At 40.5% G+C, this 71,136-nt stretch overlaps 5 protein-coding genes and 1 pseudogene across 12 annotated transcripts; 4 read left to right on the top strand and 2 right to left on the bottom strand.

The window, feature by feature from the left end:
- Positions 1-10,840: 10,840 nt before the first annotated feature.
- Positions 10,841-13,009, top strand: LOC135582478 (uncharacterized). Of its 7 annotated transcripts, none has more exons than XM_065081381.1 (7): positions 10,841-11,103; positions 11,297-11,552; positions 11,809-11,880; positions 12,023-12,093; positions 12,172-12,322; positions 12,420-12,500; positions 12,605-13,009. In XM_065081381.1, exons 2-7 carry the CDS (start codon positions 11,298-11,300, stop codon positions 12,731-12,733), a joined length of 759 nt encoding a protein of 252 aa, XP_064937453.1. In that variant the 5' UTR covers positions 10,841-11,103; position 11,297; the 3' UTR covers positions 12,734-13,009. The 7 variants fall into 7 exon arrangements, 6 of the variants coding, with proteins under 6 accessions (XP_064937453.1, XP_064937452.1, XP_064937450.1 ...); XM_065081380.1 differs by having other exon boundaries at positions 10,842-11,103; positions 11,288-11,552; XR_010476590.1 differs by having other exon boundaries at positions 10,843-11,552; positions 12,579-12,685; positions 12,755-12,769.
- Positions 13,010-15,024: 2,015 nt separating this feature from the next.
- LOC103974223 (beta-1,2-xylosyltransferase XYXT1) lies at positions 15,025-17,304 on the top strand. Its single transcript, XM_009388991.3, has 4 exons — positions 15,025-15,319; positions 15,412-15,489; positions 15,604-15,705; positions 15,843-17,304. The coding sequence occupies exons 1-4, from the start codon at positions 15,193-15,195 to the stop codon at positions 17,159-17,161; spliced, it is 1,626 nt and encodes a 541-aa protein (XP_009387266.2). The 5' UTR covers positions 15,025-15,192; the 3' UTR covers positions 17,162-17,304.
- Positions 17,305-17,523: 219 nt separating this feature from the next.
- On the bottom strand, positions 17,524-24,015 carry LOC135587752 (CDP-diacylglycerol--serine O-phosphatidyltransferase 1-like). Of its 2 annotated transcripts, none has more exons than XM_065079493.1 (13): positions 23,623-24,015; positions 22,451-22,644; positions 21,664-21,729; positions 21,443-21,523; positions 20,800-20,890; positions 20,301-20,355; positions 20,125-20,204; positions 19,901-20,017; positions 19,721-19,805; positions 19,148-19,239; positions 18,241-18,494; positions 17,914-18,002; positions 17,524-17,771 (listed from the first exon to the last, which is right to left on the bottom strand). In XM_065079493.1, exons 2-13 carry the CDS (start codon positions 22,612-22,614, stop codon positions 17,644-17,646), a joined length of 1,302 nt encoding a protein of 433 aa, XP_064935565.1. In that variant the 5' UTR covers positions 22,615-22,644; positions 23,623-24,015; the 3' UTR covers positions 17,524-17,643. The 2 variants fall into 2 exon arrangements, with proteins under 2 accessions (XP_064935565.1, XP_064935566.1); XM_065079494.1 differs by having other exon boundaries at positions 21,443-21,502.
- A 4,834-nt stretch (positions 24,016-28,849) lies between these two features.
- On the top strand, positions 28,850-31,740 carry LOC135587751 (T-complex protein 1 subunit delta-like; annotated as a pseudogene).
- Positions 31,741-32,610: 870 nt separating this feature from the next.
- LOC103974221 (fructose-bisphosphate aldolase 1, chloroplastic) lies at positions 32,611-36,192 on the bottom strand. Its single transcript, XM_009388988.3, has 6 exons — positions 35,946-36,192; positions 34,812-35,081; positions 34,585-34,694; positions 34,388-34,478; positions 33,445-33,714; positions 32,611-33,160 (listed from the first exon to the last, which is right to left on the bottom strand). Exons 1-6 carry the CDS (start codon positions 36,102-36,104, stop codon positions 32,882-32,884), a joined length of 1,179 nt encoding a protein of 392 aa, XP_009387263.2. The 5' UTR covers positions 36,105-36,192; the 3' UTR covers positions 32,611-32,881.
- Positions 36,193-37,186: 994 nt separating this feature from the next.
- Positions 37,187-43,251, top strand: LOC135587750 (nuclear poly(A) polymerase 1-like). The gene is made up of 12 exons (XM_065079492.1): positions 37,187-38,036; positions 38,132-38,209; positions 38,295-38,402; positions 39,349-39,411; positions 39,510-39,671; positions 39,909-40,022; positions 40,163-40,225; positions 40,318-40,647; positions 40,978-41,142; positions 41,227-42,228; positions 42,584-42,660; positions 42,806-43,251. The coding sequence occupies exons 1-12, from the start codon at positions 37,923-37,925 to the stop codon at positions 42,849-42,851; spliced, it is 2,322 nt and encodes a 773-aa protein (XP_064935564.1). The 5' UTR covers positions 37,187-37,922; the 3' UTR covers positions 42,852-43,251.
- The last annotated feature ends 27,885 nt before the right edge of the window (positions 43,252-71,136 follow it).

Raw genomic sequence — 71,136 nt, 5'->3', positions numbered from 1 at the left:
ATATATAATCAATAATTCATACGAGAAAACGGTAAAACTAGATCATAATTTATATATTTTTTTAAATCAAAGATTAATTCCAATCAAATAGTCAAAATATAATCATGATTAAATTCAATCATAATTATAATGAATCATATTTATCAATTTTATAATTTAGAATATAAATTAGAGTTCTCAATTTCATAAGGGTAAAACTGTAAATATATTGATAGGACATAAATTGAAATTACAAAATTTGTAAAGGGCATAATTATAATTTGACAAAACCCTAGCTTCGAAGACAAAAATGTAAATATGTCAAAACCCTAATCTGCCAACGTAGTCGTCGCTTGCGCATGCGACAGTGCCACTGCTCGCGTGCGGCCACCGCGGCGCTGCCGCTGCGACGGCTCCTACCCGCGCGCGGCCGCTGTCGCCTCCTGCGCATGTGGTGCTGCCGCTGCTCGCGCGCGGCTGTTGCCAGCGCACGGCCGTCGCCTGGGCGTAGCCTAGGGCGTGGCTATCCACACATGGCTATTGCTTGCATGGTTGCCGACGCCTATGCACGGTTGGTCGCGGCTGTTGCTAACGCGCGGTCGCTATCGCTAGCCTGTGCGCGACCTACTCGCACACAACTGCCACCTGATGTGGATGTCTGCCCTCGTGGGGCCGTCATATGAATGCGAATTCTACCCACATGTGGTCGCCGCTTAGGTGCGGTGCTACCACCTATTGTGTTGGGGCAGGCACGCTACCCTGTGTAACCTTTGTCGCCAACAGATTCGCAACAAGATCGACGATGACCATTACTAGTTCACGATCATTAGAGAATATGGATCATTCATGCATTGTAAATAAAATAATTGATATAATGTATTTGATCTCAAGAACCTAAGCTCTGATACCAATTATAAGCATAAAAACTATAATATGCTGAATTAAATGCAGAAACGATGCATACGTTTTGATGTCATCCCAAATATATCTCTGTTTGATCTGTAAAGGCACCGTTTTTAATCTTATATCACTATTAATCTGTAAAGAGGAACTAGATCCGATGGTTTAGGGAGAAGAGTTGAGAGAGATACTGTCAATCAGTTCCTAGAAGTCCTGTCTATTTATAGGAGAAAGCAAAAGGTCTAGGATAAATCATTAGGAGAGTTCCTCCCATCAAAGTTATCTCATAAAAAATCCTATTTTAAATAGACTTCTTTTTTATTGGCTAATATATTTTATCGAAATCTAATTAGTTATATTATATATATCTTATCCAATTATAAAGGATCACAAAATCTAACATAAGGTGGATTATTGCCGACACAAAAACTTTAAGATACTTGATCAAGAAGAACAAGAAGAAAAACATTCTGAACTTACTATGGATTACTGCGGAGATATGTGATCTTGAAACAAAATAAGATGAAAGATGCAAACCGCATGCGCTCAAGTCATGAACCAATCCCAGCCACCGTCGAGGTGGGGAAGCACCGACGAACCCGCAGGCACATGGGGTCCGAACTCGAACCTTCAATTTGGCGCACCCCCGAGTAGGCGGCCCGGGATGACAAGTGCACAAGACAAGGGTTCTTGGAGATAGAGGCGAAGCATGTGGAGGGCATCGTCTCGGCAGCCGGTGATGCCGTATGCGAAGGCCGGCGGTTGTACGGCTCCGCTATGGACGTGAGCGACATCCAGTTGGCGAGCGAAGACAGCGAGGGTGATGAAGTCAGGGATAGCAGAGAGGAGGAGGAGGAGGAGGAGACAGAGACGAGGAACGTGATCAGAGATAGGATCGTCAGATTAGGGTTTGGGAAGATAGGATTCGATCTCCAAGCGGAGTGAGGGAGAGGGAGAGTTCTAGTAGAAAAAGTTAGGAGGCAAAGGAAGGGGAAATCGATTCCCCTCCGAGTTGTTTATATAGGTAACTGTGTGGGCCACCCATATATATATATATATATATATATATATATATATATATATATATATATATATATATATATATATATATATATATAATGGGAGCTTTAGATGTAATTTTGGTGATTTTTTTTTTCAAAATAAAACTTCACTAGTTAAGATCGAAAGCGAGTAAAATCGTTCATATCCAATCAAAACTGAAATGTCAAAATTCGAACGAAAATATGATTTTTTTTTTCTTAAAAATATAAGAGAATGTCCCGAATCAAAAAATATAATTATATAGAATGCTCATGAGTTATCTCTATGTACACCTATCATATTTTCTCCCAGTCAACATGTTTTAATCTTTTTGAAAATGATAATAATAAAAAATATAACTGTTAAATTCTTTATCGTTTTCTCCGACTTTATTGACATGTCTCGAACATAAGTTATACAAGGAATCGTCCAAATTGCAATTAGATACATGGAACCCACCTTTAATTGTATCATCATCTCACGGGATCAAACTTCTTTCCCAATTTTATACGTGAAAAAAATTAAAAAATAACTTAGCGACACCGAGTTAAAGAGCAAAATTGATATTAATAGAGTTATTGATGGAATCTAATGGCTGACATTATACTCAACCATTTTAAGTGTACTTTTTATCATTACAATTCAACTCAACTCGTATGGTATTAGAGCAGTTGCCTTAGAGCAACACTTATCTCATCACCGATGAGAAGTCGCGTTATTTGCTGGTAGGCTCTCCACGGACGCAATCTTCCACCACTCTAGCGACACCTCCAAAGTCCTCAAGCAGCGGCGTTCTCCGACAACGCAAGGGTGTCCTTCATCTTGGCGTCGAGCTGTAGCGATCCCGGTGCCTGCCTCTGGAGCTGGCTCCAAGGCTTCTCGCCTTACTTGCCGTTCTAACCGACCTCCTCTGTTGCTCGAACAGCCAGCACTGCATTCCCTATCGAGAGTCCAAGTGCGAGTGTCGCAGACGACTCTCTCTTCTTCTCGTCGTCGTCTGATCTGTACAAGCGGGTGCACCTTTTTCTTCACCGGCGAAAAGTTCTTCTCTAGCAGATCTGCACGTCTATTTTCCTTCTCATTGCCGCCGATCACTGTCACACCTCTGCTGGTGGTCTTTCTCAGTAGAGAACTCTGCTGCAGCTCTCTAATCTCCATCACACCTTTTTCTTGAGAGGAGACTAGAAAAAGACTGGTTTCTCTAGAGCAGTCTCTCCATTTTCCTCTCTCCAGAGCAATCTCCAGACCAGATTATTGCTAGGCTCTACTAGCAGCATGGTCTTCGAAATCTTCACAACTTTGCTGCCATTCGATGAGGGATCTGTGAAGTGGAACTTACCCATCCCCACCGATTGACAGTGACAAGAGGTCTGCGCCATCATCCACCGTCCAAGTCCCTCTCTTTTCTCCTTTCCCGGTGGTGCTGCATCCTCCCCCTTCCCCTTCTTCTTTCTTCCTCATGAAAGACGCTCCCGGAAGCGCAGGTGCTGCCACCTTCGGCCATCGTTGATCATATCGCTGGCGCCCGTCTTCTCTCGCTATCGCTCTGCGCTAGCGTCTGCTCACTGCAGCCCAACGTGCCCGGAGTTAGTAGGATCTCATCTACTGCGTTCCTCCTCGCTGTGACGCCTCTAGTGCTGCGTTCACCAGCACTGCAGATCTCAGCAGCCACTACCCGCTACACCGTTGGAGCTTCCTGTGCGGAAGACATAATGGCAGACTTCTTTCTCTTCTGATCTGCCACTTAACGAACAAGCAGTAGCAGCCCTTGGCTACTAATTTCTGGACTTTGCTACCAACTGCTACTCCAGAGATCGACAGCTACACCTTCAGCAACAGGACTGGTGGACTTGTGGGACTTGGAGCCGGGCAACTCTCCCTAGTCTCCCAACTCAGTTCCTCTATCCAACCTGGTCAACAAGACGCCTTTCAACAACTCCCGTACAATCGAGAGCTAAGCTAATCTACACATCACAAGTTTCTCATCTCACCTACTGCTATTACTATTGCTGTAGCAATGACAATGCAGCTTCCTCGTTGATTTACAGCAATAGCCGTCGCTGAAGCAACAACATCACCACCTCCTCACACTGTTGTCGACGCTTATGATGACTGATCTGCTCTCGATCTGATCCCGTGCGTATGCTTGCACCGAAAATGCGGATCATCTTTTCTACTCAGCGAACAACAAACACTCCCACTGCCGAAGGCTCCTCTTCACTTCCCCTCGGCGAACAGCAAACACTCTCACTGCCGAAGGCTCCTCTTCACTTCCCCTTAATGCAGCATTCCTCTTTGGGCTCTGTCTGCACTGCACAGCACTATTTGGAAAAGATCAAGCAGTCAGTAATAAACTTTCTTCGAGACCTGTTTCGACCTCATGTGACGTTTACCTGCGCCGACGCCTTCTTCCCCCTGATCGCTGCAGCAATCGTGCTCAAAGCATGGTCGACTGCATCTCGTCGCAGTCATCTTCGACTCTCTTTCTACAGCTGACAACTCTCGTGCTCGTGCAGATATATTCTGAAAATATTTTTATTGTCTACATGTAACGCTCTAGTCATTGTTCTCACATGACATCACAACACTTCTCAACATACAGGCCTTGTCACCATCAATACTACATACTCATCCCCTTCAAACTATCAAAAGATAGTAACTATGCATAATTTTCTAATCTCCTATTTTGTTATAATTTACTAAGCTATATCAATAACTCTCGTAACAACTCTCGTGCTCTTGCAGATATATTCTCAAAATATTTTTTATTGTCTACTTGTAACACTCTAGTCGTTGTTCTCACATGACATCACAACACTTCTCAACATACATGCCTTGTCACCATCAATATTACAATGCTCATCCCCTTCGAACTATCAAAAGGTAGTAACTATGCACAATTTTCTAATCTCCTATTTGGCTATGATTTACTAGGTTACATCAATGACTCTCTTAGTTGTCTACCATCAACATCTCAAGAGACCCTAGTCCAGTATCAAATCCAACCCACAAACTATGGCTACACGTCAAGATCGTCTCATCCTCCAAGCTATTCAAGCCTCTGTCGCTAGGTTCATCGCCCCATTGATATCTTCATGTATAACTACTATAAAAACTCGGCACAAGTTGCAAACCATCTTGGCAAATTGACCGCATACTCGCATGCTCGGTCTTCTATCAAATCTAATGAAAATAAAACAAGAGGAAAGTAGTATTATTGATTATCTACAACATATCAAAGTTATCATCGATGACTTGACTTTGATAGGTCATTCGTTTAGTGATGAAGAAGTCCTAGTTTATATCTTGAACTGGCAATAGCAATTCGGGCACACGACTCACCTATATAATTCGAAGAACTTTATGACAAACTGACTATGAGATGTATTTAAAGTGCGAGAATAAGTTGCCCGGACCAACCATTATAGCTCAAGTCAGTCAAAAATCTAAGAGAAAAAGCAACCAATACAATACGAACGTCAACAAAGGTCTGGCTAAGTTGTCTCCTGACTCTATGGGCTTCCAACAAATCCTCCCTCATTTGTATCATCAGCATTTCAACTATTGTGGCAACCTCAACCATCATCAAACCTAGCGTCCTGACCTCACAAGCCAACAAAGAGTCATTTGCCAATTATGCGATAAAGTTGGACACTCCACAAAAGCCTATCGGTCTCAACCCCGACTCCCTACTCCATCCCGGTGGCCTCAAGTGAATCTCATGACTACTCAGACCACTAGCCAACAATTATGGCGGAAAGGAAGATATTATCATTGGTGATGGTAACAGAATTCTCATTACTCATACTGGTTTCACAATGTTTAATTCACTTACCATAACCTTTACACTTGATGATGTTTTGTGTGCACCTCACATTAAACGAAACATCATTTCTATTTCTCAATTTTACAAACAAAATAATACCTCAATTGAATTATTTCCTAACTCTTTTCTTGTCAAGGATTTGAGCACAAAGGCATCCTTATTCCAAGGCCAGAATAAAGACAACATTTATGAGTGGTCGTCAGCTTCACAAATCACCCAGCCCACTGCTCACTCCTCAGTTATAGCTCCAGTTGATGTATGGCATCAACATTTTGGTCACACCTCGTCACTTATCTAGTAAAAATTACTTTCTCGTTACTTTCTTTCTACATTTAATACCAGTAGTACTATAACTCATTATGATGCTTGTCATAGCAATAAAAGTCATAAACTATCTTTTGGAACATCCTCCATATCTTGCTCTAAACCATTTGAAATTATTTATACCGATGTTTGAGGCCCGCTCCAACCCCTTCTTTTGACAAGTTCATATTGTATATCATTTTTGTCGACTATTTCACTAAGTACACATGGTTATATCCTCTCCACCATAAATCTAAAGTTTCAATAATCTTTACCAACTTTAGAAAGTTGGTTGAGAATTTCTTTCAGTCTTCCATTAAAACAGTCTACTTTGATGGCGGAGGCGAATATCAAGCCCTCACATCTTGCCTCATAACTTATGATATACAACACTTCAAGTCACCCCCCCATACTTCATAATTAGTTAGTTCTGTCGAACGTAAGCATCAACATATAATTAAAACTGGTCTCACACTTCTACATTAGACATCCATGCTATCAACTTTTTTGTCAGCAACCTTTCAAATTGTAGTCTATCTCATTAATCGTATGCTCACTCCAGTCCTTCAATACTAGTCATCATTTGAAAAACTATTCCACAAACTTCTAAACCTTCAAAAACTCAAAATATTTGGTTATCTATGTTATCTATGGCTACATCCTTATGTCTCACATATGCTAACACCATGATCTAAGCCTTACATTTTTATAAGATACTCTCTTGAACATAACGCTTTCCATTGCTACGAACTCCAAACTCAAAAAGTCTTTATATCACGTCATGTTATTTTTGTGAAGTCTTCTTTTCCTTTTTAAAATCATGAGCATCCTACCATGCAAGCTACTCCAACAAACATACATCACCAGAATATCTCTTTGATCTCATCACCCGAACCTCCCACATCATTGTCCAGTCCTTATCCTTAGGATCAATACACTCATCCAGTTCAACAGCTACTCACTCCTTCATTATTCTTCCACTCCCTACTTCATATGTTTCCCCAATTTTTGAAGCAATACCCTCGGCAACATCGCCATTGGTTCCATCTTCTCCCAGACCTCGTGATATTGAAGTGTTACAGATTGGCCCGACCAACGTCAGTGACTCACCACCGGCTATACCAACTACACAACCTACCACCGGCTATGTCTGCAAACTATAAAAAGCTATTTATGGACTTCGTCAAGCACCAAGAGCTTGGTATACTGAAATTGGCTCGTTTTTGACATAACGGGCTTCATCAACTCCAAGTTCGATACCTCATTATTCCTATGACAATGAAATAGAAATACAATGTATTTTCTAGTGTATGTGGATGATATTATTATCACGGGCAATGATCCTCTAGAGATTCAGGCATTTCTAAAGCAATCGGCTTATCGATTCTCCATCAAAGATCTATGAACCTTGAGTTATTTTATGGGAGTAGAAGCAGCATTCACATCCTCAGGTCTCCTCCTGTCACAAAGAAAGCATATTCAAGACTTATTTTCAAAGATAAATATGCAGGATGCAAAAGAGTTATACCTCTTATTTCTACTAGTGAATCACTTAAACTATGTGATGGAAGTCCTGCTACGGACTTTACTCAACACCAATAAATACTTGGCTCCTTATAGTACTTGACTCTTACTCGTCCATATATCTCATTTGTAGTCAATAAATTATCATAATTCATGCATCGACCATCTACTACGCATTGGTTTACGATCAAATGAATTTTGTGGTATCTTAAGGGGACCCTCAATCATGGTCTGTTTCTCCGTAAACATTCCCCCCTTTATCTTCATGCCTTAGTTGATGGTGATTGGGTAGGGAACTTTGATGATAGAAAATCCACGTTGAGATATATTATTTTCCTTGGAGTTAATCCAATCAGTTGGAGTTCTAAAAAGTAAAAGATAGTCGCACAATCTACAACTGAAGCTGAATACCGTACCATCGCCACTACAGTTGTTGAACTCAATTAGGTTATAAATCTACTCAAGGAATTCAACGTCAACTCTACCTCTCCTCCTATAATATATTGTAATAATATTCGAGCTACTTACATATGTGACAATCAGGTGTTTCATTTATGCATGAAACATATTGTCATCGATTTTCACTTCGTGCGAGATCAAGTTGTTAGACATCAACTACGTGTTTCTCATGTACATACGACTAATCAACTAGTAGACTCACTCACAAAGCCTCTCACCCCACAAACTATTTTCGTTATATCGGTCCAAGATTGTCATCGTTGATAGGAGCTCAATCTCGCGGGAGCATGATAGCAGATAAGATTTCTTCAACTATATGAGGAAATCTCGTTGGATAGTTGAGGAAAATCCTCCCTTCCCACATGTATAAATAAGATATTGTACTCAATCATATACTTTTTATCATCATAATTCAACTCATAAAATCATCCAAATCATTTCATTAGCAATAACAACTGTGTACGTAGGGATGGTGCAACCCAAATGGAGCTAGCATAGATGCTGAATCAGTATCATGTGTGCGCTACTTGTAAATCGAAGAAGAACGCACCCATAAAGAATGAAATATGCAGGAATGGGATGTGTGATCATTCTCATTATAAACTGGCGCAATGATTCCGACCATTTAGCGTAGGAACGGTCTATGCTGTCATGATCAAAGCTCTGCTTTGGCGTTGGCGCAAGTTTTGTTATGCCCAGCCAAGTTCAAACAGTGCAACGTCATGTGACACCTCTCGTTAAAATCTCAACTTGTTTTCTAAGGGTCCACTCCATGTTGATGATCGAATGACTTTGTACTGACGACGTACTGCTTCTGATGGAAGCTGTGGAACAATATTGTGTGTCTTGGACCGCCACGAGAGCATGAAGGAGAACTCCTCCGTTGAGTAGGATACGACGCTACATAAGTCGGTATGATGACTGCAGCTATGGCAACATTGGATGTTGTCAGCGAGCCTTTGCTTCTACGTGTTCTTTTAAAGCAGCAGTCTATGAAGCTCTATTCTATTCTTTTTTTGTTACCCAAATAAAGATGATAGCTTATATTAAATCAAAACAGAAACGATTATTGAATTATCAAATATTTTTGGATTTTTGAAGCTAAGTGTTTTAGGAGGATAATGAACTATATATACTACTATTGATGAAGGAAGGAAATATATTTTGATTAATTCATAAATATCATATATATATATGTATATATATATATATATATATCTCAAAATTTTGGTGAAACAATAAAATATGAGTTTAATTGGTATTTATAATTGATCTCACATAGTGAATAATTTACTTTTTTTTTCTTGGATATAAATAAGGAATATTGAACCACGCTAATCTTATATCAATATTTTAATATATTTTATAATTATTAATTCATGAGTTTATCTTCTTTCGAGTTCTCTCTTCTATAATATCTATAGAAATACACCTTTATCTTATGGAATCTCTCAATACAATTTGATTCAAAGTGCAAACTGATATTACCGTGAAGAAAAAACCTGCATCCAACAAAAAAACAAATCTACATTCGAATTCGAATCGAGTTTGCATCAATGGTCTCTCTTACATCACAGCAACATCTCCAGCCCCCTTGGCCTTTGGCATCAGAGAACAAGCTTCAGCAGCAAGAGAGAAGTGGGCCAAAGCAATCAATTCCCACGGTAGCTGAGACGAGGACGAAGGCAAGTTGAGCTCCATGTCGGCAGGAGGTAGAAGACGACCCTTGTCTCCCAAGGTTGAGATCCGAGTTAATGGGTTGGGCATGAATCCAAATCTTGACTTCCATTCACCCATCTGGCCCCACCTGATAGTTTGTTTGGGTAAATATGTTGGGAGTATTCTTCGATCCTCCTTTTTAATTTTCCATATCGCATATGAATATATATATATATATATATATATATATATATATATATATATATATATATATATATATATATATATATATATATAATGTATTCTATTTTGTATGCATCTCGATAATCTCGTTGTATTAATCAATTTAACCTATTTTCTTTTTTTACATTGATTTAACATATCTTCTTTTTCACTTGAAGGCAAGAACTAGTTCTTTGCTCTAATGATAAATATAAAATTTATATTTTTTTCATATTTAATTTTTTTTAATTTAACTTTTGATATGATCATTATTTTCAATCAATTGAGACTCAGAATCCAATCAATATCTATATTGAGTGTCAATACTATATATATTTTCAAACATATGTAAATACTATATTCACATCATATAATTATTTTATATAATATATATATTTATATATCATCTTACTCTCGTAACTTTTAATAATACAAAATTATTTCTTAATTATTTGTAGATCTCTCATCTCATCTCATTCGTGAGTATTGTGTTAAAAGTATGAGCAAGCTTCTAACCTCCGATCTCTGACTAAGGTAAGGGAATGTAAATATGGTGTCTCAAGTCTTTTCCTAGATATGGTAACTGAACGAACTTGAGACTTCAAATAACATACGAAGTTGATTAATCGAAAACCACTACAAATGAATTCTGTTGGGGTCAATTAACGTTTCCGTAAGTCGATGTTGGGGTCAATTAACCTCTCAAATCCGCAAGACATCACAAGAAACACGTCTCAGAAGCCGTTGCAATGATTACGGTGACACAGTGGAAAGGTCGTGGGAATGTGACGGCCAACGTGGGCTTCCCGTTAGCCTCTCTCTCTCTCTCTCTCTCTCTCGGACGCCACAGAGGCATTGAATTAACTCCATCGGATCGTATCTTAATTTCTGATGTTTTGGGTTTGGGAATCCTTTTATAACACCATCACTCCACTCCATCTCTTGCTTCCTTCACAGCCCCACACCCCACCGGCCTCTCTTCTCTCCTCCCTCCCGCCTCTCTTCCTTCACTTCAACACATCCAAATTCCTACCTTGTAAGTCTCCTCCTCCTCTCCTTCCGCTGCTCGGTTTCCTTCTGACACGGAAAGCAGATATCTTTCTTCAGGGCCCATAAGAAAGCTGCCACCTTTCCAATTACCCCACCCTCGTCTTCTTCCCTCGTCATTCTCGGGTTCCTCTCCGCTTTTGGTGGGTTGTGCTTCCTCCCTCAGCTTCTTGAATTCATGTTTTATGATGATGAAAGGTTCTTCGAATGCGTTCTAGTTTGATAAGGGAGACGGCTTTCTCGTACTCTCTGCAGCAATCTGTTAATTCCTACTCTTTTTTCCTTGAACGCCTCCATGATTGTTCTGCTCTGTTTCCCTTTCTCGAGATCCACAAGGATGGGAGACCACCTTGCGTTGCTGGTGGACCACCTGCTTACCGAATCAACGCTGGAAGCAGCCATTGGAAGCAGGAAGCAAGGCCAGATCGCCACCGACTCGGCATCCTTGGAGGACCCAGGCAAAGAATTCACTCGAAAGAGAAGCGTCAGAGACAGGGTCTCTCCGGGAAAATTGGTGGAGTGCCGAATCTGTCAAGAGGAAGATGAAGATTGCAACCTGGAGATCCCTTGTTCATGCTGTGGCAGCTTAAAGGTAAATTCTTGTCTTGTAACTGTTCCTTTGGCACAACGTAGTAGTAGTCTTTTGAAAGATTAAAGTATATTTATTTGATTGAATCTATAACAAATGTGCGCGCTCTCTCTCATTTTTGCTTTTGTAAAGCTATCTCACACTTTCGCCTCTTTTAGGTTAGGCCTTGTCTTGCAAATTGTACAAAGTTATTGAACTTTGTGCTGTAGAGGTGTTCAGTTCATTTTGTGTCATAGGCTATCCTCTCCTTGTTGTGCAGTATGCTCATAGGAAATGTGTTCAAAGATGGTGTAACGAGAAGGGTGACACAGTGTGTGAGATTTGCCTGAAGGTAATGACTTCCTTAATCCACCATGATGAATGATCGATCTACTACATATGTCAATATCGAAAGTGCCTACTGAATCCACCATTTCAATGTAGCATTGGCATGACATTAGTATGTTTTCTTGTGGCATCGGTGTTGGGTTCAGGAATTCAAGCCAGATTACACTGCCCCTCCTCCTAAGCTGTTTCACTATGGGAGTATTCCTATGAACTTTAGGTGGGTGATCGATATCCAAGGCATAATTGGCGATTCAGGATCGAACTATAAACACTCACTCTTGTAATGTTTTTCCAGAGGAAACTGGGAGATCACCAGAGAAGACTTCGATGACTCTCGGATCATAACATTGTTTCCGTCAGAACGCGATACGATGCGTTCCAGCTATGATGATTTATCAGCATTGAGCACAAGAAGCACCGTTTGCTGTCAAACGGTTGCCATAACAGTGAGTTTGCTGCAATTTGCATCACATTTTGCTCTCTCGTGCTTGGATAGATGGAATGATAATGATACTTGTTCTTCTTCTTGTGCATGTCCTCCAGTTCATGTTGCTTTTGCTCCTTCGCCATATGCTTCCTCTCGTGATAAGTGGAACCGAGCAGCACCCGTTCGCTCCCATCTCAGTAAACGCTCTGAACCTAAGAAATCAAAACAATGGTCTTCAGCATGCTTCACTGGTTAATATTAGCTTTTTTTTAAAGCCTGTGTGTAATGATGTGTAAATCAGATACTGCTGTTGAGGACTGCTGGAATTTCACTGCCTGTCTTTCTGATGATCAGAACAATAAGGACATTTCGACATCAGCAGGTAAATTGTTTTTCCCTCTTGTGCTCATATTCTGGAAATCATTTTTAGTTCCTACTTGAGATGTTGCAGAGAAGATGAGCAGCTCTCGGTAGCATCGCATTGTTAGAAAGGATAAGAGAAACAAATCCCACCGTCCTTGTGTCGATGCAAGAAAAGAGGTCAGACGAGAGAAGGTGAGGAGGAAAACTGGAGATGCTTCAAGCATGATCACATCATGACATTTGGCATGAGTGTGCACTGGTAGTTTTGCTGCTGCTTTGTACAGTCACTAGTTTTTATTATTCTGTATTCTTCGGTTGACGCAATGAATTGATGATGGATTAATGGGTCGAATCGTATGCTTAATTTAAAATTATTTTAAAATATACTAAAAAAATTATACATAGTAAAATTAATTAAAATTTGTGTATTAAAATAATAATAATAATAATAATAATAATAAGATCAATTAACAATTATAAATATAGATACCATCTATTTATACGTCGATGTTCTCTTAACAAATAAATAATAAAAAATTAAAATCAAAATTATTTAAGTACTTTTATTATATTATAAAAATCAACAATCCTGTCGATTTTTTTTTTTTATGCATCCAATCCAATAATCGAAACAAATCGTTCTCGTTTTCAATTTTTCTGACTATATTAGAATATTAAAGTCGTAAAAATATTTAGTAAAGATAAGATCGAGAATCATTTACCAGTTTCTCAGGTTCTATCTAATATGAGAACCGTTTTGTGGCCATGAGAGCCACATGGATGACAATTCAACAACAGTAACGTGTCCTTAGTTTAAAACTACGGTATCTCTTTGACTTGATCCTTAGGATTCGATGATCGATCGAGACATATAGCTACTCTTCTCATCGCGTTGCTCTTCAATTTTTTTTAGTTTAATCTTATTAATTGGATCCATCCAATCTGCAACCTCAACACCAATGCTGGACACCCATTTGTCTTTTCTTAGTCGGTATCAAAGCAAAGCTGGAGAGACATTATTTAATATGATGGCAGAGCTTTCTAAATATTGTCACCACTGACTTCATGTGGCGTTTAAATCACATATTAATATACTTTGATCTCATCTATCTATCTATCGACTTGGTCAAATTTGAACCACTAATCTAAAATACTTAAACTGACATTAATAATTATATATTCATCATAATTATTAATATTATTTTTTTCTCATCATCCTAATATAAGACTAATCGAAGTGTTACGATGATATTTAAGATCTTTGTTAATTGCACATCTCTGTTTCTTCTCTAGTGTGAAAAATATTAAGTCATTTCATAATAGTTTATTTAATTAAAAAAATTATATCATTTCATATCATAAATTTTATTTCTCATTTATTTTTTAATAATTATTAATATTTTTTTAAAAAAATTATATAGTACTTTATATTTGAGCTCGCACCACACCGTAGATTTTCGTCTACACATCACTATTTTTAGGATTACTAGTCACTAAATTAAATCTTAAGAATATCTTAAGATTAATAATAAAAATATAAACTTAGAAAATAAGAAATTACTTGATTCAAACACTTAGTAACCTATAAAATTTATGAAGAAATATCAAATTCTTGATAATAAACTATAAGCTCACTCGAATTAACATACATTCAAGTCCAAATTTAAATAGCTAAAATCTACTGTAAAGAAATATATATATATATATATATATTTGTTTTTTTTACGGGAAATGATAGAAGAAACAATCGTCGACTAATGTCCTAAGATATCGTTTAGCAATTACTTTCCCGACATCCGTGTCTTAATAAATCGAGAGTTTTGACTTTGGGAGTCAGCTCCATCGCTTGGCGATCGGCCAAACACGAGGATCGAGTCGGAGGAATTCCGTCAAACAATGGATCGGTCCGTGCTTTGATAACCTCTTTGCCTAATTCGCTCCGCGTTCATGTTTGACGCCGTGACTGGTTGACCCAATTTTCTCTTCTGGCTGCTCAAGGAATCCAAATATATTGGGGTGCTGTTCTTATCTTCAATTGCGACATTAAACTGCTACACATTCCCACGCATTTCAATCGATCCCACCCGTTAAGTCCTATCCGAGTGTGACGACAATATTCAGAAAAAAAGTGATCTAAAAAAAAAGAACTCGGATTATAATATTGAATTTTGGCCTATAATATAATTATAATTCAAGTTAAACTGAGATGTGTGTCGACGCTAATCAATTAGACTAAGCTTATCGATTTATAATATAATATCAGAGCAAAGATTCATGCAAAAGAAATGACTTTTGTTCACCCAAAGATTGGCAAATGTACTTTGTCATACGGTGCTGCTACAAAGAATGACTTTTGTTCCACTCGGACACAGTCGATGGTATCATGAAATGTATTATTGAGGAGGTTCCGTAGCCAACCAATCTTGAAGACGCTTTTCATCAAGCAAGAGAGAGAGAGAGAGAGAGAGAGAGAGAAAGAGAGAGTTGCTGCTACTTCATAATACCTCTCTCGCCCTTAGCAACAAGATGGGGTACGAGATGCTCCTAATTAAGAGCCCGCACCGGATGGAGTCACGAAAGCTTGGATTGGCTCTCCTCGTAGGATTCTGCATCGGCGTCGTCACCAGTTTCATCTCCATCACGCTGTCTACAGGTAATCTCAGTTTCCTCGAAGCTATGATGAAATCAAAGAAACAGTAGATTGATGTGTTGCAACAACATGAAAGATCGTTTGCCGCTTTACAGCTGAACAACAGTTTTCCTTGGCCTACGGTGCTCGCGCCAATCCTTCGCCGGAGATCAACCTTCATCCACACATATCAGGTGAGAAAGAACGTCTACAAGGTCTTGCGACGTGATTCAGTTTGATCACTGGGTTGAGGGAGTCCGCGAAGACTTGATTGCTTGGTCTCAACACTAATCTTTGGGAAGATGCAGGCCGATCCGCCACTGGTGTCATCAGAATGAAGCAGACTTCACCGTCGACCAACTACGCCGCTCATTCGACAGGACAAACTAAAGATGATGCTGTGGAATTAGGTGAGAGAACTCAATTTGATCTACTCTACCATAGTGAATTGCCAAGTTGAGACGTCTCTCTTTTGACTATAGGATTGCCAATGATGACATGTAGTCATGGATAACGTCTGCTCTCTCTTCATGTCCAAACGTTACAGCAAGCGGAAAGGAGACAGAGGAGGCCAATCATGGAGAGAATGAGGCCGAGAGAGTGCAGCACACAACCCAGAAGCAAGAAGCAATCGAATCTAAGCCACCAGGTACAGGTGATCGTTTCAACGAGCATATCGGTTTCGAGCGCGGTGAAGCTACCAAGGCAGCTTGCGATCTTTCCAATCCAAGAACCGATGTCTGCGAGCTTCACGGAGATGTTCGAATTCACGGGAAGTCTTCCTCTGTGGTTCTTGTCAGTGCCGATCGCGAACCACGCAATCCAGAAAGAAGACAGTCGTGGCAGATCAAGCCTTATGCTCGCAAGTTCGACAAGGCAGCGATGGCGCACATCCAGCAAGTGTCGGTGAGATCGTCGAATGGCCTCGGAGACGACGTCCCTCGCTGCACCGCCAACCACAGCGTCCCCGCCGTCGTGTTCGCGATCGGAGGGTACAGCGGCAACTACTACCACGACTTCACCGACGTCCTTGTTCCGCTGTTCATAACCTCGCGACGGTTTGATGGCGAAGTCCAACTCGTGATAGGGACGACGAAGCTATGGTGGATCTCCAAATACGAGCCGATCCTGAGGAAGCTGTCGCGGTACGAGATCGTCTACTCTGGCAGCGACGATCGAGTCCACTGTTACCCGCATGCGATCGTTGGCCTCCACAGCCACAAGGCCATGTCCATCGACCCCGCCAGGGCTCCAAACGGATACTCCATGGTCGACTTCACCAGGTTCATGAGGAGCACCTACTCGCTGGGGAGGGATTCCCCGATCAGACTGGGCGACGACGGAGGCAGGAAGCCTCGGCTGCTGCTGATCCCGAGACAGGGGACTCGGAGATTCACCAACTTCCGGGAGATCGTGGGGGTGGTGGAGGAGTCGGGCTTCGAGGTGGTGGTGGCGGAAGCGAAGATGGGGAGCAAGGTGGCGGAGGTGGCGAGGTTGGTGAACTCGTGCGACGTGATGATGGGGGTGCACGGCGCCGGCCTCACCAACTTCGTGTTCCTGCCGACCGGCGCGGTGATCATTCAGGTAGTCCCCTTCGGCAATCTGGAGAACATCTCCCGGTCTTGCTTTGGGTACTCATCGGAGGACGCCAAGCTGCACTACCTGGAGTACAGCATAAGGGAGGAGGAGAGCAGTCTGATCGAGCAGTACCCGAGAGACCACCCTGTGTTCAAGGACCCCAAGTCGATTCACAGGAAGGGATGGAACAAGATGGGGGAGGTGTACTTGGACAAGCAGAACGTGAAGCTGGACGTGAACAGGTTCAGACCTCTTCTGCTGAAAGCCCGACAGCTTCTCCATCGATGAATAGGATAGAGAAGACGAAGAAGATTATGATGATTTGTGATTTGCTTTCTCTTCTGATCGGGTGACAAACAAGGAGATGGATTTCACACTGTATAATAGCTGAGCTCTGTTCCTCAATCAGGAACATGATTTCTCTCTTTCAATGCAAACAAAATGATACCGACATCTTAAATTGCAAAGGCGTAATGCAAAAAAGTAAGAAAGTTCAATCAGATCTCACCCATACAAGCAACGATTGAAGGGTCATATACTAGCATGATGAATAGTTCAGACATCTGATCCGAAATCGTTTTCATAAGTATTAACTTTTCCTACGACAGCATAAAGAAAATGGGCGGGAAGAACATAATTGCCGCAAATCATACGACGAAAACAAATTAAAGAAATATCCACGGATTGCCAGACTGGTTTCCAGTCGAAGCAACAATCATACAAATGCGAGACATATTCACAGAGGCATAGAAGACGATCCAAAATAATGGTCATAACTTCTTCATCATCACCGTTCGATGAATCTGAAAAGACCATGCGAGAAGGAAAATTACGATAGCTATGCCTACGGCTGTCCAAAATGTTATCAACCATGGAGGCATTGGATTGGGAAAGAGACCTAATTCAAGGAAATACTAGTTAGATCACTTGTAGAGCACTAGAAGAAAGAAAGCATTCAAGTTGCAAATACAACAACAACAACAACAAGAAAGTGGTGAGTTCCAACTATTTGGATAAAAAAAGGACAACAAAAGACTAACCATGGCCAAATTTAACACAGATTAGAAGTTCCACTATGCATATTGCCAGTGAAAGCCAACAGAATGCTCCGAGCTTCTTCACAGGCTTCCTGAAAACCATGGATGGATTATGTTAGACTTCCCTCTAGCTACATCATGCTTCTTAACAAAATGAAGGCAGCACCGTTGATTTTTTTAGTGGATGAACATAAGACAAAGTTGATATCTCATTATGTTTTAATGAACTAAGATCTTGAGTACATGATAACTATTAAATTGAGATGATTAGGAATCCTGCAAGTTCATTATAGAAATACTTTCTCCAGGCAGAACTAGAAGCAAGCATACCTGTCTTGCAAGTAGGTATTGTACTCGCGAATAGTAGGAATAGCGATTAGCCACCAGAGGACCAATCTATAAACAATCAAGGGGTTTCTAGGTGGAATCCAAAGACAAAACTTGAGAAAAAAGGTGTTCAGCTCCACAGTCATAAAAACAACACAAAGGAACAGCACTTGAATGAACCTCCATGGTCCAAGCAGCGGATGCCATTCATCTTTGTCCCATCGTGCAGGTGTAAACTGGCCCAATGTTCTTTTGACCTAGGAAAGCACATAAACATGAAAATTTTAAATCAGAAATAACTAAAAAAATTACAACAGAGATGTACATGTTACAGAGATATTAATAAGGCAATTGGTTTCACAGAATGAAGCAACTAAGACAGATCCACCAAAAGAAGACATGAATAACCCTACCAATTCAATAAATATTTGTATCAATTTGTATATTACATCAAGCAGGTATAAACTGGCTAACTTTTCTTTTGCCTTGTGTAAACCACTTAGGAATAAAAGTCCATTGCAGAATTTGTTCTCCTAACTCAAGTAATAAGAAAATCTAAAGGACCATTTAGAGTATGTTTGGTGGAGCATGTTTTGAGCTGTTTGTAGTCTTCGTTCCACAAAGAGGCAAAAAGGGTCTTCCCCAACAAGTCCACAAAGTATCGAGAGATTAGCACGAAGCTTTGTAAAACTGTTCATTTATTTAATTTCTGAAAAGAGATTCTTATCTAATCAAATGTCATGACAGATAATAAAACCCAAGAGATTCATAATTCTCATATTGGCAAGTTCTAAATCATGTTACCAAAAACCTACACAGAAAAAGAAATTTCAAGCCCAAACTAGCTATATATCAGAAAGGAAAATTCAAATGTTTGTAGAAGCTGTAATGCAGTCGTAACAGAACATACCTTACCAATTATATTTGGCTGCCGACTTATGCCAACCCACTCATAGGTTTTTCCATCAAAGTACCTTACAGTTCGCATTCCTGCCCAGATACCTGAATCATAGACCAATTGGCATCATAAACCCAGGCAAGTCTTCTTTTGTTTGGTTGAATGTAATTTTTTACAGGAAAATATTAATTCACGGGACAAAACAGCAAAGAGAAACAGAAGAGATAGAATCTTGCTTAGGAATGTTACTAGAAACTAATCAAATCTTTCAAAGATGGAAAACTAAGTCACATTCAACTCTATCTCTCTCAATTTCATTCTAGATATTTCCAAGTTAATTCACAAATATTGTGAAGATGGAAAAGCAATTTAGACTTTTTATAGTTGCAGTATGGGATCAGGATGTAAGTGTTACTATAGGTACTCCACCAAGCATTATGACAAAAGAATTAAACACACAAGACAAACAATTTTATTTTCTGTTTTTCTGGGTTAATTCAAATCAAGAACTCTAGAGAAGGTATTTTAGAACTTTAAAAGCATCATTTGTATTCAGTAAATGAAACATAGTGATTAGGATCTCACCAAACCAATTGCAGATAATGATGTCCAAAATAATACTGTCCCACCAGCACTCATTAAAATTTGGCAACATATGGCGAAAGGTAAGCTGCGACCATTAGGTGACATCTTTTTAAGAAAATGCTGAGAACTAGAAAAATATCACATACTATATTGGTAAAGCTGCAGAATTTGAAAACATACCTCCATTGTTTCAAAGCCAATTGACAACACCCACAAAAGGGGCTGGTTACGTATCATTATAGCCTTTCCCCACCACCCAAAAATATGAGCAGGAACAAATTCATCAAATAATGTATCCTGGAATCATTTAAGACACTATTAGTGTCTGCAGTATCTAAAAGGTATATGTTTTTTCAGAAATATAGAAGGGAATGAAATTAGGCTGGTGAAAGGAGAAATCATACATAAACGTTGTTAAACCTGCTTTCAGGATTCTCAGGTACATAAATACGGCAATCAGTGCCATACGACCTTTCAGGTAGTTCTGAATAAACATAAACAAAGAACATGTGTTTCTAAATCTTCGAAATGAGTTGTTTTCATGACACAAACAGAAAGGCTTCCAAAGTCAAATACTTACCAACTCCTAGGTCCGAATGGAGAAATTTCATAAATTCCCGAGCATCATCACGATTCTGAGGAGCAGACAAAAGAAACAGGAGAAATGTTTATAAAATTTACAGGTAAAAAATGGAAATTCTTAGCTTAAATACTTTTAGAATGAAGCCTAACTACTATTGAAGACAAAAATATATATCAATGTTATAGAAAGAAATATCTTATCAATTAAAAGAAACAGAATCTTCCATAATGTGATTATTCTAAGTTGCCAAAAGAAGAAAGTTTAATATATTCTGTAATACCATGGTATACATTCAAAACAAACAAGAAAACAAGAATTTTTTGGAATGTCAAGCTTAACTATGTTGCTCAAAATTTCATCCTACCTCAGAGACAACATTGAGTACCACGGCTTTACAATAGGAAAGTATTTCCAAAAGAATTAACAATAGGGAGAAGAATAAGAAATGAATCAGTGTCATCATTATGATTTATCAGATAGTTGATCAATTACAAACCTGAAAAAGCAAAAAAGTGAGGGCGACAAGATACACGACAGCCATTCCATGGACCATGCGCCAAATGGCAGGATGTGGCCTTATAAGTACCCTGACATACATCAACAAGGTAGAAATCAATATTGTCATGACATGCTGTACAGCTATTGCGACAGCTTTAGCAATCAATCTAGAGACAGATAACAACACCCTTTATAATAAAGTTATATAGTAATTGTTGAAGAAAAATGTATATGTTTTTCATTGAACAGACATGGTTTGTCACAAAAAGAGAAGAAGAAGATGAGGCACTTGATATCCTTGATTTGCCATGGACAAGTACCACAAAATCCTACAAAGCTATCGAACCATTTTTGCAAAGATTGACCTCATTAAGATGATACCAATTACTTTACAATTAAAGAAGAGGCAGTAAACTACCAGATAAAAGTCAACTGTATTTCTGATTAGTAAACAGAGAGATTGCTGCATAGCTTAGATTTCATTGATAATAAAAGTACAGGCAAGTTTCATTATTCTTTATCTAATACGTTCAAAAAAGATTATGCACTATAATTTCTCCTCCAGTATATTATTGACATGAGTACTGAGAAAAATTATCAAATATATATTCTTTGATTCAGCAATTGAAGTCGTAACTCACGTTGATGGTGCTTGCAGCAAGGAATAGGCTAGGTAGACTGCAATCACTGCCCAGACACCTCTTAAGAAACAAAAGAGATCACTGAAAAGTGAGTCCAATATTGTTAAAGCAAATCTAATGCAAAATAAGAGAAATCTGCTGCTGGAGCATCAAGGTCATAGTCGAAGGGAGGATCAGTAACAAACATTCCAAAAGAAGTTCTCAATAAGAAATAAGATTACCTCTTTACTGATGTAACGACATCATTAGATGCTGTACTTTCAGGATCAACTACACCACTTGCCCAACTGTAAAAACAACAGTATAGTATGCATTGCATCAGTCCATGATAATAACAATCAACAATTAACAAATATATGTCTTAGAATTGCCAGATCTGTTATGCGGTTTGTCTGAGAACTTTTTCAACAAGTGACTAGTAATTAAATCAGTAACACAATTTTAACTTTCGCTTGACAAGTAAGCAAGAAGTCTGCAGCTTGCTAATTGAGAATTTCTATTATTCTAAATCAGATTACACAATAGTCTTACTAAGGTACAGTCCTTTGATTATGTAAGGTTCTTAGGTCTGGATCCAAGAGTCTGTACAAGACTATAAGCAATAACATTATAGACTTCTAGTTAAATTCCACAGTGATCGTTCTTCTGAAAATGGCAGACCAGTCTTTCCTTTTCTTTATAATTTCCTCTCATCAAAGTAAATGACTAAACCCAAACTCTTTGCCAACTAAAACCATAAGCATGTGATGCACATAGCTTACATCCAAACAGACTGACAAATTATTAGTGTCAATCAATGATGAGTGCGGTTTAGTATACGGTACATCAGATATCCTCCTTGATCAACTTAATCAAACTTTAGAAGAGGGAGGGAAACAACTTATCAGAAAGTATCATATATTGGACAAATAGGAGATTATATATATGCTTGGTAAGACATAGATTATTATATATGCTCTGTAAGTTAATACAAAAGGACTTGTCAAATTGGCAAGAAGCTGGACTCACACTAACAGGCATGTACCAATGAGGAGTAAAGAGATTGTGTGAGGCTTGTATGCCCAAGCTGTCCATGGATCAAAATCACCAAAATCATTTAATGATTTTGCAACACCATCTTCTCGAGATACGAAGTCTCTTTTTGCTGTTTTCCGCAGACCATTGACGTCCATGAGCACCACCGAAGCAGCTCCCCGGATGTGCTTGATGGGAGTTGAAACAGGAAAATCATATACACAGAACTCTAGAAAGAACTGATATCATTTCTCAGAGACAAAACAAAAGGTCAATTTGCAGGTTGTTAAACAAATCCAGTATCATAAAGTTCCCTGGAAAAAAAAAGAAAATGCCAGATGCATACTCGTTGAAATAATGAGATTCCTATGCCGATGAACTGTCATATAGAACCATCTGATGATAAGACCAGATGTCTTCCACGACTCAAAAGAAAAAAATATGCATTATCTTCTTAAACTAAAGATGTTTAGCGTGCAGATGATTGCAGATCATAAAATGAAAACAGATAAGACTCTTAAAAACCTACCAACTAAGATGATCCAAAGTCCAAACCGCTATATCCCCACAAATCAACAATAATAACTGGAATGATCATACAAAGAGCAGCGTTAAATCTCAAGAAAGAAGAGGCTGCACTTTGTGCAGAGCAGTGACGGATAAGTTCAAAATCTGCGCATATTAAAAGAGAGCGGAAGAAATAAGCTTTAGAAGTTAGCAAAACCTTCTACGACAGCAGAAGGATGGAGGAGACCACTCAAAAGTAAAGAGGAAACGAAACCCCAAAAATAGTTCTTGGGTTCTTAAGGCTTAATCACGATCCAAGTCCCAAACTTGGGAGCACCTAAACGATCCGTGCTACAGGAAACGCCAAAATGGTACCTAGTAATGGTGCACCAGTGATCATTCTCCTTGACTAAATATCCTCAGAAACAAACACCGAGCTAAGGATCAATGACACAAGTGTTTTCATCGCAACGTAACATCATATAAACACGGAAAGGATTGCGAAGAAAGCATGTCTTTTTCGTTGTTTTTCCTCCCCAAAAATAGAAGCTTTCACAGATTTTCGAGACAATAGGTCAAAAACGAAAGAAAGAAACACCAAAAGGCAGAAGGCTTTCGCAAAAGATTCTTGGAAACGCTGAAGCAAGAACGCAGAATACCTCAAACAGAGAATAAAGGAAGGGAATGGCTGCCGCTCGCAGAGCAATCGTCCTCTTCTTTTTCTCTTCCTTTCTTTGCTGCCCTTTCTTCTCCGGCAACTCGAATGTAAAGTCAGCAAAGCGGCGACGGATCGAACGCGTCAAGAAACGGGGAGAGACGAAACAGGGGAAGGGCGGTTCCCTTATCCCCGTTCCTGGAAGAATTACTCACGTAGGAGGGGAGTGGCCGACAGGGCCGTCCCCCCGTCGTACGATCAGAAGACGAGGAGATCCGAGCCGCCGAAAGCAGTCCGAATCGATCAAAGGCGCAAATTCTTTGGTATCGGCTATTTGGGCATTGATCGATCGAGGGAGACGAAACAGGGTGTGGAGAGAGGAAGATAAAAGAGGGGGTGGGGGGAGGGAGGGAGAGTGTTGACGGTCGAAGGAGAGTTCAATATATGGGAAGCGGAGAGGGGTCATGGAGAGCACTAACCCCCTCGGAGTTGCGAATATTTACATAAGAGGGAATTCATCATATATTTCTTTTTCTTTTTTTAATAAATAAATAAAATTCATGTATTTTCTCGAATAATTTTATTCGCTATATTTCGAAAGCAATACGCACCAATATGTATTTTGCTCAGACTCATCAAACCATTTCAAATACATATTAAAAAAAAATTCAGAGCTTCGAATTATTATGTACAAGATTTAAAATATTAATTTGATGATAATATATCAGAATTACTTATCAGCAATTGAATATTTGAAATTTTATTTAATAAATTTATATTTAAAGTAATCGATTTAGTGTCCATATAAGTGGACCAAAGTTGAGTGTTTTAAAATTAAAATTAAAAAAAAAAAGTCTCATCTTTATCATTTCCTTTTGGGGGAACAAAAAAAATATTTTAGGAGACATGAGGCACTTTTTTGAGTTATAGGGATCAATTCTTTTCATTCATAAACTTTGCATAATGAGGCATTATTGTTGGTAGGAATGTGAAGCTACTATGGTTGTTAATTCCTCTGCTTAGCCTTAGTACATAAGAGAAATCAATGTTTGGCTTGGTCTGCAATGTCCATATGAATCATTCAAATAAAGAAAAAGACAACTGAGCACACAATATAAATTGATGAGTTTTAAGTTAAAACCAGTCAGAAGTCAACATATATCAGATTTGATATCAATTCAATCTAAAAAATTATTATTAATTTCTAACATAATATTTAAAATTCACAAAAAAAAAAGTTGATGCAATAAGAGTGAAAAAAATATTCAAATTAGAATCTGATCTACCTTTATGAGTAAGAGGAGGGAGATCGACTGAACCACACATAAGGATAAAATGTTCGTAAATATTTATGTATACAAAAATAAAAAAAACATGACAAAGATAATAAAATTACAATAAAATTTGAGAAAGTGAAGTGACATACATTAGGTATTGTGCCTATAACTTAAAACTTTTAGAATTAGATTAATATTCGTGTCCAGACTTATTATATATATTAATCGTACATGGATTTAAGCGAATTCAATGTATGTTGACCTGATCAAATTTGACCTGTACTCACGGATTCTTGACGGAGGGCATTGTGGGAAGGAGACGACCAAAGAGAAGGTCGCATGAGCCCTGAAGGGGGACAAGGGAGATGAGGACAGAGGGAGAGGCAAAACAAGGGAAGCGGTGTAGGGCGTAGGGGGCCGTCCTATATATATATATATATCTTTCCACGCTCACTGACAGCAGCACAGTGATCCCTCTCAGAGATTGCCACTGCCACGCATAATAGCCTCCTCATCTTCACAGTACTGTTCCCACCACCACCACCACCAGGAAAGGAGCCCATTCAAATGATAACACGTTCATCCCACACCCCCCTCCCCACCCCCCCTACGTGCACAAAAAGGCTGGGGAGCGAAGTAAATGATCCCCTGCTCCCAACGTACGGTTCATCAGAACCTAATAATGAGTAGCCATCTCATTCAAGAGCATGATTGATAAGGACACTTCATTTCCCTTACATCCACAGTCCCTTTCCTCCCTCCCTCACCCCCTCTCTCTCATGGATACCCAACATGCCATCATCCCATGGAATGACTTGACATTATCTAGTTTAATGAAAACAGCAGTCACCCGAAAGAATATAAGCCAATCATAAGAACCAGCCTAAACCGTGCATTTGTGTCCATTAAAGTCTCAGATGTATTGTACCTTATCGTTTATTATTATTATTATCATCAGCCAGTCGTCTGACTTTGAGGGCTCCGTAAGCTTTCATTTTTCTGTGATCTAAAAGAGAAATCATAGGTACGTTGCTACAGACACTTCATATCTGGATACACTATTCTTCTTGCCCTTTGAATCTTTCAAATGCCTCCTGCCAGTCTCATCTACTGTCAAAGGACAAGCTTCCATAAGCTCGCTCACAGTCATTTTCAACTGATAGATCATATCACTGCAACGCAGTGGTATAAGGAACACCGTGAAGATGTGGGCAAAACTGCAAGCAAAAACAGTGCTTGGTTTGTGCTGTGCTGTTACTAATCGATTACATTAGCTATATATCGCACGACCAAGAAGAGTGTGTTCTTCACGTTCAACTCCCACCGTCTCATCCTGGTATTATTTTTAGAGAAATAAAAAGAGCCCAAGGAATCAGTCTGAATTAGTCCTGCAAACAGTACTTGGTTTATGACTTGCAGTTACTAATAGATTACGATAGCTATCCTCTGAGCAAGAAGAGGGTGTTCTTCTTGTGTGTGCTGTTGCGATAAGATAAAGAGAGAAGTTTCCTTCTCCTGTGTGAGTTTTTTTGGAGGAGAAAACAGGAGCTGGAAAGATTTGGAAGCAAGAGTGTCTCGGTTTGTCCCTCCTCTCTCTCCCCCCTCAAGTTTCAACTATTGTTCTTCTCATCATCATCTTCTGCATTCGATTTGATCTTTGAGATTCATCAACGAGTAACTTCAGCGTCGACGTACCATCCTTAAGCTGGATTTAAAGCTTCATCAATGCCTGGTCTTTACCAATGACAAGCACAGACCTGTCGCTATCTTAACAAGAGAACTTAAGATTTGTAAGCAAGTTTGAGGGTTTCCCAGAAACCCGGTAACAACCGTGTAATGCTCATAAAGGAAGTCAGGGAAAGAAGAAGAGGTGGAGGGGGGGGGGGTGGGGTGGAGAAGGACGTCCGTGGTGCAGCAGCACCCATCACAGGGACAGTCTTCCCTCGTTATTAGCCAAAAAATGGCAAAACAAAGTGGGGACGCAGGCGGTGGTCCCCACTCCGGCGAACCATAAAAGGAAAAAACGCAGAAGCTTTAAATGCAGCGTACGTAAAAAGTTTTACATATTGTAATAAACAACATAAATTCCTTACAGATGCAACCTAAAACACACACACACACACTCTCTCTCTCTCTCTTTTCTTTGGTGGGAGGGGTGGGGAAAGAAAGGGACGGAGACGACAAAATGGCCAAAAAGTAGTGCAATATGTTTGCCAGCCCACCACCTCAACAAGAGGACAAGCGGCCCCCACAAGACGACAAAAAGTGACATCTCCTACTTAAATTTGACAGTACTTTGGTGACGCCGCTGTTGCCTCGCTGACCCACCTTTGCACCCGAGATGTTGACGCCTCAATCCGGCTCATTGGGCCCCAGCCAATGGCTACTAGTGGTTGCAACCCAACCGTTTCGGTTTAAATCTAAATAAAATCAGAATCAAATTCGACGATTTAAAATTAAACCAAACTCAAACTTTATCAATTCATTTTTTATCTTAAAATTTAAAATCGAAACTGCAATTCCGATTGATGTCAAACGAAACAAAAAAAAAAAAGTTGAATGATCAAATGCATAACATTTTTGGTCAGACCAACAACTAATAAATAATTAATTAAAGAAATATTTTAGAAAAAAATTAAAATATATAATTTTGATTTGAAATAAAAAATTTTCTAAAACCGGATTTTTTTTAATCTGCTAGTTCAGGTTATTGACCATTATTTTATGTTTTTTCTTGTGGAAATGCAGATTTATTATCTCTTTTCTGCGTGTTTGTTAATGGATTCGGATCTGATTTAAACAATTAAGGTAAGATAGATAATTTTCATGGAGATTCGGGTCAAATTGCATCCGCTTGGCGTCGGATTTGACTTTTGGGTTCAGGAATTCGTCCGAGCCGAAACCATTCACCCAGAATCCCGTTTTGAGGTTGCGGCAGGTTTCAACAGCTGGCGGATACCCTGTGGGCCCGGTCAATGTCTCAGCGGCCCACCCATTGCCTGCGTCCTGTCGTCATGCGGTTTGCCAAGGGCTTCGAGCTCATCAAGCGCTTCGATCCTCCGCGGACGCGATGCCCATGTGATGCTCGGCGTTTTGTCTCCACATTCATGTGCGAGACTCTTACCATCTGACATGAGACTGTTTCAGGCGACCGGCCGACCAGGCTGAGCTGGGAGGCCATAGAAGAGGATGAGTGACCTGCTTCTGTTTTGAGGAAACGAAACAGAGCATGCATCTCTCGATCTCTTCCTCTCCTGTTGGTGAAGCCGCTGGCATTTGACTAAAGCTTCATGATGAACAGATGATTGTGGGCGAGCCTCATGTCACGAAGGTCCATCGATAGATGAAGCTGAGAGCCCACAAAAGCCATTAACAGCTGGATCAGCAGTGAATGCAGCTTTCTCAGCCGCAATGTTTATGCATATTAACAACAGAGGCACATGCAGATTGATTATAATATAGACAAGAACTTGTTTACCTGTCAGGTTACATTCATGTGCTCCTCTTCTAATCTTCCTGCTCCACCATAGCATCTGTCTTCTAGTGCTTCATTTTCTTGTCGCTGTTGCAGTAGAATTGCCAACTCCAAATTTTGAATGTCCTGTAAAATCATGACTTTCATTTCCACACATTAACTTCTGCCAGAGAGTTTATATCACGCCACTCGGTTCTTCAAATTGGATAATGAGTCTGCATACAAGATTAATATACATCAGATTCAACACCAATTCAACTCAAAAAGGCTTAAGCTTTCTAAGTTGGTACGTCTAACTAGCCATTTCCGCCTTCTCCAATGGTTATTCGGCATATTCTGTTGGCAGACAGGGAAGCTCAACCGGAAGCATGATGAAGTTTGGGAGAGGCAATTCCACAAACATCAGATGGACAAAGACACAAACGCTATCTTTCAGCACCAAACATGAGCCATTTACAAGAAGACAACCAATTACAAAGAAGACATCAAATTAGGCGGTTGAGAACCGGCCTTACATCTCCTCACCGCTGCAATGACAACTGACATGTCGGGCTGCTGGAAGCCCTTTGGCCCAATGTGTGAGGCCCATTAGATCCAGTGGACTCAGTGGAGCAATCCGATCTGCCGTCTCCATCTCCTGCTTCTCTCTACCTTCTTTTCCTGTTGGAGTCTCGGTTTCGGGTTAAGTTTCTGAAAGGTTTCCTCCTCGCCTCCGATTTACGTTCCCTATGCTCTCATGGTCGCCGCCTCGGTTTACTCGGCTCGAAGACCGAGAGCTACGTCGACACGAAGCGGCCCGACGACGTCCGGCAGGCGAATATCCACGCTGCCTGGGGCCGAAGGGCATGGACACGATGATGGCCTCCGCCAACGGCGAAGTCATCATCACCATTCTACAGGCGGTCCTACTCGGGTTGAGAACGCCAAGATCGCCGTCATTTAATTCCAGATCTCACATTCGAGGATCGACATGGAGCAGAGGAGTGTGGTCTCCGACCACACTCGAATGGACCGAATTCCCCGAGAGGAGCGAAATTATAATCCGGGGATGGTTACGAAGATCAAAGCCACGGGCTGCAATGTGCTCCTCATCCAAAAAGGCATTTTGAGTGATGCTGTGAGTGATCTCTCGCTACACTACTTGGCCAAGGCGAAGATCTTGGTGATCAAGGATGTAGAAAGAGAGGAGATTGAGTTCATCACGAGGACGTTGAACTGCCAGCCAATCGCCAGTATCGAGCACTTCCGGGAGGAGAAGCTGGGTCTAGCAAATTGCGTGGAGGAGGTCTCGGTTGGGGATGGGAATATCGTGAAGATGACAGGAATAAAGGACATGGGCAGGACGGCGACTGAACTTGTCCGAGGATCAAACCAGCTCGTTATCGATGAGGCAGAACGCAGCCTTCATGATGCTCTCTGTGTTGTCAGGTCAACTCGATCCTTTGCTTTTTTGACATAGCTTTTCCCTCTTAATTTTATCTGCGAATTTTCTAGGGGCAGTTGAATGGTTGCCTTTGGGTTTATGGAGTTTGTAGGGTGTTTTAGTTGTGGACGAGGATAGGAGTAGTTGAAGAGGGATTGGGTATTGTGATGTTTCTGTGCTGGGTCTATTTTTATGCTACTATGGTCTTTTTTTTTTTTTTTATATATACAAAGGTAAGTGATAAAGATGAGATTTGGTCCTAAGACTTTACGATGATCTAACAAGAAGTTTACCAGCTAAACTAGTTAACACCTTTAAGATATGCCAGATTAGGTTTTGAATCGATAAATGAGTCTAATATACTAGTACCAAAACAATATTTTAGGTGTAATACGTCGAATGAGATTTCAAACCGTTAATTAATATTGTAGCAACCATGGATATTGCTTAGTGGTCGACGCCGCCAAGACATGTTGAAAGAATAGTGGGATGGTTGAATTAATGTCACCATTATGTTTGAAAATGTATTTAGTGTCATAATAGGGAAGGTATTAGTTTTTTTTGTCTTGGACTGTGAGGGTTGAGGTGAGTGATGACTTGGTCCCTTGATTAATCTTAGATATTTGACAAGATTAATATACTTTATGGGTATGCCCTATAATATTTTACATGTCTGGTATCAGGACTGTTTGGTTCACTATTGTGGTTAGATCAAGCTGCAACCTAACTTTGTGCTAGTTTTAGTGTCCTTGATTTGTTCGGTTGTCTAGAATGCTACCACTATTTATAGGTTTCTGTTTAGTTATCTAATTCAAGAACCTCAATAGAAATGATGCTTGATTTCAGGATCCAAAATGCATAAGATCAGTATTATTTTTGAAACCATGACTGGGAAAACTATCTCATGTAAAGTTTGTATACATCAAATACAAACTCTCCATGGGTCTGTATATGGATGTTTGCTATTGTGAGGATTATACATTCTTCCGATCAACTGTCTGCATTCTTTTCTGCATCATTGCCATGCAATTACCAGTTGGATGTTACCTGCGCTTCTTCAAGCGGTGGTGTTGTTTGCCCCTCACATTATTTTCTGATTTTAGATGCAGGAAGATTTCCTTTTTTTTTTTTTACATTAGTTCTTTATTAAATTCCATATGTTAGTTGGACATTTTGATATTGACTTCAATTTGTATAATTCATGACATGATTTCTCATTGCTGGTGGAGGTGCTCCAGAAATTGAGATGTGAAGGCAACTTGGTGCTTGGGCAAAAGAACTTCAAGGAATGAAAAGTTACTGCATAAAGGAGTTTGCAGAAGCTTTGGAGGTAATTCCTTACACTTTAGCAGAGAATGCAGGGTTAAACCCCCTAGTCATTGTTACAGAACTTTGGAACAGGCATGCCCAGGGTGAGACTAATGCTGGTATCAACGTGAGGAAGGGTCTGATCACCAACATATTGGGGGAAAATGTGGTGCAGCCACTGCTGGTTAGCACAAGTGCAATTACACTCGCCACCAAGTGTGTGAGGATGGTCTTAAAGATCGACGGCATTATGACTGTGAGGTAGATTGGAGCATATGTCAACAGGCAACAAGCTTGGGACTTGTATGATTTCGTTGTACTTTTGATGCTTCTCTAATCTACAAGATCGATGACATTATCACTGTGAGGCAGATCGGAGCATATGCCAACGGGCAACAAGCTTGGAACTTGTATGATTTTGTAATATTACCAGAGCTGCAACGCAAGCAAGGGCCACTCCTTTTTGAGTCTTTGTTACCAGTTTAAGAGTCGTAGCGATTACAGTCTTAATTTGTTTATAAGTATGTTTGTTGTTAAGAGTATCTATCGTGGTTTTTGCCTTGACTTGCTGGCGACTCAGCCATCATGAAATTGAAATGAGTGAATCCTTGTTATTTGTTACTTGTTCACTTTGTTCAACCAGTGAGCTTCATATTATTTGTTCAACCCGAGTGGCATTTTAGAGAACATGTACTCTTTAAGAGGAGGTCCTTTTGATGGTGATATAAACAACGTTTTCCATTCCTTGCCTATCGTATCCTTTTTTTGCTTTACTAAGTTCAGCTATTTGTCTTAGCAAGACATGTATACATGTTTGATTTGTGCAGATATTTGACTGTTCTTTTGCGGATGGAATTGTTGTTTGCTTTGTCAAATAATTAAGTCATGCAGATCGATCAATTTCAAGACTGATACGATATGGTTTTTACCAACTAAACTAGTTAGGATTTCTTTTTTCCCCTCAAATTTCTGGAAGGCTAAATGTTGGAAAATAAGATTCATTATTATCTAAGCTAATTAACATGGCATGGAAGAGACCTTTGAATCCTCAATTTAGGACGAGTAATTGATATCTGCTCAGGCAAAAGGAGTCGAGAATTAATACAAGTGAAAATCCATACCCTACGTTGAAATATTAATTTAAAATTTGTAATTAAATGAGATTTTAGTTTGTGAATCTTAATTAAGATAGAAGTTAAGACCAAATAAATGTTAAGGTCAAAATCTTCGGCTGACCCCTCTATAAATGGTATCAACATTACAAGTTACGATGTTGAGTTTTTCTATTCTTCTCATATATTTTCCTTTTTTCTATGATTTCTTGCTGCGTACCAAATATGAGAGAGATTTTCCAACACCCACCCTAATCATGTCTATTAGAAACTAACAACACAATTAATCCTTGATCGATGATTATTCTAATCATGTTGAAGACTTGAAATGCGTAACATGAATTTGAACGCCATCAAACAAACATCAACAACTTATAAAAATTAGGGCCAGAGAAAATGGTTCAATTTGCAACATCTTTGGGATTTTGTGGGCAACATAATGTCTCTGAATACAAATTGTTTCACACAAGCCAATAGTCATGGATGGAATATTTTCTTCTAGTTCATCACTACTGTGCCAATTGCATTATTCTTATACTTATTCTGCTCCTCCAAGTTTCTAACCAAAACATCGAGTCCACAAAACACAAAATGGATACTTAATACTTAAGAACCAATTAAGCCAAAGCCAGAAACTAAAAAGAGGTGATTAGCAGTTTAGCACCTCTTTAGTAAGTATAACCCTTCTGAAACATTCCTGTCTTGGCTTCCTCACTCTCCCCCTTGGCAGAATAACGACCGAGCTGTGCAAGGGAATTAGCCTTTGCACGATCCAAGAGTGCTTTCTGTGATGCCACAACATTCTCCGGACGGCCCTGCCATGTTTTCAAGACTGTGTTTTGAAGAGCTCGAGCATAAGAGAAGGATACATGCCATGGATTGGGAGCCTGGTTCATCGCATTCAGATTGAGGGTTGCCTCCATTTCAGACTGCCCTCCCGACAGAAACTGCAAAAAGAAAAAAAGAAAAGTAATCATCATTCTGAATATTTTTTTCGATGGTGTTAGCATCACTTATTTCCATTCATTATTGTGAAACCAATAAATCTAGGTATATTAGACCATTGTCATGTTTGGAAATAAAGCCAAGTGATAATATACTCTTGTTGAGATTATTTATTGATCGTGACTTGTGTCCGTGAGATGCAAGAATTAGCAATGGCACAATGCTTATGCCCAAAAAATGATCAATCAGAAAGAATGAGCATTCAATGACATGTTTTGGAGCATACCATTATTCCAGGAACCGCAGGTGGTACCCTTCTGTTTAGCATCTTAAGTGTATATTTTGCAATCATCTCTGGAGATGCCTTTTCCTTGTGTTCAGCACCCGGGGTTACCATACTTGGCTTTAGCAGGATTCCCTCAAACACCACATTGTTTTCAGCTAGATAGTAGAACACCTCTGCCCAAACCTTTTCTGCTACTTCAAGTGTTCTTTCAATCGGGTGGTCACCGTCAAGGAGAATTTCGGGCTCCACTATTGGGACAAGACCATTGTCCTAAAACGTCACAAGAATGACAACAATTATCAAGCTGTGTATTAAAATCAACTAAATATGATAAAGCTGCTATTTCAATCCTACAAAAATGAATAATTAAATGGAAATTAAGTCTTAGTGCCATCTAATTCATGCATGATTCTGAGTTTGATGTAAGGAAGTAATTCAGTAAATTTGGCATTTTTAGTTGGCACCCCGACAATAAGCATATCATATCACAGTATGAACAAATAAAAATGATTCGTAATTCATGTTCACTAATTTCTTGACCTAAATTAATTTCACTTTTTTTTGCTCCTTTCCTTTAGTAAGTCCTTTGTGTTGTCTTCATCCTTTTGTTCTGCAATCAAGGAACACCAACAGCTCTTCAGAAGTTATATCACAATCTCTACATGAGATCATCACTTCGCCAAAGTAACCTAGATATGCATATGATCAAAACTACATGTGGGTACATGATTTATCAGATCTAGAGATTCAACTCTTATCTTTCTGAATGTTTAGGAACAATATGTGGAGTTTGCTCAAAGGCTTAGATCTACAAGCAAGCATGAGATGCCTCTGTTGTATTTTTTTCATCATTAGAACTCTGACATAAGAGCAAATGACCCTTATGTTCGGTTCTAAAAGTTTTACATGAAGATTTGGCTCATCTTGAGGATGCTTGAAGTACCTGAGCAATGGCAGCATACCGAGCAAGACCCCATGCAGCTTCCTTTACAGCCAAGGCAGAAGGACCACAAGGAATGCTGACAACTGTCCGCCTGAAGTTTTTGGCAAATGTTAAGACATGACCAAATTAGCAATTATACTTAGATGCATGATGAAACCAAGAAGCATTTGCAGTCCCAGCCAGGGATTTAAACCCACCACTTGGCAAAGCGTGCTCCTTGCTTGTAATATTCAGCACATCTTGAGGCCAATCCATCCAATCCTTGGCACCAAGATTCATTGTTTGATCCAGGTAATGGAACCAAACCCTTGGGAGAAAAAAAGAGAAACAATAACATTTCATACAAATAAATCAGTACAGATTCTCCAAATCTACTGTCGGAAGTTGACATTGTACTATGTCCACAAATTCCAGTGATAATTACCTTATCAACCTTTATGCCGGGCATTATTTTCTCTTGGCGTAAGCAATCCACAAACTTCTTCCCATCAGTGGTCGACTGGTAAAGTGTTTCCTCGAAAAGAATAGCCCCAGAGATATATTCGCCTAAGCCAGGTGTTGTCAACAAAAGCTGCCTGTAGGCTTGCCGATTTGCCTCCGTATTGTCCAGGCCAATCGAAGCAAGCCTCTTCCCACACGTAGCATTTGATTCATCGATTGCAAGAATCCCACGCCCAGGAGAAGCAATGACTTTCTGAAAAAAAAAAAATTCAACCAGCATCTTTGTTCATTCATCAATAGCAAGAATTCCATGCCTCGACGAAGCAGTAAATTTCTAGAGAATAAAAAACATATAGAATCCTTTCAACAAAAAGCATAACGCCATGCTAATGATTAGATAACTTCCCGTTTCATTGGTCTTAACCTTGTATACAATCTCAATCTGCCAGTGCCATCTTGTTTGCTAAAGTACTGCTTAACATGAAAATGATGACAAATTGAGCAGGAAAAGATATGCTACAGCCAATCAGGAAAGGTAGCACAAAACTAGAAATCTTTAACACGCCGCGATTAGATTTTCTGTGGACCAAACCAACTTCATATTCAGTACTACTACTCAGAAAGTGTCAAACCTGCTGTGCTATTCAAATCTAGTACCATTACAAACACAAAAATTGAACAAGCCCGTGATGACGACACAAATTGATCAAGCCCGGGATCATCTCAAGGAGTGTCAAAATAACAATTATGAGAAAATAATTTCATTTATGACTCACCAGCATAACAAAAACAAGAATATCTTTTTTGTTCCCTTTTGATTTCTACGGAACAGTAAAAATGAATAAAATCACAAAAAACGTTATCTTTCGTATCAAAGATCGATAAAGACAACAAGATCGAACAAGTTCAACAGATTAATGGAAAAGAAGCCGAATCCATAAAATTTCAACAAAAAGGGTCAGAAGGTCAGAAGAGATCAACAGAAGGACAAAAAAGCGATCTTTTCCGATCCAATAAGGCTCTTTTTTGGATTCAAAGTGGAGGGATCGGGTCACAAGCACCACGAACCAGTGAAATGGGCGAGATCAGAAAAAAATATAGAGGGTTAATGACTCACGGCGGTCTGGACGAGCTCGTCGGTGTACGAACCGGCCCTGATAGGCCCCACGGCCACCCGCCGCCGTGGCGCTGCTGTGAGGATACGGCTCCGCCGGTCCAACGACCTCTCACCTGCGATCCATTGGCTCGATGGAGCGCTCAGTTTCAACGACGCCATCTACCTTTCTCTCTCCCCCGGTGATCGCCCCTTGATCGAACGATTCACCCACTCACTATGCATATATAGAAGGGTAGTCTTTCATCGTGTTCGCCGCCCAGCGTCACCACGGTCGAAGCCAAATATTTTGGATCGAGTCACACTAAATTACCCATCTACCCTTATGAAGTTTTCCATCCGTTTCTCGAGTTTCCTTACCAAACTGGGAAAGCGAATCGGATGTCAATTCCGTGAACCGCGGAGGGCAGGTTTTAATAAACCGGGTTTAATTGATTTATATTGGAATTTATGATTTAATATTGGAATTTAATTCCCATCTTCCTCTTCTCTGTTAGGTTGGGGAGGAGTTTGGTGCACCAACCCACCCCGAGCAGCCTGTTCTAAGATAATGTCATCTTTTTTTGAACTTGGACTATCATGTGATGATGACACCTCTCTGTATCTATCAGTGCTGAGAATTAGATCGGATTCACTGCATCACCAATCACACTTCGATGCAGTGGTGTTCAAATTGAATCGAAAATTTCTGTTTGAATGGATTCATGAATAGTTTAATTTTGAAAGAATACTCTTTTTTTAATTCGATTGATCGTTTCGAACTAAATTAATTTTAATTTAAAAAATACTAGTCCAATCAAATTTATTGTCAATAACTCTCAACTAATTCAATCGATTAATTAAATTAGTATAAATGTTCAAAAAAATTTAAAATCCTTAAAATCAAAGTATAATAACAATGTTAGTTCAATTTCAATCTCATAATTTCATAAATGATATGGATTTAATTTCATAAATTTTATCATGTCGGTTCCATTGGAGCGATCCCATTTATTATTATTATTATTATATATATATATATATATATTATAAAATACTTAAAATTATAAATCGATTAATCAATCGATTTCGGTTCGATTTGAGACGTCTACTTTCATGAATAAATTGGATGGTATGAGCTACTGGGCCTTTTGTTCGGCTCAAAAAGCTCAAATAGCTCCCGTCCGTCCGAAATGGATACAACTATTCCAGAAGATCACACGGCTATTAAATTCCCTCTTCCCCCCACCCCTACCCTTTCCTCCCACCCCCGGGACACGGCGGAGAGATAGAGGTCGGTTATTAACTACGATTAAGCTCGAGATGGAGACCGAACGTGTCCTATGAGGTTTCCCCAATCTCATTAGGGTTTTCCTTTGCCCCCCCCACACACACCCCACGCCCCCCCCCCCTCTCTTTTCGTCCTCGTTCTCCAATCCCGCGACCGAGACGAAGGCTGGACTTCGCCAGCTCTCCCGATCGAACCATCAAGGCGGAGTGAGAGCACGAGAAGCGACGCCATCGCGGCAAGTGTTCGCTCCCAGGATCGGCCCCCTCTCTTCGATTCTAGGGCTTGGATTCGGATTGTTGGTTTTGTCTGTGAGGAATAGAGAGAGGGAGCGAGGGTGTTCGAGATCCTTGTGGAGATTCAATAATTGGGTGCATTCATGTTCTTAGGGTTTTCGATTCGGTCTACTATGTAAAATAAGTCCTCTGCTCGAACCGAATGGATTCTTTTGCTCTTGATGTTTGTAACGAGTAATTGTGGATGGTGCTTCAGTTTTTGTCCTCTTCCTCCACTTTCGTCGTTTTATTTTTCTCCTCGTTTGATGTTTGTATGCCTGATATCCAAGAAAGAAGACGAAAAGAAGAATAAGCTTATACTTGAACCCAGAGGTGTGGGATTTTGATTCGAGTTAGTAATTTTCATTGTACTTGAAACATCAAAACAGTTCACCTTGATAGACTCGAGACAAGAAAAGGAAGAGTTATTTATCATTCATGGAGAGCTCTGGATTAGTTAAACGGAGTAACGGGCACCTTGGGGTCACCGAGCCAATCTCGTGGAGTGGGCCGACTGAATATGATGTGATCAAGACACAGGAGCTCGAAAAGGTTGAATTTTTGAATCATACTGGTGCTTTTTTGTTTTGTTCAAATTCGTTATTCAAATGAATGAGTTATTGCAATCTACCTTTCCTTTCTATCAGTATCTTGCAGATGCTGGGTTGTATGAAAGCCAGGAAGAAGCTGTTTCCAGGGAAGAGATTCTGGGAAGATTGGACCAGGTTGGAAATTTGTGATTTTATTTCATGTTATTCTTACACTGTTTGCTTCTTTTAGCTGAACCTCATGGTATGTGAATTTTGACAGATTGTGAAAATATGGGTCAAGAAAGTTAGCAGGGCCAAGGGATTCAATGAGCAGTTTGTCCAAGAAGCAAATGCCAAGATATTTACTTTTGGTTCTTACAGACTCGGGGTACATCCGTTCAACATTCTTTGCTCATTGATAAAAGGCATTCACATCGGAGGCTTGAATAACTTAATAATTTGCTCTTGTTGATGTTGTACCACTGTGAATGTAGTGACGTTTGACTTTTGTAAAATTTGATAAATATCAAATAATTTGCAACTGCTTTTCTTAAATTTAAATAGGAAATCTGAAAATACATGCTCACTCACTGGTTTTTGTTCTCTTCAAACGACCCTTATATGAATTGCTCCTCTAGGATCCTGTGACAGCACAAGATAACAAAACAAAATTGGTTGTATGCCTACTTTATTGAAATTTGGTTTCTGTGTGGACTCTCATTAAGAAATTTGAGCAATAGTTTCAAAACTTCTGAGCATCCCTACATGTGTTTATGCATTAAAAAAAGATCAAGTCTCAGGTCACTATGGCATTCCTAAAGCAATTTTGTCTGTGGTGCAGTAACAAACATCAACCACAGAACCTTATTACAACTTACTGAGCATAATGGAAGACAAATAAGCATGATAAGTCCGTAAGTTAAGATTCCATGGGTTTAAATTGAATAAACTTGACTAATTGGGATTGATATAACCCTTAATCTAGCTTTATTAGCCAAGATTATATCACTTCTCTTAACATCTTAAATGTTACACCATGGTTTTTTCATTTTCCATCATTTACCATTCATCATCATTGTCAAAATTCATCAGCTTCTACTTCATGTTAATTATACAAGCCATCTGAGCACCAGTCTTACTCGGGAAGATGTTATAAGCTGTTAATAAAGTGTCCTGGTTAACATGTGAAAAAGTTGTTTTTTCATGGTCATCGTTGCTTATTTACTTCTCATATGACTCACCTGTCACCAATGGTTGAGCATCCAAAATTGAATTTTTTTTTTGTGCTATTTGTACTAATGTTGGGTGTTGTTATTTTTTTTTATTAATTTGAGGTGCATGGCCCTGGTGCTGATATAGACACATTATGTGTGGGTCCAAGACATGCTACTAGAGAAGTATGATTAAGCTTTTTTTTATCATTCAGAATGCTGTCTTTGTTTATCTCAGAAATAATCATTTGCAGTTACAATCTATTCTTTGAACTTTTTTGCAGGAAGACTTCTTCACAGAACTGCATAATATGTTGTCTGAGATGCCAGAAGTGACAGAACTGCATCCTGTCCCAGATGCTCATGTACCTGTGATGAGGTTTAAGTTTAGTGGAGTCTCCATTGATCTTCTTTATGCTAAACTATCACTTTGGGTCATACCTGAAGTAAGTTTGCTTCTCTTTGTTAGGCATTTCCATGATTTGACTAATTAAGCTGTCTTGCTTTACTTTGTTAGTCTGCAACATTATTGTACGGAAGATTCAGGTTTATTGATGTAACAGTCATTGCTTAGACATGCGTATTCCAAGATATATCATTTTGGCTAAAAGCTGCTTAGACGTGCTTTTGGGTACTAAAGTACTAAAATGTTTTACAGTTCCACTTTGATTGCATTGTTTCAGGACCTGGACATCTCACAGGACTCTATATTACAAAATGCTGATGAGCAGACTGTTCGTAGTTTAAATGGGTGTAGAGTCACTGATCAAATTTTACGCTTGGTACCAAATATTCAGGTCCTTGATCTCATTATAGTCCTCCACATTTAAATTTCACTAGTAATTTAGATAGAGCATGCAATAAAATAACAATCTACAAAATTTCCTATTTTATGAATTATGTAATTTTTTTGATAATTTGATTTTGTCTGATCCAGAATTTTCGCACAACCTTGCGTTGCATGAGGTTTTGGGCCAAGCGCCGTGGTGTTTACTCGAATGTATGAATCTTGTGTGCTACCGAGTTTTCCTGCATTTATTTGCATTTGTCATATATTAAATCTTTGTTTCTTGATCTTGCCTTCATGTTCAGGTTGCAGGGTTCCTTGGTGGTATAAACTGGGCATTGCTCGTTGCTCGTATATGTCAATTGTACCCAAATGCACTGCCAAGCATGTTGGTTTCTCGCTTTTTCCGGGTCTACACTCAATGGCGATGGCCAAATCCTGTGATGCTTTGTGAAATTCAAGAGGGTACTCTTGGGCTTCCTATTTGGGATCCTAGAAGAAATTTCAGAGACAGACTTCACCAGATGCCCATTATAACACCTGCTTATCCTTGTATGAATTCTAGCTACAATGTGTCATCATCTACATTGCGTGTGATGACTGAAGAGTTCCAGCGTGGAAACGAGATCTGCGAGGTGCATTGTATCACCTTATTTCCTCGTATCATTGTACATATGATGAGCATAACAAGCATGAGTTTTGCTATCATAGTCTCAATATTCTTTGTTTCCTCTGTAAGCTATCACCGAAGGTTCTTGACATGCAATTTTTTCCTTCACCTATCTCAATTTTCGTTAATTCGGAAATCTGATGGAGGTCTGTAAGAAACTGTAGATTTTCATACTGTTTCGGCAAACTTGTAGGGTATTGATTCTTCCCATTGTTGACTGCACATCTGATATTTAACTAAATCCATGCTGTGATCTTTCTTTTTCATTGTTCATTGTGGTGGTAAATGTGCTCAGGCAATGGAGGCAAACAAAGCTGACTGGGACACCCTTTTCGAGCCCTATCCCTTCTTTGAAGCCTACAAGAATTATCTTGAGATAGATATCACTGCAGACAATGAATCCGATCTTAGGAAGTGGAAAGGTTGGGTAGAATCTCGACTTCGCACACTGACACTAAAGGTTAAGTGAACTATTTCTACATCTTTCAATTCCTTCAAGCAACTTGGGACTTCATTGGACCTTTCTGTCTTGATCCCTTTACAGATTGAAAGGCACACATTTGGCATGCTTCACTGTCATCCTTGCCCACGTGATTTCTCAGACAAATCGAGACCATTTCACTGCTGTTACTTCATGGGTCTGCAAAGAAAACAAGGAGTTCCAGTACAAGAGAGTGAGCAATTTGACATAAGGGGAACGGTGGATGATTTTAAGAACTCTGTAAGCATGTATACTTTGTGGAAACCTGGAATGGAGATCCAAGTTTCTCACAGAAAACGCAGAAATGTTCCATTGTTTGTTTTTCCTGGAGGTGTACGGCCTTCTCGTCCTCCTAAAGTTGCAGGGGTGGACGGTCATGCTGTCTCTGGAAGAAAGGTTTCTGATATGGTTCATGCTGGAAAACCTGCTGGGAATGTATCTCATGTGGCAGATGCATCTACTGACAGGAAGCAAATGGAAGGAAAAGGTGCTTCTTGTGATCCGATCGTTGAATCTTCCAGTGAATCAAGAAAGGGAAAACAATTAGATAATAGGACAGACAGCAATGCTGCTAATATGAATAATCTGGTTGATCATATATTGAAGCCATCTGAAATGGGAACGCCGTCTTCATTTGCCAATGGGGTCTTAGATGTGCCTGATGAATCAAGAAAGAGAAAATGCATGGATGTCACAACAGATAGCTTTGCTACTGGTTCAGAGTTTCAGGCAGATCATTCATTTAAACGACCTGAAACTTCAGCTGCCATTGCTGCTTCAGTTGGCCCTGTTACTGAAGTTGACAACGGCGAATCTATTTTTTGCTCTAAAGAAGCTGAGACATTGGCAATCAGTAAAATAACTAGTGTGCCACCTAGCAACCTTGCTGCTCTGCCGGAGGGACTTGATGAGCTTGAATACTTTGAATCTCAGGGCCATGATAAGGGTTTCGGAGGTCCTGTTGGTGGCCACTCTGTGGAGTCTTCTGCTGTCAAAGATGCCATTACGCAACTTGGAAGTTCTTATGGCAGCAACACAAAGAATGGAGGCGTAGAAGAGCTTGAGGTCCTTGTTTTCAATCTTTTTTCTTTGCTTGTGTTTTCTGAGATATTTTGTTATACCAGAAGATAATTTTATCCCGTTAAATTTTTTGGAAGGGTTATTGCTATACAGAATTCTGTAAGTTATTGCGTCGGAACATGCAAATGTGCCATAAGCATTAAAACATGTGATGTAGCACATGTTCATTAGGGCAATTTTATCAATGAATTAAAGTCGATCACAACCATCAGATTCTTTTTTTAAAATGTATATTTAGAGTTAGCCAACTTTATCAGTTAGATTTTTTTTTTCTATAAGAAAACATTTTGTTTCATAATGTGATTGAATCAGTACTGATTCCATGAATTTGTTGATTCAGAAATCTTCAGAGCTTTCTGCTCCATATCTGGGAGGAGCTCCTGCTTCAACAGCCAATACACAACGCAAGCCCCTAAGGTAATAATTGACTTGTTTGTTTGCCAAGGTTGAAATTGATCCACTACAACTACAAATCTGCTAGTCGATCGTCCTGCCATGTCAATCGATTGTGATGTATGGCTATTCTCTTGCATTTGGATGTTTAAAGCTGAACCCTATGCAGGTTGAGGTTGTCTACGGTGGTGAAATCTGCTGGAGAGAGATCATGATTCTACTCTCCGAAGGTCAATGAAGATCCATTTGTGACTCCCCCGGGAGACATGAGACGGCCACCGGAAGAACTAATTCCGAAGACTACATGATGATTATGCTGTCCATCTTTATTCGAGTATTCGGCAAGCCTCGAAACCTATTGTAATATTACCAATGCGCAATATCAAGATCAGACTTTTGCCATGTTCCTGTGTGTTGGCTGAGTTATTTGGCTGTTGCTAGCAGCTCCGGTTTGTTTGTTTGCTTGTAATCAAGTAGGCGAAGTGTTTCTGCCATGAAGCATGTGGAATAGCACTTTTAAAGAGTTGGTTTATATAGTTAATACTGTGACAACAGTTGTAGAATGTGGATAGATTGATAAGTATTGATTTAGGAGATGAAGATTATTATGCTTGACTCGGGAGATGTTGCCCACGTCTAAGTACAGTTGATTCCATCAGATGTTTTAGATTCTTGAAGAGGGTGGGAGGGTTATTTGTTTGTCCTCTTTTTCTAAAATGAATCTTTTCTTCGTTTGGTGGTGAAACCTTTTCTAGCTGATGATAGAAAATGAAGTGGTTTAGTGTAAATTAATTGATGTTGGTAAATTGGGAGATGTCACAATCAATTTCCTTGTGCTCGCTAGTTAGTTCTGCGTAGGGTGATTCACACTTTTCGGATTTGTATATTATACGTCGAAAGTTATTAGTTCATGCGGTTGTGGTACGTTTTGTTGCCGATTCCTTTTGGTTGAGATTATAAACATCCTGTTTGGGCCAGCGGTATCACAGCTTTTCTGGTCCTTTGATGAGTGGGTCACCGGTCGCAATGAGGAACACAGCGCACAGTCTCTCTCTGTCTCGCTCTCATTTATAATAATAAAATGAGGAAGAAGAAACCCTCCATCGGTCTCATTTAAAATAAATCAGTAAGAAGTAACAAAACCTGATGATCTGTTAATTAATATGTTGATCTCTTGACACTAACAAGAGAATAAGATGAGATTTTGTCGAGTTTGTCTCGACATAAATTTTTTTTATACCGGGTAACGTGTAATATATTAAAAAAAATTGTCGATAGTAAGATACCATGCATATCTTATTTGATTATTAGATTTATAGGTTTGGAATTTCTGGGTCTAGTATAGCCGGTTATTGGGAATGACAATCAACCTTACTAAAGTAATTGAGTATGATCATCCACTCTTGGTATTATGAGAGGAATTGTTAGGATCGAATCGGCACTAGGGGGGAGGTGGGGGGATGAATTAGTACAGCGGATAAAAACGTCAGTTTTGAAAAATCTTTCATTCGATTAAAACTTATTTCGACAAAAACCATTTCAGAGAGATGTTAACTTGAAAGTGTTTTCGTAAGGTAGTAAGAACAGTAAGCAAGTAAGGCAGTTTGCAGTAAGGGAAAATAGCAAGCACAGAAATACAAACCAAGTTTTATAGTGGTTCGGTCGTCGTGACCTACATCTACTCCCGATTCCTCTTCCGTCGAGGCTACCAGCATCCACTAATGGTCTTCCTTCAATAGGCGTAGACCAACCACCTTCTTACAACTCTATTCTCCTTTTGACAGGCTCAAGAGAGAACCTTTACACCTCTCTTTTAGACCTATATCTCTCTTCTCCCTCTAGAAGAATTTTCTAAATACTAGGAAGAAGGGACTCTACTCTTCAAGAGAGACTACAATTTTTTCCTCAAGGATTCTTTCCCCCTTTTTAACTCACTTTCTTGTTAAATCTTGGATTTTGATGATGAAATCAATTGGTAAATTATTTGATCTAATCCATGTGTTGAGATAAGTGTACAGGATCAACTACGATAGTAGTAAAGCGTAATGCAGACGATGAGCCGGAGTCGATGACTCAGATGATATACCGGGAGCTCGTCGAGAGTTCATCGTGAGATCACTGGAAGCACGTTGGAAGACTCATCGAAAGCTCGTCGAGAGATCGCCGGAAGCACACCGAAAGACTAGCAGAGAGTTGGTGGGGAGTTCGCCGGAAGATCGCCGAGTGAAGAATTGACGTACCGGACCATGCTTGCCTTAATCGTAGTTAGAACAATAATTAGAGTTGATTTGGGAGGTAATCCCATCAACTCTGTTAGGGGCCAACTGGGCTCGAGTTGGACTGGTTTGGGCCGGAGTCAAGGCCCAACCAAGATGCTGAATTCCTGGTTTGGGCTTAATCTTGACCTACATCTACTTTTGGCTTCCTCCACCGACGAGGTCATCGACGTCCACTAGAGGCCTTCCTTCAATAGGCGAAGGCCAACCACCTTTTTACAGTTTCACTCCTTTTGACGGGCTTAGGAGACAACCCTTACAGAATTTTCTTTCCTCTCTTGACAGATCAAAACTTGGAAGAAAAGAGGAAGGAGAACTTTTAACTAATACAACACTTTTGAGCTCTAAAAATCACAGAGTAAGATCAGGATTTTGGTGGTTTTGGTTGCTCTTTCATTGCTAAAAGGGTGGGGTATTTATAGGCCCCAACCCAGTTTGAATTCCGAGCTCAAAACTATCAATTCCCGAAATTCTAGGGTCTGGCGGTTGCACCGCCTGGCAGAGCTCGAAGACTGAGCCTCTGGGCGGTGTCACCTCTTGTCAGGGGCGATTGTACCTCCTGCTAGAGCTCGAAGACCGAGCTCAAGCGGTGCCACCGCCTGACTGGGGCGGTTGCACCGTCCAGCCAGAGCTCGGAGACCGAGCTCAGGCGGTTGCACTGCCCAGCTAAAGCTCGGAGACTGAGCCCTGGGTGGTGCCATCGCTGACTCAGGCGGTGCCACCTCTGGCCAAGTAATTTGAGTCCGAAAGGGCTGATCCATTCGACCCAATTTGGGTCTGTCAAAGGCCCAATTGCCCCAAGATTAAGTTAATGGGACCACCTCCAATTTCTAACTTAATCATCGTGCTAACTACGAATTTCTTAAGACATTTACTGCAACTTGCTCCGGTGTGTCAATCGTTTCTTCCGGCGAGCTTCCGGCGAGCTTCCGTCGATCATCCGATGAACCCTCGGTGATGCTCCTGCGGACTTTCGGCAAACTCCTGGACTTGCGACGATCCACTTGGCAAGTTCCGACGAGCTTCTTTGGCAAGCTCCTGGACTTCTCGGATTTGTTCCCGCAGAACCTCCAACGACCGTCCGAACTTCTGTCGAGCTCTCGAACTCCCAACGTGATCATAGTCTTTGACTCCGACTCAACTCCTGCTGCATGTCTTACTTTCATCGTAGTTAATCCTACACACTTAAAACAAAACTTCGATCGAAACAATTATTCCTAAGCAATTAACCAAGTTGTCCGGCATTTCATTGGTCCCTCTACGCTTCGTCCGATTCTTTGGCGCATCGTCCTCTCTTGCGGCCTATTGCTCAATCGGCCAGTTGACTCCGCAACTCCGATATCCTTAGCGCAATACCCGCTCTTCTTGGCCCGATGCCCGAGTCCACGATCCAAAGTCTTCTATCGATACGTCGACCGATCCACCGGCCCGACGTCCAATCTTCTAACATGTTCCTCCGGCACAACATGATTTTTCCTGCTTTAATTGTCTCATCCTGATCGAAGCATCCGGCATCACTCAAAACGTAGATTAAAATATTAACACAATTATCAGTTGGTTTCATTATCAAAATACAAGATTCAACAATCTCCCCCTTTTTGATGATGACAACCAATTGATGACGGAGTTAAACTTAACTCCCAGAGTTTAAACAAACTCCTCCTATCAATATGCCATATCGATAGAACCTTGAATTCAAACTGAATTCAAGTCATTGCAATATTCATCATGAATATTTGCAACACGTCATCATAAACTTATGCATAACATGTCATGCCATCAACATACTTCTCCCCCTTTGTCATCAACAAAAAGGAGAAGTACAACTATTCTTTATGTTTGTAATATTAGTTTAACTCATTACATGAAAAATATAATATCAAGTTTTATCATCATGCAGTTTTGAAGCTAGAAAATTTAGCAAATATTACATCATGCTTAGAACATTGAAGCTATCAAGTTTTAGATATGCAAGTTTTACAGCATACAAGATAGCACTTTTGGTAATGTTCAAGATAGCAAGTTCTACATCATGCAAGCTAGCAATATTATAACATTTTAGAACATGCAAGCTAGCAATTTAGAGATGTTCAAGAGAGTAACTCTTGCTTCTTGAAATATACAAGTTTGCAAGCTAGCAAATTTTTGCTTCCTTTGCAATGTTTGAACTCGCAATTTAGTTTTCGTTGCAAAATGCAAGTTTAGCATGTTTAGCATCTTGAGATAGGCAAGATAGAATATTTTTGCATTTTCTTGATGTTTCAAGCTAGCAATTCTTGATGATGTTCAAGATAGCAATTTCTTCTCTTTTGAGAAGTGTAATTTTTGCTTTCTTCTTGAATTGTGCACGCTAGCTATCTCCCCCTTAGTCATTGTCAAAAAGAAGGGAAGACCCTTTCTAAAGAAGGGAAGACCCTTTATGTCAATTTCTAAATCATGACAAAGGTGAGTAATCATTCTTATTTCAAAATTCCATAATTGAGATAAACCTTAAATTCAAATTAAGGCAATTTTAATCATGATTCATATCATATGCAATACATCACATAAAAAGCATAAGTATTCCATGCATCATTTTAGCAACGAATCGTAGCATTTCATCACATGGCAAGATATCATCAAGTAAAATTACGATGCAAGTTCTTGATATCTTAACATAATTCAAATTCAAATATGGTACTTATAGCATTAATTCATATATTTCTCATTCAAATATGACATTCATAGTATCAATTCATATATTTCTCCCCCTTTGTTTTTGTCGAAAAGAAGGGAAGAGTAAAAGCTAGCCAGCATTTGCCTGGGCTAGCAATCTTTCTCCACCTATGTCATTACCGAAAAGAAGGGAGAAATCAATGGCCAAAAAATTTTAATCATTATACAGGCCATATTACAAAATCATGTCATGATATCAAGAAAATTCAAGGACATGATTCATTCGACAAATCCTTTTAATAGAGCAAAAGAATTATATAACCAAGGATCATGATTAAAATATATCGATATCATAGATCAAGTCATGATTTGTGATTCATCATAAAGTAAATTAATTTTCAGTCATCACATAAGACATTTAAAGAATTTTTGAAACATAGGAGAATGATTAATTTAAGCATGTAATGTTTCAATCAAATTTAAGTCATGAATACCAATACTTTCATATTGTGAGTATCAATTCATGAATGCCAAAAGATATTATTTGTGATTCCAATTTTACAAGATCAAGATTATGATTTAGATAAAACTCATTCAAATCAAATCGTTAACTTGAAACTCTTAATCAAGTTATCAAAATCAATTTTGAGATTCACAAAATATCATGAAATCATTAATCTCGATCAAATGGGAAAAGCATTTTTTTAAGTGATTCTTTTTCATCTAAGCATGTCTTAGTCTTTATATGCTAAATCAAGATAAGCATGAAAGTTCAAGACATAAAGGCAAAATCTTATAAAACAACTCATCAAGCAAGATTTTAAACCTCCATTTTCAAGCCATATAAAGAGTAAGTCAAGGATTCAATTATCTCATGTCATGAATTCCAATAGGCATCTAAAAATATCAACATCACATTAAAATGATATTTCAAAAAGATATATCAATAAGTGATTCATTTGTATCATTTCATTCATTTAGAAGATTCTCCTCTTTGGTAAATAAATGTAGGAGAACAAAATGAATTAAGGAGATGTAACATGATTAAAGCATTGAACATAATTCATATTTAAAATGTGTCTCATGTCATAAGTATGAATCAAGCATTTATAAAATCCGAAATCATCCTCAAAGTCTCATTCAATAAATTCATACATGACAAGCATAGGTTTATTGAAAAGACGATAAGATAGAGGATCACATTTCGTTTTTATAAATTTCTATTCATGTGATTTGCTTCTTATAAGTATGCCTTTACCTTTAATAAAACAAGTGTCAATATTTAAGATGGAAAGGTAAAAATAAATCATCAAGCATGATTCCATGATAACATCCTTTTAATATCTTGATATTCATCATCAAGTATGATTTCAAAAAGTATGTTAAAGAGAAATCATTAAGACCAAATGCATGATACACTCATTTATTTTCAAAATATTCATGAGATTCACAAGATTGGTAAAATAAATTCATTAATCTCAATAGGATAGAAAATTATTTCCATTTCATATAATTGATTTCATGCGAGGGTAATAAAGTCTTTTGTGAAAACATGTATCATCATTTAAAATCGAAACATAAGTTTCATCATGAAGCCGTTAAGACCAAACACATCATGATATCACATCTGTCATCAAAAGACTATCAAGAAATTCTTACATAGATGTACATGCACTATGTCATATTAATATGTCATGAGAATGTCATCTTAATTCGTCATAGAAACGATTAGACCAAAAACATATTAATCTAAAATGAGAGTTTTAAATCAACATTTACTTCAAAAACTCATGCATGATATAAAATCATCAAGATACACATGCATGGATTAATCCTAAGCATTATCACATATCATATTATCATCCCTAATGTTAAATACATCATTCAACATTTCCAAACATAACATGCATGAAACCTTAGCAATATACTTTTCATGATCAAAATTTTAATTTTTCAAAGATGCTAAAAAGAAAAACATGATATAATTTTTGAAAAACAAATTTATTTATTTCTAATTCCTACTATCTAAATTAAGCACTCATGAAGGACTTCAAGTAATTTCAAAATAATTCAAGAGAGTTGAGTTACTTACCTTGAAGTCGAAGCCCATCAAAGCCCAATTCACCATTTCACCTTTGGAAGTTCTTGATTCATCCTTGGTTGCCTTCCTCTTCTTTGGCCTCTTCCTCCATTCAAGTTCATTCTTTATTTTAGATTTTTGTTTAATAAACTTATTAAGATTTAGTGTTCGAAGTTCAAGTTCATCATTGTCCTCATCACTTGAGTCATCGCTCAAGTGGTATTCATTTGTCCGGGATTCCAAATCCTTCCTATTCTTTGGAAGGTTGTTTTGTTCATCATGTTCATCATGTACATTGTACACCATTTCATATGTCATCAACGAACCAATTAGTTCTTCAAGTGGTAAGTTGTTTAGGTTTTTAGCTTCTTGTATTGTAGTTACTTTTGAATCCCACTTCTTAGAAAGAGAACGTAAAATCTTGTTTACGAGTTCAAAATCCGAAAAAAATTTACCAAGAGCTCTTAGATTTTTGACGATATCTGTGAAACAGGTGTACATGTCGCCTATAGTCTCGCTTGGTTGCATTCGAAAAAGCTCAAAATTATGCAATAAAATGTTAACCTTCGAGTCTTTGACTCTACTAGTTCTCTCGTGCGTAATTTTAAGTGTTCGCCAAATATCAAATGCTGTTTCACATGTAGAAATCCGATTGAACTCATTTTTGTCCAAAGCGCAAAATAAGGCATTCATAGCCTTTACGTTTAGAGAAAAATACTTCTTCTCCAAATCCGACAATTCGTTCATCGGTTTAGAGGGAAGTTGACAACCGTTTTCAACAATATTTCATAAATCTAAATTCATAAAAATTAAGAAAACTCTCATTTGAGTTTTCTAATAAGTGTAGTCCAATCCGTTAAACAACGGTGGACGAACAACCGATAAGCCCTCTTGAAAGCCACGAAGAGCCATTTCTCTCGGGTGTAAATCCGAAATGAGAAATACCCGGCTCTGATACCAATTGTCAGGATCAAGAGCACTAAGAGGGGGGGTGGGGTGGGGGTAGTGAATTAGTGCAGCGGAAAACTTTCGACGATTAAAACTGCGTTCGTACGATAAGAGCGATTTCGGTAGAAAAGCCGATTCGTAAATCACTTTAACTTCTGATCAAGCAAGATGTAGTTAAAGAAAGTCTATGAAGGCAGTTTGCAGTTATAATGGAAATTAGAATGTAAGCGTAAACTGAAATATGATGTTCGTACGATAAAACTGATTTACATCTAAACACCGATTCAGAAAATACTGAACTTTAAAACACGATCGTAAATGAGTAGAAGGCAGTAAGCTATTGAGGAGGTTTGCAGTAAAGATAATATGCTCAAAGTAAATGCAAAACGAGATTTATAGTGGTTATGTCAATCTTGACCTACATCCACTTTTGACTTCCTCCACCGACGAGGTCACTGACGTCCACTAGAGGCCTTCCTTCTATAGGCGAAGGCCAACAACCTTTTTACAGTTTCACTCCTTTTGAAGGGCTTAGGAGACAACTCGTATAAAATTTTCTTTCCTCTCTTGACAGATCAAAACTTGGAAGAAAAGAGGAAGGAGAACTTTTAACTCATACAACACTTTTGAGCTCTAAAAATCACAGAGTAAGATAAGGATTTCGGTGGTTTTGGTTGCTCTTTCATTGCTGAAAGGGTGGGGTATTTATAGGCCCCAACCCAGTTTGAATTCCGAGCTCAAAACTATCAATTCCCGGAATTCTAGGGTCTGGCGGTTGCATCGCCTGGCAGAGCTCGAAGACTGAGCCTCTGGGCGGTGTCACCTCTTGTCAGGGGCGGTTGCACCTCTTGCTAGAGCTCGGAGATCGAGCTCAGGCGGTGCCACCGCCTGACTGGGGCGGTTGCACCGCCCAGCCAGAGCTCGGAGACCGAGCTCAGGCGGTTGCACCTCTGTCAGAGGCGGTTGCATTGCCCAGCCAAAGCTCGGAGACTGAGCCCTGGGTGGTGCCATCGCCGACTCAGGCGGTGCCACCTCTGGCCAAGTAATTTGAGTCCGAATGGGCTGATCCATTCGGCCCAATTTGGGTTTGTCAAGGGCCCAATTGCCCCAAGATTAAGTTAATGGGACCACCTCCAATTTCTAACTTAATCATCGTGCTAACTATGAATTTCTTAAGACATTTACTGCAACTTGCTCCGGTGTGCCAATCATTTCTTCCGGCGAGCTTCCGTCGATCATTCGATGAACCCTCGGTGATGCTCCTGCGGACTTCCGGCAAACTCCTGGACTTGCGACGATCCACTTGGCAAGTTCCAAGGAGCTTCTTTGGCAAGCTCCTGGACTTCTCGGATTTGTTCCCGTAGAACCTCCAATGACCGTCCGAACTTCTGTCGAGCTCTCGAACTCCCAACGTGATCATAGTCTTTGACTCCGACTCAACTCCTACTGCATGTCTTTCTTTCATCGTAGTTAATCCTACACACTTAAAACAAAACTTCGATCGAGACAATTATTCCTAAGCAATTAACCAAGTTGTCCGGCATTTTATTGGTCCCTCGATGCTTCGTCCGATTCTTTGGCGCATCGTCCTCTATTGCGGCCTATTGCCCAATCGGTCAGTTGACTCCGCAACTCCGATATCCTTAGCGCAATACCCGCTCTTCTTGGCCCGATGCCCGAGTCCACGACCCAAAGTCTTCTGTCAATACGTTGATCGATCCACCGGCTCGACGTCCAATCTTCTGACATGTTCCTCCGGCACAACATGATTTTTCCTGCTTTAATTGTCTCATCCTGATCGAAGCATCCTGCATAACTCAAAACGTAGATTAAAACATAAACACAATTATCAATTGGTTTCATTATTAAAATACAAGATTCAACAATCTCCCCCTTTTTGATGATGACAACCAATTGACGACGGAGTTAAACTTAACTCCCAGAGTTTAAACAAACTCCTCCTATCAATATGCCATATCGATAGAACCTTGAATTCAAACTGAATTCAAGTCATTGCAATATTCATCATGAATACTTGCAACACGTCATCATAAACTTATGCATAACATGTCATGTCATCAACATACTTCTCCCCCTTTGTCATCAACAAAAAGAGAAGTACAACTATTCTTTATGTTTGTAATATTAGTTCAACTCATTACATGAAAAATATAATATCAAGTTTTATCATCATGCAGTTTTGAAGCTAGAAAATTTAGCAAGTATTACATCATGCTTAGAACATTGAAGCTATCAAGTTTTAGATATGCAAGTTTTACAGCATACAAGATAGCACTTTTGGTAATGTTTAAGATAGCAAGTTCTACATCATGCAAGCTAGCAATATTATAACATTTTCGAACATGCAAGCTAGCAATTTAGAGATGTTCAAGAGAGTAACTCTTGCTTCTTAAAATATGCAAGTTTGCAAGCTAGCAAATTTTTGCTTCCTTTGCAATGTTTGAGCTCGCAATTTTGTTTTCGTTGCAAAATGCAAGTTTAGCATGTTTAGCATCTTGAGATAGGCAAGATAGAACATTTTTGCATTTTCTTGATGTTTCAAGCTAGCAATTCTTGATGATGTTCAAGATAGCAATTTCTTCTCTTTTAAGAAGTGTAATTTTTGCTTTCTTCTTGAATTGTGCACGCTAGCTATCTCCCCCTTAGTCATTGTCAAAAAGAAGGGAAGACCCTTTCTAAAGAAGGGAAGACCCTTTATGTCAATTTCTAAATCATGACAAAGGTGAGTAATCATTCTTATTTCAAAATTCCATAATTGAGATAAACCTTAAATTCAAATTAAGATAATTTTAATCATGATTCATATCATATGCAATACATCACATAAAAAGCATAAGTATTCCATGCATCATTTTAGCAACGAATCGTAGCATTTCATCACATGGCAAGATATCATCAAGTAAAATTACGATGCAAGTTCTTGATATCTTAACATAATTCAAATTCAAATATGGCACTTATAGCATTAATTCATATATTTCTCATTCAAATATGACATTCATAGTATCAATTCATATATTTCTCCTCCTTTGTTTTTGTCGAAAAGAAGGGAAGAGTACAAGCTAGCCAGCATTTGCCTTGAGTTAGCAATTTTTCTCCACCTATGTCATTACCGAAAAGAAGGGAGAAATCAATGGCCAAAAAATTTTAATCATTATACAGGCCATATTACAAAATCATGTCATGATATCAAGAAAATTCAAGGACATGATTCATTCGACAAATCCTTTTAATAGAGCAAAAGAATTATATAACCAAGGATCATGATTAAAATATATCGATATCATAGATCAAGTCATGATTCGTGATTCATCATAAAGTAAATTAATTTTCAGTCATCACATAAGGCATTTAAAGAATTTTTGAAACATAGGAGAATGATTAATTTAAGCATGTAATGTTTCAATCAAATTTAAGTCATGAATACCAATACTTTCATATTGTGAGTATTAATTCATGAATGCTAAAAGATATTATGTATGATTCCAATTTTGCAAGATCAAGATTATGATTTAGATAAAACTCATTTAAATCAAATCGTTAACTTGAAACTCTTAATCAAGTTAGCAAAATCAATTTCGAGATTCACAAAATATCATGAAATCATTAATCTCGATTAGATGGGTAAAGTATTTTTTTTAGTGATTCTTTTTCATCTAAGCATGCCTTAGTCTTTATATGCTAAATCAAGATAAGCATGAAAGTTCAAGACATAAAGGCAAAATCTTATAAAACAACTCATCAAGCAAGATTTTAAACCTCCATTTTCAAGCCATATAAAGAGTAAGTCAAGGATTCAATTATCTCATGTCATGAATTCCAATAGGCATCTAAAAATATCAACATCACATTAAAAAGATATTTCAAATAGATATATCAATAAGTGATTCATTTGTATCATTTCATTCATTTAGAAGATTCTCCTTTTTGGTAAATAAATGTAGGAGAACAAAATGAATTAAGGAGATGTAACATGATTAAAGCATTGAACATAATTCATATTTAAAATGTGTCTCATGTCATAAGTATGAATCAAGCATTTATAAAATCCGAAATCATCCTCAAAGTCTCATTCAATAAATTCATACATGACAAACATAGATTTATTGAAAAGACGATAAGATAGAGGATCACATTTCGTTTTTATAAATTTCTATTCATGTGATTTGCTTCTTATAAGCATGCCTTTACCTTTAATAAAACAAGTGTCAATATTTAAGACGGAAAGGTAAAAAACAAATCATCAAGCATGATTCCATGATAACATCCTTTTAATATCTTGATATTCATCATTAAGTATGATTTCAAAAAGTATGTTAAAGAGAAACCATTAAGACCAAATGCATGATACACTCATTTATTTTCTTAATGAGATTCACAAGATTGGTAAAATAAATTCATTAATCTCAATAGGATAGAAAATTATTTCTATTTCATACAATTGATTTCATGTGAGGGTATTCAAGTCTTTTGTGAAAGCATGTATCATCATTTAAAATCGAAACATAAGTTTCATCATGAAGCCGTTAAGACCAAACACATCATGATATCACATCTGTCATCAAAAGACTATCAAGAAATTCTTACATAGATGTACATGCACTATGTCATATTAATATGTCATGAGAATGTCATCTTAATTCGTCATAGAAACGATTAGACCAAAAACATATTAATCTAAAATGAGAGTTTTAAATCAACATTTACTTCAAAAACTCATGCATGATATAAAATCATCAAGATACACTTGCTTGGATTAATCCTAAGCATTATCACATATTATATTATCATCCCTAATGTTAAATACATTATTCAACATTTCCAAACATAACATGCATGAAACCTTAGCAATATACTTTTCATTATCAAATTTTTAATTTTTCAAAGATGTTAAAAAGAAAAACATGATATAATTTTTAAAAAATAATTTATTTATTTCCTATTCCTACTATCTAAATTAAGCACTCATGAAGGACTTCAAGTAATTTCATAATAATTCAAGAGAGTTGAGTTACTTACCTTGTAGTCGAAGCCCGTCAAAGCCCAATTCGCCATTTCACCTTTGGAAGTTCTTGATTCATCCTTGGTTGCCTTCCTCTTCTTTGGCCTCTTCCTCCATTCAAGTTCATTCTTTATTTTAGATTTTTGTTTAATAAACTTATTAAGATTTAGTGTTCGAAGTTCAAGTTCATCATTGTCCTCATCACTTGAGTCATCGCTCAAGTGGTATTCATTTGTCCGGGATTCCAAATCCTTCCTATTCTTTGGAAGGTTGTTTTGTTCATCATGTTCATCATGTGCATTGTGCACCATTTCATATGTCATCAACGAACCAATTAGTTCTTCAAGTGGTAAGTTGTTTATGTTTTTAGCTTCTTGTATTGTAGTTACTTTTGAATCCCACTTCTTAGAAAGAGAACGTAAAATCTTGTTTACGAGTTCAAAATCCGAAAAAAATTTACTAAGAGCTCTTAGATTTTTGACGATATCTATGAAACGGGTGTACATGTCACCTATAGTCTCGCTTGGTTGCATTCGAAAAAGCTCAAAATTATGCAATAAAATGTTAACTTTCGAGTCTTTGACTCTACTAGTTCTCTCGTGCGTGATTTCAAGTGTTCGCCAAATATCAAATGTTGTTTCACATGTAGAAATCATATTGAACTCATTTTTGTCCAAAGCGCAAAATAAGGCATTCATAGCCTTTGAGTTTAGAGAAAAATACTTCTTCTCCAAATTCGACCATTCGTTCATCGGTTTAGAGGGAAGTTGACAACCGTTTTCAACAATATTTCATAAATCTAAATTCATAAAAATTAAGAAAACTCTCATTTGAGTTTTCTAATAAGTGTAGTCCAATCCGTTAAATAACGGTGGACGAACAACCGATAAGCCCTCTTGAAAGCCACGAAGAGCCATTTCTCTCGGGTGTAAATCCGAAATGAGAAATACCCGGCTCTGATACCAATTGTCCGGATCAAGAGCACTAAGAGGGTGGGTGGGGTGGGGGTAGTGAATTAGTGCAGCGGAAAACTTTCGACGATTAAAACTGCGTTCGTACGATAAGAGCGATTTCGGTAGAAAAGCCGATTCGTAAATCACTTTAACTTGTGATCAAGCAAGCTGTAGTTAAAGCAAGTCTATGAAGGTAGTTTGCAGTTATGATGGAAATTAGAATGTAAGCGTAAACTGAAATATGATGTTCGTATGATAAAACTGATTTACATCTAAACATCGATTCAGAAAATACTGAACTTTAAAACACGATCGTAAATGCGTAGAAGGCAGTAAGCTATTGAGGAGGTTTGCAGTAAAGATAATATGCTCAAAGTAAATGCAAACCGAGATTTATAGTGGTTCGGTCAATCTTGACCTACATCCCCTTTTGGCTTCCTCCACCGACGAGGTCACCGACGTCAACCAGAGGCCTTCCTTCAATAGGCGAAGGCCAATCACCTTTTTATAGTTTCACTCTTTTTGACAGGCTTAGGAGACAACCCGTATAGAATTTTCTTTCCTCTCTTGACAGATCAAAACTTGGAAGAAAAGAGGAAGGAGAACTTTTAACTCATACAACATTTTTGAGCTCTAAAAATCACAGAGTAAGATCAAGATTTCGGTGGTTTTGATTGCTCTTTCATTACTTAAAGGATGGGGTATTTATAGGCCCCAACCCAGTTTGAATTTTGAGCTTAAAACTGTCAATTCCCGAAATTTCGGGGTTTGGCGGTTGTACCGCTTGGCTGGGGCGGTTGCATCGCCTGGCAGAGCTCGAAGACTGAGCCTCTGGGCGGTGTCACCTCTTGTTAGGGGCGGTTGCACCTTTTGCCAGAGCTCGGAGACCGAGCTCAGGTGGTGCCACCGCCTGACTGGGGCGATTGCACCGCCCAGCCAGAGCTCGGAGACCGAGCTCAAGCGGTTGTACCTCTGTCAGAGGCGGTTGCACCACCCAGCCAGAGCTTGGAGACTGAGCCCTGGGCGGTGCCACCGCCGACCCAAGCGGTGCCACCTTTGGCCAAGTAATCTGGATCCGAATGGGCTGATCCATTCGACCTAATTTGGAAGAGCCCAATTGCCCCAAGATTAAGTTAATGGGATCACCTCCCATTTCTAACTTAATCATCGTGCTAACTATGAATTTCTTAAGACATTTACTGCAACTTGCTTCGGTGCGTCAATTGCTTCTTCCGACGAGCTTCCGTCGATCATCCGATGAACCCTCGATGATGCTCCTGCGGGCTTCCGGCAAACTCCTGGACTTGCGACGATCCACTTGGCAAGTTCCGACAAGCTTCTTTGGCAAGCTCCTGGACTTCTCGGATTTGTTCCCACAAAACCTCCGACGACCGTCCGAACTTCCGTCGAGCTCTCGAATTCCCAATGTGATCATAGTCTTTGACTCCGGCTCAACTCCTACTGCATGTCTTACTTTCATCGTAGTTAATCCTATACACTTAAAATAAAACTTCGATCGAGACAATTATTCCTAAGCAATTAACCAAGTTGTCCGGCATGTCATTGGTCCCTTGATGCTTCGTCCGATTCTTCGGCGCATCGTCCTCTCTTGCGGCCTATTGCCCAATCGGCCAGTTGACTCCGTAACTCCGATATCCTTGGCGCAATACCCGCTCTTCTTGGCTCGATGCCCGAGTCCACGACCCGAAGCCTTCTGTAAATACGTCGACCAATCCACCGGCCTAACGTCCAATCTTCTAACATGTTCCTCCGGCACAACATGATTTTTCCTGCTTTAATTGTCTCATCCTGATCGAAGCATCCTGCGTCACTCAAAACGCAGATTAAAACATAAACACAATTATCAATTGGTTTCATTATCAAAATACAAGATTCAACAGGTACCGCCCTTGTCAGGCGGTGGTACTGCTAGAGCTCGGTCTTCGAGCTCTGTCAAGCGGTGGTATGACCTAGACCGAGCGATAGTACCGCCAAGTGTCAGGTGTCAAGCGGTAGTACCGCCAGGACCCCAAAAATATGAGATTATATACTTTTTGGCTCTATTTTTGAAGCCATTGGGGCCTATAAAAACCCCACTCTTTTTTGCATGAAAGGGCACGAAAGCATTGAGATTATCTTGAGTTGTTGGGGTGTAAAAGTGTTGTAAATAAGTGCTAGAGTTCTCCTCCTCCCTTTCTAAGTTTTGAGATCTTACTAGAGAGGTGTGAGACTTGTAAGAGTTCTCTCCTAAACCCGTGAAAAGAAGAAAGTGCTATAAGAGGTGGTTGGTCTTCGCCTATTGAAGGAAGGCCTTTAGTGGACGCTGGTGACCTCAACGGAGGAGGAATCCGAAAGTGGATGTAGGTCACAAAGACCGAATCACTCTAAATTTTGGTTTGCTTTTCAATTTGTGCAAGTTTCATTACTGCAAGCTACGTTAACTTCTTACTGCCTTCTCTACACTCACATACGCTTTCAAGTTAAACTGCTTATGAAACGATTTTTGTCAGAATCGGTTCTAATCGAAATGTAGACTATTGAAATCGAGAAAGTTTTCCACTGCACTAATTCACCCCCCCCCCCTCTTAGTGCTGCTCTTGATCCTAACAATCGGTATCAGAGTATTATCACACTTTAAAGGATTATGGAATTGACCTAAAAAACATACCTATAAAGTGTTGAATATCAGATTTTGATGATGAAGTCAATTGTCATTTGTTATCTAATCCATATGTTGAGATAAGTGTGCAGGATTAACTACGATGGAAGTAAGACATACAACAGGAGTTATGCTGGAGTCAAGACCATGATCACGTTGGGGGTTCGAGAGTTCAATGGAAGTCCGAACGGTCGTTGGAGGTTTTGCAGGAACAAATATGAGAAGTCCAGGAGCTTGCCAAAGAAGCTCGTTAGAACTCGCCAAGTGGATCGTTGCAAGTCCAAGAGTTTGCCGGAAGTCCGTCAGAGCATCGCCGAGGGTTCGTTGGATGTTCGCTGGAAGCTCGTTGGAAGAAACGATTGATGCACCGGAACACGATCTACAATATTGATATCTTAATTGTCATAGTTAGCATATAGATTAAGTTAGGATTGGGAGGTGATCCCATTAACTTAATCTGGGGCCAACTCGGCCCTTGGCAGACCCAAATTGGGCCGAATGGATCAGTCCATTCGGACCCAGAATTCTTGCCAGGCGGTGGCACTGCCAGGGCCGACGGTGGCACCGCTCAGGAGACTTGGTCTCCTAGGAATTCTAGGCAGTAGTACCGCCCCTGTCAGGCGGTGGTACTGCCGGCAGTTATTACTGCCAGCAGTGGTGCCGCCCCTATCAAGCGGTGGTACTGTCGGCAGTTATTACTGCCAGCGATGGTACCGCCCCTGTTAGGGGGTGGTACCGCCTAAGCTCGGTCTCCGAGCGATGTCAGGCAGTAGTACCACCCAGACTGAGTGGTAGTACTGCTTAGTGACAGATGACAAGCGGTAGTACCGCCCAGTTATGACGATGGTACCGCAAGGACCCCGAAAATCCGGGAATGAACACTTTTGAGCTCTAAATTCAAACTAGTTGGGGCCTATATAAACCCCACCCTTTCCTACATAGAAGGGCACCGAAAGCTTGCATTTATTCCGAGAATTTGAGAGCTTAAAAGTGTTGTAAACGGCTAGAAGTTCTTCCCCTTTTCTTCTAAGTTTTGATCATTCAAGAGAAGAGTGAAAATCTGTAAGGGTTGTCTCCTAAGCCCGTCAAAAGGAGTAAATGCTAGTCATAGGTGCCCAACAAGCCAATCACGTGAGTGATGGCACGTGTGACTTGATACAGAATCTTTTTGCTTATTATATTTTGGCGTATATCACTTTATAACTATTGCATAAATGCATATATATATTGTGATGTCCTTGGATTTATGCAATGGGAATCGGATCGTGATGAGATCACGATAATGAGATCGATTCACCTTTAAACACATATCCTAAATAATCCCGGTCATAGGTTACTCGAGAGGGACATCGTGATAACCGGATAGACTGGTGTGCTATATACCCGTCCATATGATGGATGCAGCTGGTCTCATAGCTGCTCGTGTAGGGACACTAGGGATACAGTACAGGTGCTCATTGGAGAATGAGTTCACTGATTGATCCGCTTACGGAATGCTGGATGGTTGATGATGCCTTATTGTCAGACAGCGATTCCGTAGTCCTAGTGGTGTATTTGGTCCTTAGACTTGAGACACCAAGGATATCCTGTATGAGTGCTCCACTCTTTGATACCAGACTTATAGGTTTGGCTGTTCCCAAATCTAGTACAGCTGGTCATTGGGAGTGGTAGTCGACCTTACGAGGGCTATTGAGTGTCGACAGAGGATCATCCACTCTCGGCGTCATGAGAGGAATATCCCATGTGTTCTTGCTCAGACAAATCCCTGGCCAGGGTCATTCGGGTTGAGAGAGAAAGAGTTCTCCGGGAGAATCCGATTAGAGCGAGACTCGAGTAGAAACCGTATGGGTCTGACAACACCATGCTCGATGCTAGTCATAAGTGCCCAGCAAGCCAATCACGTGAGTGATGGCACGTGTGACTTGATACAGAATCTTTTTTATTTTTGGCGTATATCACTTTATAACTATTGCATAAATGCATATGTATTGTGATGTCCTTGGATTTGTGCAATGGGAATCGGATCGTGATGAGATCACGATAATGAGATCGATTCACCTTTAAACACATATCCTAAATAATCCCGGTCATAGGTTACTCGAGAGGGACATCGTGATAACCGGATAGACTAGTGTGCTGTATACCCGTCCATATGATGGATGCAGCTGGTCTCATAGCTGCTCGTGTAGGGACACTAGGGATACAGTACAGGTGCTCATTGGAGAATGAGTTCACTGATTGATCCGCTTACGGAATGCTGGATGGTTGATGATGCCTTATTGTCAGACAACGATTCCGTAGTCCTAGTGGTGTATCTGGTTCTTAGACTTGAGACACCAAGGATGTCCTGTATGAGTGCTCCACTCTTTGATACCAGACTTATAGGTTTGGCTGTTCCCAGATCTAGTACAGCTGGTCATTGGGAGTGGTAGTCGACCTTACGAGGGCTATTGAGTGTCGATAGAGGATCATCCACTCTCGGTATCATGAGAGGAATATCCCATGTGTTCTTGCTCAGACAAATCCCTGGCCAGGGTCATTCGGGTTGAGAGAGAAAGAGTTCTCCGGGAGAATCCGATTAGAGCGAGACTCAAGTAGAAACCGTATGGGTCTGACAGCACCATGCTCGATATACGGTCTCTGGGATATTAGATGGATGAGGGACTATAGGTACATGGTAACTGAGGACAGACAGGTCCAATGGATTGGATTCCCCTGTATCGTCTGGGGACTACGGCGTAGTGGCCTAGTGCTTCCGTAGTCGATGAGTCGAGTGAATTATTACAGAGATAATAATTCACTTAGTTAGAAGGAGTTCTGACAGGTATGACTCACGGCCAGCTCGATATTGGGCCTAGAGGGTCACACACATATGGTAGGCATTGCGATGAGTAGAGGTTCGGATATGAGATATCCGACGGAGCCCTTGTCTTATTGGATGCAGATCCAATACCCACTAGGGAAAGGACCCATTAGGGTTTTGACACGGGATCTCTATAAATAGGAGGGATTCACAGCCTCATAGGCTAGAGTCTTTGCTTGCCCTTCCTATTCTCCTCTCCCTCTCCACCTCAGAGTAGGCCTGGAGTCTTGAGGAGCGTCGTCGCAACCCTGCTGTGTGGATCACCGCTAGAGAGGAGGACGCTTGACCTCCTTCACCCTCTCCTGAGGATCTGCAAGGAAACAGGGATATACGATCTCCCTAGGTAACACAATCTCTATACGCAGTTTTGTGTTTTGCGGATTTTGCGCACCAATCTTTGCACGACGACGAACATCTTTTTGGGAATCGGGGATTTTTGTTTTCTTGTTCTTCCGCTGCGCATATGATGTCGCCCCCATGATTTCCCAACAGTGGTATCAGAGCCAGGTTGTTCGTGCGAATGATTGGTTTTGAACTGCGTGTGTTGTGTTTAGGAAGAATATTGACGTCAAAATCGTTGACGCAAAAGCGAGGAAGGGCAGCAACAGTTGCTGCCCTCGATCTGTGCAGCCACCTGCAGCCGCAGCTGCAGCCGCAACCAGGCAGCACAGCGCCGGCGCAGTGCCTGCAGCAGCCGGCCAGCGGTCTGCTTGCAGCAGGTTTGCTGCCGGCGGGGCTGGCAACCCACGGGCAGAGGCGCCGCAGGGCAGCGGCGCCTGCCACCGAAAGGAAGCGGCGCCTGCCGCCGCAGGGCAGCGACGCACGACGCCTGCCGCCGCTGCTCCCGCGGGCGAAACCCCCCCCACAGGGGCGGCCGCCCGGCGGGACAGCACCGCCTGCGGAGGCAGCGACGCCCGAAGGGGGAGCCCACCTGCAGCGACGCCTGCCGCCGCTACTCCCGCGGGCGAAACCCCCCCCACAGGGGCGGCCGCCTGGCAGGACAGCACCGCCTGCGGAGGCAGCGACGCCCGAAGGGGGCGCCCACCCGCAGCGGCGTCGCCGCCAGCGGGCGTGCCGCCTGCAGGCAAGGGCAGTGCCCTCGCCCCGCCGCACAAGCGCCGCCGGCAGGGTGGCGGCGACGGCAGCAGCAGAGGGAATTAGGGTTTTGGGCAAAAAGACAGTTTTGCCCTGTGAATTTGAGAAATTCCAGTTTCTATCTTTTGTCCAAATTACGAAAATACCCTTAGGAATTGAGAAATTCCCTACATGTCCCTGATTTCAGAAAATATTAATTAATTAAAAGGTTTAGTTGATTATTATTTTTATTATTATCTAGTAGTCCTACATGATGATGATTATTTATACATGTGATGTATGATGTGTGGACGGATGATCATGGACCGTGTGATGTGTGTACTTGTGATTATTATTATTGAGGTCTGCGAACTTCCATTATATTTCTCGTTTATTGTCGGGCCTGCGTGCCTATGATTAAGTTGTAATCACATGAGGAGGCGTAGCGGGAGCGTGGATGCGATAGCGGGACCCACGAGACGGACGATCGTGATGCATGGAGATGCATTAAGATGTCGACGGAACCGACGAGGATGAGATGGATGATCACAGGGCATGGAGATGCACCGTTGCACACATAGATCTTGATGTGAGTGATTAGGCCTACTGGCTCGGGCCTAATCATATTAGGTTGTGGTCCATGATCATCTGATGTGATTGCTTATACACATACTAGATATGTATATATATTTGCATGCGATGTAGATATATATTAAATATGTATATGTGTGACATGTCATATTAGGAGACCAAATTATAGAAACATCTCTCGATAATATTAAGTCGGTAAACGTGAGGCAATTAGATTGACCCACGTGGCCTTCCATCGTTATGAGTAGGAACCGAATCCCGGTGTAAGTTGAGTTGGTCGAGTCCCTCGAGACTCACCTATATCGCGATTCGCTATCTTGCTTACGACATAGAGATGTCACCGGTGACCTGAGGGCATGATATGCTTGGTCGAGTCCCTCGAGGGTATATCATCAAATCAGACTCATCTTGTAACGAAGGTGTTGACTTAACCGAGCATCATGGTTGGTCGAGTCACTCGAGGCCATGGTGATTCGGAGGCCGAACAGGACGGGAATCACAAGGAGTTGTGATCGGCAAGAGTTGTCTACCTTTTAGGCTTAGTGTGATTGGTCGAGTCCCTCGAGGTTACACTAAGACGCTGATTGGATCCTGATCCCCACTAGAAGTCTGCCGGAGACTTCCGTTTCACGTGCTGAGGGTGTCGCGTGAATCGTTAGTAAAATAGTGGGAGCATATTAAGATAGAAGTCCATATCTTGATAGTTTATTTCTTGCAAAATCTGCATGTTATTCATTTTTGCTACATCTTTATTTTCAGAAAATGTCGCTTTCAAATCCCTTACGTGGCATACTTGATGTCAACCGCCTCACTGGTCCAAATTATACGGATTGGCTCCGTAACTTGAGAATTGTTCTCACAGCGGAGAAAATCGTGTACGTCCTTGATACAGTGATGCCTACGCCCGAAGAAGGGGCAAGCGAGGATGAGATCGCTCGCTACGTGAAGTACATTGATGACTCCACTCTTGCTCAATGCTATATGTTGGGCTCTATGACTCCAGAGTTACAGAGACAACATGAAAAGATTGATGCTAGATCCATTCTCCTACATGTCCGCAAATTATTTGAGGAACAGGGAAGGACTCAACGATATGAGATATCCAAGAGCCTTTTCCGCGCTAGGATGACTGAGGGAACACCGGTTCAGAACCATGTCTTAAAGATGATTGAGTGGATAGAGAAACTCACAGGTCTAGGAATGGTCCTAGAGGATAACTTGTGTGTGGACATTGTGCTTCAGTCCCTACCAGATTCCTTTTCACAGTTCATAATGAATTTTAATATGAACAAGCTTGAGGTGACTCTCCCAAAACTCCTCAATATGTTGAGGGAGGCAGAGAGTACTATTAAGAAAGAGAAGCCAGTTCTCTACACTGGTGAGACCAGAAAGAAAAGGAAAGCAGAAAGGTCCCTTAAGAAGGGAAAGGGCAAGGGCAAACAAGGTAAAGCAAAGGTTGCTAAGAAAGACCCAACAAAGGACAAAGGCCAGTGCTTCCACTGTGGTAAAGATGGGCACTGGAAGAGAAACTGCAAAGAGTACCTTGCAGAAAGGGCAAAACAAAAGCTTGATGAAGCTTCAGGTACATTCATGATCGGTCTCCATTTGTCAGACTCTTATGATAACACATGGGTATTAGATACCGGTAGTGCTTATCATATATGTAATTCGTTGCAGGTTCTGGCAAGGCCTAGGAGACTAGAGAGAGGCGAGATGGACCTCAAGATGGGTAATGGAGCAAAAGTTGCTGTTTTAGCTGTTGGCGAGGTCGCCCTACATCTGCCTAGTGGAGCTTTTATTGTATTAGATGCATGTTATTTTGTTCCTTCTATTATCAAAAACATTATCTCCATTTCATGTTTAACAGTTAGTGGATATAAATTTGTTTTTGAGAACAATGGTTGTTCGATATTATTAGATGATAAGATCATCACGAAAGGAACATTGCATAATGGTTTATTTATGTTAGACACCACTCCACATATCATGAATATAAATATGTCCAAAAGGAAACGAGATGAGTTGAACAGTGCATACCTGTGGCATTGTAGGCTAGGTCACATCCATGAAAGAAGGATTCAAAAGTTGCTAAATGATGGATATCTAGATCCATTCGACTATGTGTCATATGCAACTTGTGAGCCTTGCATTCGTGGAAAACTGACCAACTCTCCATTTAGTGGAACTGGAGAGAGAGCCACTGAGTTGTTGGAACTCATACATAGTGATGTATGTGGACCCATGTCAACTCATGCCATTGGAGGTTACTCCTACTTCATTACATTTACTGATGATTTCTCAAGGTATGGATATGTGTACTTAATGAAGTACAAGTCCGAGGCCTTTGAGAAATTCAGAGAGTATAAGAATGAGGTGGAGAACCAGACTGGAAAGAGTCTCAAAACTCTTCGATCAGATCGAGGAGGTGAGTACTTAAGTACAAAGTTTACTCAGTTCCTCAAGGACCATGGGATATTATCCCAATGGACACCTCCTTATACACCTCAGCTCAATGGTGTCTCTGAAAGGAGAAATCGTACATTATTAGATATGGTACGGTCCATGATGAGTTTCGCTGACCTACCCATCTGATTCTGGGGATATGCCCTAGAAACCGCAGCTTACCTTCTGAACAGAGTTCCAACTAAGTCGGTGGTGTCTACACCATATGAGATATGGAAAGGGAAGAAGCCTGATCTTAAAGTAGTTAAGATTTGGGGCTGCTCTGCCCATGTTAAAAGACACAACCCAGATAAGTTAGAATCAAGGACAGGGTGATGTAAATTTGTGGGATACCCCAAGGAAACTTGTGGGTATTACTTCTATCATCTCGAGGACCAAAAGGTTTTTGTAGCTAAGAGAGCAGTGTTCCTTGAGAAGGAACATATTCTTGACGGAGACAGTGGGAGAATGATAGAATTGAGCGAGGTTGGAGAACCAAGCTCAAGCACCACTCTATAGCCCGAGTCTGTTCAGGTATCTAATACACAAGTTTCAACTTTACGCAGGTCTGATAGAGTATCCCATCCTCCTGAGAGATATGTGGGACATATTAGAGCAGAGGATGTAGAGGATATTGATCCTCAGACCTACGAGGAGGCTATTATGAGTATAGACTCCGGGAAGTGGAAAGAAGCCATGAATTCTGAGATGGATTCTATGTACTCCAATAAGGTTTGGAACCTAGTTGATGCACCCGAAGGTATTGTACCCATCGGTTGCAAGTGGATCTTTAAGAAAAAGATCGGAGTAGATGGAAAGGTAGAGACCTATAAAGCAAGGCTAGTGGCTAAGGGGTATCGTCAAAGGCAAGGTGTTGACTACGACGAAACTTTCTCACCCGTAGCAATGCTAAAATCCATCAGAATTCTATTGGCTATTGCAGCACACTATGATTATGAGATCTGGCAGATGGATGTGAAAACCGCATTCCTCAACGGGAACCTAGAGGAGGAGGTGTATATGATGCAACCTGAGGGATTCGTGTCCAAGAACTGCCCAGATAAGGTGTGTAGGTTGCTTAGATCCATTTATGGACTAAAGCAAGCTTCCCGAAGTTGGAACATAAGATTTGATGAGGCAATCAGATCTTATGACTTCGTTAAGAACGAAGATGAGCCTTGTGTATACAGAAAGGTAAGTGGGAGCGCTATTAGCTTTTTGGTGTTATATGTGGATGACATCCTCATCATTGGGAATGACATAGGAATGCTATCCACAATAAAGGCTTGGTTATCTAGACACTTCTCCATGAAGGACTTAGGAGAAGCATCTTATATCTTGGGGATTAGAATCTATAGAGATAGATCCAAAAGGATGCTTGGCTTGTCCCAGTCCAGGTACATAGAAACTATTGTCAAAAGGTTTGGCATGGAAAATTCCAAAAGAGGTCTCATACCGATGAGACATGGGATATCGCTTTCTACGAGTATGTCCCCAAAGACTCCAGAAGAAAGGGCGAACATGGATATGATACCTTATGCCTCAGCAATAGGGTCTATCATGTATGCCATGCTATGTACTAGGCCTGATATAGCGCATGCTCTGAGTGTCACGAGCAGGCATCAGGCGGATCCAGGCTTGGAGCACTGGAAAGCAGTAAAGTGTATCCTTAAGTACTTGAGAAGGACTAAGGATCTTTTACTAGTATATGGAGGTAATAGCCTTAAGGTTGAAGGCTACACTGACTCAAGTTTTCAGTCTGATGTCGATGATAGCAAGTCGAATTCAGGGTATGTGTACACATTGAATGAAGGAGCAGTGTGCTGGAAGAGTTCCAAGCAAGATACCACTGCTGACTCGACCACAGAGGCGGAGTACATTGCTGCATCAGATGCAGCAAAAGAGGGAGTCTGGTTGAAGAAGTTCATCACAGATTTGGGAGTCGTGCCGGATAGTGAGGAGCCGATTTCCCTATATTGCGACAACAACGGGGCAATTGCTCAAGCGAAGGAACCTAGGTCTCATCAGAAATCTAAGCATGTTCTGAGGAGGTTCCACCTTATCAGAGAGATCGTGACCCGAGGAGATGTAGCAGTGGAAAGAGTTCCATCCGAAGATAACATTGCAGATCCATTAACAAAGCCATTATCTCAGATTGTCTTTGAGCGTCACAGGGGTCTGATGGGGATCAGACACATAGGTGATTGGCTTTAGGTCAAGTGGGAGATTGCTAGTCATAAGTGCCCAGCAAGCCAATCACGTGAGTGATGGCACGTGTGACTTGATACAGAATCTTTTTTATTTTTGGCGTATATCACTTTATAACTATTGCATAAATGCATATGTATTGTGATGTCCTTGGATTTGTGCAATGGGAATCGGATCGTGATGAGATCACGATAATGAGATCGATTCACCTTTAAACACATATCCTAAATAATCCCGGTCATAGGTTACTCGAGAGGGACATCGTGATAACCGGATAGACTGGTGTGCTGTATACCCGTCCATATGATGGATGCAGCTGGTCTCATAGCTGCTCGTGTAGGGACACTAGGGATACAGTACAGGTGCTCATTGGAGAATGAGTTCACTGATTGATCCGCTTACGGAATGCTGGATGGTTGATGATGCCTTATTGTCAGACAACGATTCCGTAGTCCTAGTGGTGTATCTGGTTCTTAGACTTGAGACACCAAGGATGTCCTGTATGAGTGCTCCACTCTTTGATACCAGACTTATAGGTTTGGCTGTTCCCAGATCTAGTACAGCTGGTCATTGGGAGTGGTAGTCGACCATACGAGGGCTATTGAGTGTCGATTGAGGATCATCCACTCTCGGTATCATGAGAGGAATATCCCATGTGTTCTTGCTCAGACAAATCCCTGGCCAGGGTCATTCGGGTTGAGAGAGAAAGAGTTCTCCGGGAGAATCCGATTAGAGCGAGACTCAAGTAGAAACCGTATGGGTCTGACAGCACCATGCTCGATATACGGTCTCTGGGATATTAGATGGATGAGGGACTATAGGTACATGGTAACTGAGGACAGACAGGTCCAATGGATTGGATTCCCCTGTATCGTCTGGGGACTACGGCGTAGTGGCCTAGTACTTCCGTAGTCGATGAGTCGAGTGAATTATTACAGAGATAATAATTCACTTAGTTAGAAGGAGTTCTGACAGGTATGACTCACGGCCAGCTCGATATTGGGCCTAGAGGGTCACACACATATGGTAGGCATTGCGATGAGTAGAGGTTCGGATATGAGATATCCGACGGAGCCCTTGTCTTATTGGATGCAGATCCAATACCCACTAGGGAAAGGACCCATTAGGGTTTTGACACGGGATCTCTATAAATAGGAGGGATTCACAGCCTCATAGGCTAGAGTCTTTGCTTGCCCTTCCTATTCTCCTCTCCCTCTCCACCTCAGAGTAGGCCTGGAGTCTTGAGGAGCGTCGTCGCAACCCTGCTGTGTGGATCACCGCTAGAGAGGAGGACGCTTGACCTCCTTCACCCTCTCCTGAGGATCTGCAAGGAAACAGGGATATACGATCTCCCTAGGTAACACAATCTCTATACGCAGTTTTGTGTTTTGCGGATTTTGCGCACCAATCTTTGCACGACGACGAACATCTTTTTGGGAATCGGGGATTTTTGTTTTCTTGTTCTTCCGCTGCGCATATGATGTCGCCCCCATGATTTCCCAACACTCGATATACGGTCTCTAGGATATTAGATGGATGAGGGACTATAGGTACATGGTAACTGAGGACAGACAGGTCCAATGGATTGGATTCCCCTGTATCGTTTGGGGACTACGGCGTAGTGGCCTAGTACGTCCGTAGTCGATGAGTCGAGTGAATTATTACAGAGATAATAATTCACTGAGTTAGAAGGAGTTCTGACAGGTATGACTCACGGCCAGCTCGATATTGGGCCTAGAGGGTCACACACATATGGTAGGCATTGCGATGAGTAGAGGTTCGGATATGAGATATCCGACGGAGCCCTTGTCTTATTGGATGCAGATCCAATACCCACTAGGGAAGGACCCATTAGGGTTTGACACGGGATCTCTATAAATAGGAGGGATTCACAACCTCATAGGCTAGAGTCTTTGCTTGTCTTTCCTATTCTCCTCTCCCTCTCCACCTCAGAGTAGGCCTGGAGTTTTGAGGAGCGTCGTCGCAACCCTGTTGTGTGGATCACCGCTAGAGAGGAGGACGCTTGACCTCCTTCACCCTCTCCTAAGGATCTGCAAGGAAACAGGGATATACGATCTCCCTAGGTAACACAATCTGTATACGCAGTTTTGTGTTTTGCGGATTTTTTGCGCACCAATCTTCGCACGACGACGAACATCTTTTTGGGAATCAGGGATTTTGTTTTCTTGTTCTTCCGCTGCGCATATGATGTCGCCCCCAATGATTTCTCAACAGTGGTATCAGAGCCAAGTTGTTCGTGCGAATGATTGGTTTTGAACTACGTGTATTGTGTTTAGGAAGAATTTTGACGTCAAAATCGTTGACGCAAAAGCGAGGAAGGGCAGCAACAGTTGCTGCCCTCGATCTGCATGCCTGCAGCCACCTGCAGCGGCAGCCGCAGCCGCAGCCAGGCAGCACAGCGCCAGCGCATGCGCAAGCGCTGTGCCTGCAGCAGCCGGCCGGCGGTCTGCTTGCAGCAGGCTTGCTGCTGGAGGGGCAGGCAACCCACGGGCAGAGGCGCCACAGGGCAGCGGCGCCTGCCGCCGAAAGGAAGCGGCGCTTGCCGCCGCAGGGCAGCGACGCGCGACGCTTGCCGCCGCTGCTCCCGCGGGCGAAACCCCCCAACAGGGGCGGCCGCCCGGCGGTACAACACCGCCTGCGGAGGCAACGGCACCCGAAGGGGGTGCCCACCCGCAGCGGCATCGCCGCCAACGGGCGTGCCGCCTGC

Source organism: Musa acuminata, chromosome BXJ1-8, assembly GCF_036884655.1.
Source record: "Musa acuminata AAA Group cultivar baxijiao chromosome BXJ1-8, Cavendish_Baxijiao_AAA, whole genome shotgun sequence".
Lineage (NCBI taxonomy): Eukaryota > Viridiplantae > Streptophyta > Magnoliopsida > Zingiberales > Musaceae > Musa > Musa acuminata.
Note: the sequence above shows the minus strand (reverse complement) of the source record. Positions and strands in the feature narration are given on the sequence as shown.

Coding starts and splice junctions, on each gene's coding strand:
- LOC135582478 (XM_065081376.1), top strand. CDS start 11,256: ATGATTGTTCTGCTCTGTTTCCCTTTCTCGAGATCCACAAGGATGGGA. Junction 11,881..12,022: donor TGTGTGAGATTTGCCTGAAG/GTAATGACTTCC, acceptor TGTTGGGTTCAG/GAATTCAAGCCAGATTACAC. Junction 12,501..12,604: donor ACCCGTTCGCTCCCATCTCA/GTAAACGCTCTG, acceptor TGTGTAAATCAG/ATACTGCTGTTGAGGACTGC.
- LOC103974223 (XM_009388991.3), top strand. CDS start 15,193: ATGGGGTACGAGATGCTCCTAATTAAGAGCCCGCACCGGATGGAGTCA. Junction 15,490..15,603: donor CCTTCATCCACACATATCAG/GTGAGAAAGAAC, acceptor GGGAAGATGCAG/GCCGATCCGCCACTGGTGTC. Junction 15,706..15,842: donor AGATGATGCTGTGGAATTAG/GTGAGAGAACTC, acceptor CAAACGTTACAG/CAAGCGGAAAGGAGACAGAG.
- LOC135587752 (XM_065079493.1), bottom strand. CDS start 22,614: ATGGACGTCAATGGTCTGCGGAAAACAGCAAAAAGAGACTTCGTATCT. Junction 20,205..20,300: donor CCATTCGGACCTAGGAGTTG/GTAAGTATTTGA, acceptor ATGTTTATTCAG/AACTACCTGAAAGGTCGTAT. Junction 18,003..18,240: donor AATACCTACTTGCAAGACAG/GTATGCTTGCTT, acceptor CATGGTTTTCAG/GAAGCCTGTGAAGAAGCTCG.
- LOC103974221 (XM_009388988.3), bottom strand. CDS start 36,104: ATGGCGTCGTTGAAACTGAGCGCTCCATCGAGCCAATGGATCGCAGGT. Junction 33,715..34,387: donor GGTATGCTGCCATTGCTCAG/GTACTTCAAGCA, acceptor GTGACGTTTTAG/GACAATGGTCTTGTCCCAAT. Junction 33,161..33,444: donor CTGCGGTTCCTGGAATAATG/GTATGCTCCAAA, acceptor TTCTTTTTGCAG/TTTCTGTCGGGAGGGCAGTC.
- LOC135587750 (XM_065079492.1), top strand. CDS start 37,923: ATGGAGAGCTCTGGATTAGTTAAACGGAGTAACGGGCACCTTGGGGTC. Junction 40,648..40,977: donor GTGGAAACGAGATCTGCGAG/GTGCATTGTATC, acceptor AAATGTGCTCAG/GCAATGGAGGCAAACAAAGC. Junction 42,229..42,583: donor GAGGCGTAGAAGAGCTTGAG/GTCCTTGTTTTC, acceptor TTGTTGATTCAG/AAATCTTCAGAGCTTTCTGC.